Genomic DNA, 72089 nt, shown 5'->3' with positions numbered 1-72089 from the left:
CTCACTGTAACGAAGAAAGATCAAATGCGTAGTCAAGGGAAGCCGAAGGCGGCAACAAAGTTCAGAACTTTAATCAATCTTGAGGGAACCGAGGAATCCTTCTCATGAAAATAAAAAAAAAAAGAAAGAAAGAAAATCCCGATAGGTTGAAAATCCGCAAAGGACGGCCTATGCAACAATAAAGGACACCCCAATAAGTGAAAACCCCACGGGGCGCTTATTTGAAAATTTCGGGGTAAAAGGAGAGAGTTAAAATAACTGAAGTGTGAAAACCCGAAAGGGCATGCTTTGGTGACAGTGGTTAATAAACTGAGCAGTAAACAATTCAATGTATCTTTGCCAGGTGCTTTATTTAAGCTAGACGGTTGCATTTGTAATGAAAACACCCGCATCAATAGACACCCCATCTCAACTGAAATCACCCCAACACCCATAAACCAATCCAAAATCTATAAAAAAGAAAAACTAAAAAAAGAAGACTATTCCTCTCTCTCATGCTCCATGAAGTCTGGTTCCTCTGCTCCTATGTGGTCCTCTCAAGGGTCAAACTTCGACCGAAGCGTCTCTCCTCCATAGCTACTCTCAACGGCAGTATCCCTAGTTTAGCGCACATGAAATCTCACCTCGAGTTGGTAGGGGCATACGCTAGCATCAACTTCTAACCTACACCAAGACGGTAAATTTAATCGGGGGCACGGCCCTACAATCAGATCAACGTCCATCTCACTCCGGAAGCTTCTCCATTAACGAAGGCATCGGGCATGAACTCATCATCAAATGATTAGCATAGAAATGGCCCGTGAATATAAACCCCATGTGCTATCCTGTATCATTCACAATCAAGAAAGAAAGAAAAAGAGAAGAAAAATTGAACGAAAAGGTTGGATTGAAAACCTCCAAAGAGGCGATCCAAGCAAAAGGAGAGATAGAGAAAATCAGTGAGATATAGAAAAGATGAATTGAAAACCCCTAGGGGCAGTTCATGCAAAAGGAGAGATAGAGAACATCGGAGAGATCCCGTTGAGTTGAAAACCCGAAAAGGGCAGCTCAGGCAAAAATTAGGGAAAAAATGAATACGTCAAACTCTGGTTAAAAGCGAGAGCCCCTTTGACACGAGCTCATCAAGACCAAATCCTTATCCTTACAACCCTTGGTTTCAAACTTAACCTCGCCCTCATCCTCGCACTCCTTGGGGACGGCCCGAAACATCATTTCTCGATCTGAAGCTACAAAAATCCTCCAAGCCTATGAAAAGGGAATCCATCCGAGCATTTCATCCACATGTACATAGTTCGCATACACACATGTCCATACATCCGCATAAAGCAAAACACATAAGCCACACTTATGCACATTCAAACACACGCACAGTCACCTACACACACACATAGGTGTTTACATGCATCCATAGACTAGGCTACATTCATCCATCTATATGCATCACTACACACCTGCGGTCGATTTAGAGACCAGGGTTGCTTTTGAGCCATTTTGACTCACGGTCGCAGACCGGAGTTGCTTTTGAGCCACCTGACTCGCGGTCGCAGATCGGAGTTGCTTTTGAGCCATCTGACTCGCGGTCGCAGACCGGAGTTGCTTTTGAGCCATTTGACTCACGGTCGCAGACCGGAGTTGCTTTTGAGCCATCTGACTCACGGTCGCAGACCGGAGTTGCTTTTGAGCCATCTGACTCACGGTCGCAGACCGGAGTTGCTTTTGAGCCATCTGACTCACGGTCGCAGACCGGAGTTGCTTTTGAGCCATTTGACTCACGGTCGCAGACCGGAGTTGCTTTTGAGCCATCTGACTCACGGTCGTAGACCGGAGTTGCTTTTGAGCCATCTGACTCACGGTCGCAGACCGGAGTTGCTTTTGAGCCATCTGACTCACGGTCGCAGACCGGAGTTGCTTTTGAGCCATCTGACTCACGGTCGCAGACCGGAGTTGCTTTTGAGCCATCTGACTCACGGTCGCAGACCGGAGTTGCTTTTGAGCCATCTGACTCACGGTCGCAGATCGGAGTTGCTTTTGAGCCATCTAACTCATGGTCGCAGACCGGAGTTGCTTTTGAGCCATATTTACCTAAGATCGTAGACTAGGGTAGCTGTTTAGCCATTATCCCCGCGATCTTGAAATAGGGTAGTTGTTTAGCCATTATCCCCGCAATCTTGAAATAGGGTAGCTGTTTAGCCATTATCTCCGCAATCTTGAAATGGGGTAGCTGTTTAGCCATTATCCCCGCAATCTTGAAATAGGGTAGCTGTTTAGCCATTATCCCCGCAATCTTGAAATAGGGTAGCTGTGTAGCCATTATCCCCACAGTCGTAAATCAGGGTAGCTGTTTAGCCATTATCCTCGCGATCTTGAAATAGGGTAGCTGTTTAGCCATTATCCCCGCAATCTTGAAATAGGGTAGCTGTTTAGCCATTATCCCCGCAATCTTGAAATAGGGTAGCTGTTTAGCCATTATCCCCGCAATCTTGAAATAGGGTAGCTGTTTAGCCATTATCCCCGCAATCTTGAAATAGGGTAGCTGTTTAGCCATTATCCCCGCAATCTTGAAATAGGGTAGCTGTTTAGCCATTATCCCCGCAATCTTGAAATAGGGTAGCTATTTAGCCATTATCCCCGCAGTCGTAAATCAGGGTAGCTATTTAGCCATTATCCCCGCAATATTGAAATAGGGTAGTTGTTTAGCCATTATCCCCGCGGTCGTAAACTAGGGTAGCTATTTAGCCATTATCCCCGCGGTCGTGAACTAGGGTGCAGCCCGAAGCAGAGTCTGATGCAGTCAGAGAGCAACGCCGGAGCGTGCAGCGCAAAGGTTAGGTATGTTTCCTCCTACTCGTTACGTGTCTTTTACTTTTATATGTTTTACATTGCATGTGTTACGTTAGCAAAAAAACGTTTTCGAACCACACACATCACTGTCAAAATAGAAAAGTAGGGGCAACTGTAGACACCGAGTCGGAGGACCTGTGACGAAAACCTGAAACAAGACGGTCGAAGCGATTGATTCCGGAAGTTTTGAAAAATATATAAAGAATAATAAGCGGAGGAAAATTAACGGCACGGCGCGGGCACGCAACGGCATCCTGCACGCGGACGACGATGGTCGAACGCCCGCTTGACGGCTTGAGACGTGCACGCGGCGTCCGTCGGACGCACCGCGAGTGGCACGCTCTCGACGTCCGAGCAATGCCTGGGACCGCTGGCGGTGCGCGCCCTCGTGGGCCGTTGAGCACACGTGCCTGGCAGCGCGAGGCGCGCGTTCGGCGGCCGCGACGTGTGAGCGTCTGGCTGCGCGGAACGCGCGCTCGGCGGCCACGGTGTGCACGCGTCCGACGGCGCGGGGCACGCCCCGAGGGTCGCTGGGCGGGCACCCAACCACGTCGGGCGAACGCCCAACGCGTCGGGCGGACGCCCGACGAGGGTTGGGCGCGGGCGCCCAACCTCGCGTTGGGCGGTAGCCCAACACTAGGTTGGGCGGCCGCCCAACCACAATGGGCGACGCCCAAATTTTTTTGGGCGTCGCCCATTGTTCCGGGATCCGTTTCCCTATATAAGGGCACAGATCCCAAGGTAAAGAGGAGGCCTTTTTGGGGGGGAAAAACTTTCTCACTCTAAACATTTTTTAGAGAGAGAGAGAGTGGATTTTTTTTGAGAAAAATATTTTTTTCTCAAAAATTCCAAATTTCCTAAGTTCAATTTTTACTAAATTTTTATTAAAATCGGGAGCTCGCGGTTCGTGGAATCAATCGGCTTCAACTGTCAGATACCGAATCAAAGGTATTATCCGAGGACTAGACTCTTTATTTTATTTAATTTATTTCTCTCCTTCTATTTATTTTTTATGCTATAGTTTTTATTCCTTTAGTTATTTATTTATTTTGTCACGTTTTATTTAGTTAGCGTATTTATTTAATTTTCGTTTTGTGTTAAATAAAATTCGGTTTTGTTTTAAAATAAAAAACCTCGTTTTGGATATCCCAATACGAACTGTGATCCGATAAAAAGGTAGTTCGGGTATCGAAAACGTTGTAATTATAAGTTTTTTAATTTAAAAGAGGTTCCCAAATAACGTTTTAAAATAAAAACATCGTTGTAGGAACTTCCGTTTTCGACTATGATCCATCTTTGGTAGTTCGAAAGTCCAAAACGATTGAATTAGATTTAATTTAAAGCTTTTGCACAAATCTGGAAAATATGGGAGTGCTGCTGTAATTTGCCAATTCTGTCACTAAAGGCTGTTTACCGACAGATTTTCCGTCGGTAAATCTGCCAAAATGTAAAAAATGCCATTTCAGTCCCTTTTTCTTAACTTTTAGACTTTTAATCCTTAGTATATATATATATGATTATGTAATACATGTTTTTCAACTTATTTTAGAACTTTAGTATATATATCTATTTTAGAATATTTGTATATCTCTTTTTATTCTATTTTGTAATATAAGTATAAATATATATATATATGTATTTCCCTTTTTTATTAACTTAGGTTATATTTAAATATTAGTTACTTGATATTTTGAGAAATAATGAATAGACATTAGCATATGGTATTTTTGATATTTAAACTATATTAATTATGTATATATATGTATAGTTTTTTTTAGAATATTTGGGTTATTTTAGTGATTATTGAGTTAAATTATTTTTAGATAAGTATTACTTTCTTAGTTATAGGATTTACTTATTATTTTCACATTTCAAAGTATAAGATATATTGTGTTTATTATCTTCATATACATATAGTGATTTTTGGTTAAATCTTATTTTCTTATCTTCCTTTTTGATTTAAATGTATACATATATATATATGGTCTAAAACCATTTTCTTTATTCTTTTGGCCCATTCATGGGTCCATGTTTCAAAAGGGCTTCATTTGAGTGTAAATGTTAGTTTATTGTAATTATAATAGTTAAAGAGTCCATTAAAGTAAGTGGGGAAAATAAATCACCAAAAAGAGAGTTTTCAATTGAATTATTTAAACTAATGTTTTTTTTTTTAGATTTGTAATGTAAATAAATGGAGTCATTCTTGTTAATATTTTAAATCGTCTTCAAAATACCAAGTTTTAAAACCCTAATCCATTCCAAAGGCGGATTAAAGGATCATTGTAATTAAAATCGTTTTCTTTGCGAATAATAGAGTTTTGAACCATTTTCTTAAAGAAAATGTACAAAATAAAATTGACTTGTATGTTTAACCATGTTTTCTCATTAAAAGGTTTTTTTATCTCAAACGTTTTCAAATACTCGAGTCGTTCCAACGGCGATTCGGGTAAACTTCATCAAACGGGGTTTTAAAACGCACCTGAATCGTTCCAACGGCGATTAAGGTGCGAACCATGTAAATAAATCCGTTTTTGGGAAATAAGTTAGTGTAGAATAAACACACGATATAATATTTAATACGGTTGTAAATAAATCACTTCTTTCTTCCCCCTCTCTGTGTATGTATAAACATAAATGGGTGATTCTTTACTGATGTGGCTTTTCAATATCATATGCTCAAAACGGTTTCTAAAAAGAGAAAGAAAAGGGTTTCAAATGAATTTTAAACTTAAAGAAGTATACGATTAGTCCGTTATCGCCTAACATGCTGAGTAGGAGGCCGGTGGTTCATAACCGGGCGATGTCGGGGTGCCTAGTAGCCTTTCTCCGGAAAGGAGCTAGCCTTCTCGGCTCGTACCTAAGTTTCCCGAACCCACACCGGTCTCCCGCAAGGGATCGGTGTTCATTTTCCCATTCGTGGGTGGCGACTCTTCCATATCTCCGAGCTCCGGTCCTGCCGAGCAGCTTGATTCCACGATTGGTTGCTTTCGGCGCCAATCACCGCTTACGTCGCCATAAGGTTGTCCACCCCCCGGTCCGCCCGGGAGATTAGGCCGCGGCACCTCATCTAACAAGTGGCGACTCTGCTGGGGAAGCGAGAAATTTGATTCCGGAAGGCATGCACTAAGCCCTTAACGGGGACGGATCGTTTTACTTCTTTTCGTATGCATACATGTGCATTATTGCAAACCCTTTGGGTAATTTCCGCGAAACCTCTAGCGAGAGTCCATTCGTCGCTCGAAAGAGGATAGCGTAAGTTCCCCCTTACAGTAAGGCGCTAGAGGGTCCCCATCCATTCGTTAGGGGCGAATCTGTGCGGTCCTGTGAGGTCCCGCGGTCAGCCGTGTCAGCATATAGTAGCCTTAGAAGTTTCCATAGGATTACCCGTTACTATTTTTGATGTGATAAATGAATCAGTTCGTGTTTTCAAACCGCCATGATACGTGTCTAAATCCTAAAATATGTAAAGAAAATGAGACGATGCGTTAATATATGCTCATGAATCGACATACTAATTACCCTAAAACATTGAAACGATTTGAACTAAAGACGACTTAGTCATCTCGTATGAATGAACATGTGCGACCCGCCTTGTCCCTTTCAGTGTCCCGACGAAGGCACATGTTCAGGAAATGCGTTATGATGTAAAGCACGTATTAGTATGAATCGGTTTGTTGTTGAGGATAATTACATGTCGATACAAAAGACTATATTAACGGTAGCCGTTATTCACATTCTTTAAATAAATTGGGATAAAACGAAATCATGACGAAACGAAAACAAAGAACATTTCTGTCTCGAATGACCCTGTCGTAACGTGAAAAGTTTCGCACAAGTAGCCCGTCCCTTCTGAATAAAAGACGAGCTTTCACGTTACGCCTCGAGTTGTTCTTAAGAGAAATGGATGTATCCGCAAAGGTGACTAAGAAAATAAAAGAAAAGGAAAAAATGAACTAAACGACCAAAAATCATTCCGAGTCTACGATATATGTCAATCCCAAGGGTAGTTAAAGAAAATAAACCAATGCCGTTGAATACGTGTCTCGAACGATTATATACCCCGTTTGAAATCTCGAAGCCGAATTAAGCCAAACCATATAGTTGCGCCATATGGACGAGACTGCGGGTTTTGGCTAACGACTCGATCATTTCGACCGTTGCCAAAACTGCAAGAAATATGGCCCGATATACAGGTTTGCTTAAACTCGCGCTTAAAGGAAAGAAAACGGTGATATCCTCGCTTCGAATAAACGCGCGATTCAACGAAACGTTGATTTTCTGTAACCACACTAAGGTGACGTATCCTGTAGATTGGAAAGGATAAAGGATTGTTGTTAGCCGAAAGATTACCGTGCGCTCAAATAAGACTCGCCGTCTTTTCATGTAGTATAATGAGCAAACGAATTCTCGACGCTAAGAACAAACACGTTACGCGATGAATTCGTTCCCTAAGATAAAATCCAAAAGTGATTCCATCACTAAACAAACGCATGGTTACGTCTCTCGACAGATCCAAAAAGATCTCGTTGTAATCCAAAAATCGAGACACGAATCCACGTGAATGAAAGGGAACGAATCGTAGACGATAACGAACGATTGAACTAGAAGAATAACTCGAATCATGTCTAAAAACTGAGATGCGCTCAAAGGGAGTCAAAACCCGAATTAATGCGAAAGACGAGTTATTCCGAAAGGACAATCCAACTTGGTCGATTTCTTAGTCACTGAACGCTGATACGTCAAAACGAACTGTATTGTCTGATGGATGATTTACTTTCCCGCAGTAATCGATGGCATCACGCGTCCCCTGGACCTCGATGTGAGCCCATACCAAAATCCTAGGAAAGAGACTGGGACCAACGAGTGTGTGGAGGAATAAGGATGGAAGAGAGATGATGTGATAATTGTGATTGATATCTAACATTTTCTTTCTCTTGTTACGATCTGATTACGCGTTATGTACGATTTTCGCTAACTAGTTTGTTTGTATAGATTTATATCTCGTTGTACATCAGTCGAGTCAGATTTAAGTTATAATGCATTCTATGCTTAACGAATCACTGCAGTCATACCATATAGAGCGTTGCATGTTGACCAAATTGTGTGCAGCCATTTTAGGTTTCGTAGACTTAGGACGTGTTTATTAGGAATGTGAGAAAGAGTCGACCCCAGGGTCGCGTGTCCGTCAGGAGGCATACCAGTTATGTCGTGACGTATCCCATACGTCTTTGCCTTGTCGTACCTATGTGTTGGGATGCATCTTATACGTCCTTGACACGTCTCGTGCGTCTTCACCATGTTGTTTTTATGCTAGCTAGGAGGCATGTCCATAATGTCGTGATGCATCCTATGTGTCTTCGCCTTAGCATGCTTTACGTACGGTATCGTACCTCGTACATTTCTCTAGTATCCTAGGCACTAGTCAGAAGGTACAACCCTTATGTCGTGGCATATCCCCTACGCCTTCGTTTTGGCATAACCCATATGTTGCGACACCTCCAATATGTCCTTACCCTGTCAAGAGGTGTACCGTTCTCTGGTGACATATCCGCTATATCCTTGCTGCGCCGTGTCATCACATGTCCACCTGTCAGGAGGCCCACATGTCATGTGGTGAGGTATTCCTTGCATCTTTACTTTGTCATATTCCATGAGACGTAACGCACCCCATGCATCTTCCATTAATCATTCAGACACCAATCAAGAGGCATACCTGTTATGTCGCGACATATTCCATATGTCTTTTCCCTGTTGCGCCTCGCTTATTGGGACCCATTCCTGGTGTCTCTATCATGTCATTACACACCGTTCAAAAGGTATACTATGTGTGACATAACGCTTCCTGTACATCTTCGCCTCTTCCCTTACACCAAGCGAGGGGCATGAGCTTCATGCCCCGTATGTCATGGCGTATCAGGCGCTTTTTCACCATGTTATATACGTTTGACGAGAGACATACCAGTTGGGTCATGACGTATCCCATATGTCCTTGCCTCGTCCCGCCTTCCATATCATGAAGTGTCCCATGCGTCTCTATCACATCAGCTATACACTAGTCAGGACGTGTACCCGATGCGCCGCCGCGCATTGTGTACATCCAGGAATTGTCGAGGTCGTACATCACGATAGGTCATATATCCGCCTTCCATATCAGGTACACTAGTCTAGAGCCATACCCCGTATGTCATAACCTGAGTTCTCGCCTTGCTAGGTGCCTAACAGAAGACATACCCCGTATGTCGCGATGTATCTCGTGCGTCTTTACCATGTCTCACATACCCATCAAGTGGTCTACCCTTAGACCCTGATGTGTTCTCTACTTCTTCGCCAAGTTATACTTTGTGTGGGATATGTCGCACATATCTTTATCGTTCTGTTCATACCGTTAGGGGGTACCGCCTGCATTGTGACCTGTCACATGCGTCTTCGCCATCGTGTTTAAGTCATCCGGAGACATATCCCATATGTCGTGACGTACTCCGCCTCCCTCTATCATGGTTAGGAATACCAAACTGCTTGGTGGTCGTACCTCGTTGTCATAACATTCACCTCGTGGGGCAGATTCCATTCACTTTCTGCATGGTCGACTCGAGACACATTATGTATGTTGACACGTTGCTGACAACATATCGATAGATCAAAGATTAAAAAAAAATTTGTCACGACGTCGGTTCCCTCAAGACTCGAATTAACCATTCATCATATGTCTCATACACGTCCTACTTACGCCTCAAGACATACCATGTATGTCGCTACGCCTTAGCCAACACATCTCAAGATTATGATTGGTACCTTGAACTCAAATAAAACCATGATCTCACGGGTCGTTGTCACGTCCCTTTCGTATCTCAAGACATACCCACGGATGTCGCCACGCTATACACAATGCCCAGGTGATTCCAAATTACGTTGTTGTATTATCCATGCCCCTCACCTCGTAGGTTGCCATCATGACTTTCGTACGCTAAGACATGCCACGTATGTCGGTGCTCCGCGCACCTATACTCTAAAGTTACGTGGTTGTAAGATTGGAACCTTAGGGTCGAGTGAACTGTTTCAAACGAATCTCACTTACTTGTCGTCATTCGCATCTGGGGAGGTAATCCATACATAGCACCTCCGTATTTCAGAATTATGGGCAATACCCTGAGCTTCGAAACGAACCCTTGACTGGTGTGTTGTCCACACTTCCCATTTGTATCTTTAGGTGCGCCATGTGGGTCGTCATAGTGTCCCCTCGTATTTACCTCATCCCACTGTCCGGACCCCAGGTTCACGTTGACCCTCTGATGCACGCTTCACACGAAGTCATGGCGTCACATCCGCGCTTTAACTGGCGCCTTATATGTCGCCTCCTCACGTCTAATGAATCTATGCGTCATTGTACTAACCTCTTGGCTAGTAGGTCATCCTCATGCCCCATTGGTACTCTCGGCCGTACCTTGTATGTCGACATGTCTTTGTACTAGGGTAACCCGCGCATCCTTGGCCTTCTTGAGACACCCCGTCGCATCTTCAAAATAGCCAAATCGATATGAGACGTACCAGGTGCGTCACCATATATCGTAAAATGTCAGTACTCCAAAACATGTGACACTAGTGCTTCGAACACGTATCAGCTTTCGGTGCATATCCCGTATGTCACCGCTTGCGCTTTGGTCGCACGTTGGGCCTTGTCAAAATGTGCCCCACATGTCGCCTTGTCATCAGCAATATTTGTAGTCCACGAATATGTCATTAGGCTATCCAATTCTAGACCGACCTTTGACGCATGTTCCGTGTGTCATCCCTCACACCTTACTCATATATCAAAGACTGAGTCGTTTATACCATCCCGTCAGGGTTAAGCTTGTGGCACACACCCCCATATGCGGTTTTGGTACGTCCTGTTCGCAGGTCAAATGTCGAGTCATTCATGTCATTGAGTTCAAGTCGAATCTGGGGCAAGTTCATATATGTCGTCACGTGCGTCTCGCTTACATCTCCAATATCGAGTCATTTGTATCGTCAAGTTCGAGTCAAACTTTTGACACATACCTATTGTATAGGGTGATTCAGGTCGTCGAGTCCAAGTCATACCATTAGGCACACCCCCTATGGCCCGTCTCGAGCGTCCCGCTTACACCTTGACACACTGAGTCGTTCATGTCATGAGGCTCCTGTCAAACTTTCGACGTATGCCCCGTAAGTCGTCATTCATGTCTTGAGTACGCCACAAACGGCGGTTTGTTTATATTGTCAAAACCTGGCCACGCTCCCCCTACATTATTACTACCATTGTCCATGCGCCCCAAACTCCGAATTGCCTCATTTACGAGTCTGAGACATATACCCTAGGTGTCACTATTTGGGTCTCGCTCGTATCAGTAGTATCGAGTTGTTCGTACCGCATCTAAGTCCAACATTTGGCACTTACCTCAAAGGTCTTGGTTTGCGCCTTCATTGCTCCTCGAATTGTTCATAGTGATAGGTTCCAGTCAAACTATCGACGTCTACCCTGTGTGTCATTGCTGGTATCTCAAATATCAATGATGGACCAAATATGTCATACATATCCACGTAAGATCTTTAGGGATTCTCATAAAACATATCATCGTCGGGTTTGCGCTATGAAACAAATTGACCATTGACACATACCAGGTAAGTCGTCGTTTCCGGCTCGTTGATACCTCGATCGGATTAGGACACCTCTCATTCTACCAGACGCACCGATGTCCGCAAATTCATCGAGGTATTTGGGTCTCTAGCTGAAGTTAATCCTTGAACCGCACCCTGCGTGTCGGTATCATGTCTAGCTGACGCTTCCAATGTTGTTAGAAGGTACCTCTTGAGTCATCTCTGTGCTTCATCTATACCCAAAGTTGGTCAGATAATACGTGTGTCGTATGCGTACCCTATTCGTGTCTCGTACCTAGCATGTTGGATTTCCCCCACGATGGTCGAAATCCCAAAATCAAGCCATCATATCATTCGTGAGTTGCGTATAAGTCAATCATGGGGGCACATCAAGTGGGACTCTCATCCTGCCGTTTGGCTACCTCTAAGGCATACAACGTACGTCACCGTATTTCCTAAATGCACCATGTTTCAAACCACTCTGCCCAGGCACTAGTGAGTCGAGTAGGAGTTAATAATTGGCACGTACCTCGTATGTTGACATATGCATCCTATTCGAACCTCGAGTATCAGGTATTCCGTATGCATTATCCCGTCAAATAATACCCATCATCGTAATAGTTGCTTTCCAGGAGAAGCTGACAATTGGCGCGCATCACGTATGTCACTCGAGTCTCCCCTATACCTTAACCTGTTTAGGGCATGTCCCGTGCATCACCACTTTCTGCATAACACGCCAAGGTTCCGTTGGTACACCTACGTATTCGTGTCTTGGGTTTAAACTAACCCTTGACCCACACCCCATATGCGGTGGTCTCATCCCGCTTGCTTCTAGTTTAGGACACGCCCTCTACGTCAGTCTGTTTCAGGAAACTTGTGTTTCCCAAAAAGACGGTTCCCTGTTATCAGTATCGATACCAAGTAAACTATGGACAAATGCCCCGCATGCCTCCATCACGGTCTGTTTGAGTCTCGGACATACCATGAGCGTCACATCAGTCCGTGTAACACCGCCTATCTTCGAAGTACGTCATTGCCACCAAGGATGGCAATCCCTCACATACACCTCAGGCATGATCGCTTAGGTTGTTCTTTTTAGATCGTGAGTCATATCGATGTACCAAATATGCCATTCCCACCACTCATGTCGCTACCCCTCCAATGTATCTACACGTCACGGATATCATCGGGGTACACTCTCATTTACCTAGTGTCATAGGGGATTTTACGTATCATGAGGGTCGTCTCAATCTCACAAGTGTCAGTCGTGTCAAGCGTCATTCAACATTGTACATCTTGTAAAGCATTGCAAGGTGAACTTGTAGGGTTCGTACTAATGTGTGTATAACAGTTGAAATGGTTTTAGGCATCGGCACTTCCAAACAGGTAAGTTAGCACAAACGACCAAAGTACTGCCGACGGCTCTGGTAAAAAAAAAAAAGAAAAGAAAAAAGAAGAAGGGGTTTAGCTCCAGTCAAATCGTGTTTATGTTGTAAGAAATAAAGCGCAGACCACGAATCATGCATAAATCATACATCCATCTATAGGAGGCACAAGTAGATAGCTTTAGCATTCGCATCGCACGTGCATCATCAAAATTCATAATGCCTAAAAAGCTCCACTCACCGATCCTTTCTCTTTCCTTGTTAGAAACCCAACTCATGGCCCAGTCCAGCAATTCAAACCATAATCTTGAGAGCCGTGTGCAAGGGGCTTTAGCCAAATACATCTTTTCTGATGAGTTCAAACGTGCTCTTAATGATCCGGAGAATACTAAGCATGAGGGGGTTGAAAATTCCCAAGAGATGATAGGAGATTTCAATCTCAGAGCAGAAATCGAGCGAGTTCTTCCCGATATCCTTGCTTCTGATGAATTCAAGATAGAGCTGAAAAGGTTGGTCAGGGAGGTCCTGAGCGAGTCACTGGTTGCGGAGATCCCGAAAGCTGCTATGGAGAAACCTATGTTCCAGCTTGCGTCACAAGTTAATCCACAAATATTCACTCCACCAAGGGTAGTCTCACACCATATTTCACGAACACAACCAGATCCACGCCATCGGGGACATGAGATTACCAAGGTTGTTCGCCCTCCGTCGCCCACTCAGTATAGAAGGGAGGGAAGGGAATTCTCCACTTTCACTCAACCCTTATTAGAAGTATTGGAGGGCCTACAAATGCATGATATACTTCATCCCCTACCAGCCACGGGAGGTCCAACCACTGAATTAGTCAAACGCATGGGCTACTGCCACTTCCACCAGAAATATGGTCACGAAACAAGCACTTGCATGAAGTTGAAGCATGAAATCCAAGATCTCATCGAAGCTGGGAAGATAAGTGACCCAGATCCTTCTCAGCGGATGAAGTCTTCGACTTGTTCCTTGAACGGTGAGGTCTACCACGGATCAGGATAAACGAAAGAAGAGGTTCTCTAGATTGAGGACGCTTATGAAGCAGGAGAACTTGAAGCTTCCTGAAGTAGTATGAGATAGAGGATTGCACTTGTAGTCTTTATCCTTGTCTTTTATTTTATCTTCTATTCCACAAGATGTTATTAACCTCCTTTTGAATTCAATGAAATTTCGTTTCCGCAAGTTTATCCTAAACATACGTACATACATTTGATATCCACTTAATTGAGATATTCCCGCTTCTATCATGGCACGGACATAAGCTCTAGAATATACTTATTGCTCAGTACTTAACCACTGAAGAGAGAAAATTAAGAGAATAAAAAAAAACAAAATAAATCATGAGAAGCGATTCCCTGACTCTACAATGATAAGTCGGACGTAGATCCATAAAACGAAGGGTTCTCACCGGCTTTTGCCAAGAAGAAGATTGAGCGACAATCAACAAAGTCCAAAAGAGAGAAAAAGAAAAGAAAATATGGAGCAAGCAACAAGCCCTCAGAGCCATACTTACACTGAGGCACCGACAAAGATTTCTCCCCCCAAAGGGGGACACAAGTACAAGAGTGCGCCATTTAGAACGAGGCGGGGGCAACTAACCTATCAGCGATAAAGTATTTTGTTCCAGGATGAACGAAAGGGTTAGACCTATGATGACTCAAAGTTAAACAAAGGAAGAAGAAAAAAGAAAAAAAATGATGCTAAAAAGGCCCTGGGGCAAAGTCAAGTCAATCGGAAGTAAAAGAAAATAAATCAAAATTTGACGTGATCAGCCAAGAGGCGTCAAGGTGGCAAGAGCGGTTGACATTGTCCAAAAAATGTGTAATCAAATGTACGAGAAAAGCTCACTGTAACGAAGAAAGATCAAATGCGTAGTCAAGGGAAGCCGAAGGCGGCAACAAAGTTCAGAACTTTAATCAATCTCGAGGGAACCGAGGAATCCTTCTCATGAAAAAAAAAAAAAAAAAGAAAGAAAGAAAATCCCGATAGGTTGAAAATCCGCAAAGGACGGCCTATGCAACAATAAAGGACACCCCAATAAGTGAAAACCCCACGGGGCGCTTATTTGAAAATTCCGGGGTAAAAGGAGAGAGTTAAAATAACTGAAGTGTGAAAACCCGAAAGGGCATGCTTTGGTGACAGTGGTTAATAAACTGAGCAGTAAACAATTCAATGTATCTTTGCCAGGTGCTTTATTTAAGCTAGACGGTTGCATTTGTAATGAAAACACCCGCATCAATAGACACCCCATCTCAACTGAAATCACCCCAACACCCATAAACCAATCCAAAATCTATAAAAAAGAAAAACTAAAAAAAGAAGACTATTCCTCTCTCTCATGCTCCATGAAGTCTGGTTCCTCTGCTCCTATGTGATCCTCTCAAGGGTCAAACTTCGACCGAAGCGTCTCTCCTCCATAGCTACTCTCAACGGCAGTATCCCTAGTTTGGCGCACATGAAATCTCACCTCGAGTTGGTAGGGGCATACGCTAGCATCAACTTCTAACCTACACCAAGACGGTAAATTTAATCGGGGGCACGGCCCTACAATCAGATCAACGTCCATCTCACTCCGGAAGCTTCTCCATTAATGAAGGCATCGGGCATGAACTCATCATCAAATGATTAGCATAGAAATGGCCCGTGAATATAAACCCCCTGTGCTATCCGGTATCATTCACAATCAAGAAAGAAAGAAAAAGAGAAGAAAAATTGAACGAAAAGGTTGGATTGAAAACCTCCAAAGAGGCGATCCAAGCAAAAGGAGAGATAGAGAAAATCAGTGAGATATAGAAAAGATGAATTGAAAACCCCTAGGGGCAGTTCATGCAAAAGGAGAGATAGAGAACATCGGAGAGATCCCGTTGAGTTGAAAACCCGAAAAGGGCAGCTCAGGCAAAAATTAGGGAAAAAATGAATACGTCAAACTCTGGTTAAAAGCGAGAGCCCCTTTGACACGAGCTCATCAAGACCAAATCCTTATCCTTAAAACCCTTGGTTTCAAACTTAACCTCGCCCTCATCCTCGCACTCCTTGGGGACGGCCCGAAACATCATTTCTCGATCTGAAGCTACAAAAATCCTCCAAGCCTATGAAAAGGGAATCCATCCGAGCATTTCATCCACATGTACATAGTTCGCATACACACATGTCCATACATCCGCATAAAGCAAAACACATAAGCCACACTTATGCACATTCAAACACACGCACAGTCACCTACACACACACATAGGTGTTTACATGCATCCATAGACTAGGCTACATTCATCCATCTATATGCATCACTACACACCTGCGGTCGATTTAGAGACCAGGGTTGCTTTTGAGCCATTTTGACTCACGGTCGCAGACCGGAGTTGCTTTTGAGCCACCTGACTCGCGGTCGCAGATCGGAGTTGCTTTTGAGCCATCTGACTCGCGGTCGCAGACCGGAGTTGCTTTTGAGCCATTTGACTCACGGTCGCAGACCGGAGTTGCTTTTGAGCCATCTGACTCACGGTCGCAGACCGGAGTTGCTTTTGAGCCATCTGACTCACGGTCGCAGACCGGAGTTGCTTTTGAGCCATCTGACTCACGGTCGCAGACCGGAGTTGCTTTTGAGCCATTTGACTCACGGTCGCAGACCGGAGTTGCTTTTGAGCCATCTGACTCACGGTCGTAGACCGGAGTTGCTTTTGAGCCATCTGACTCACGGTCGCAGACCGGAGTTGCTTTTGAGCCATCTGACTCACGGTCGCAGACCGGAGTTGCTTTTGAGCCATCTGACTCACGGTCGCAGACCGGAGTTGCTTTTGAGCCATCTGACTCACGGTCGCAGACCGGAGTTGCTTTTGAGCCATCTGACTCACGGTCGCAGATCGGAGTTGCTTTTGAGCCATCTAACTCATGGTCGCAGACCGGAGTTGCTTTTGAGCCATATTTACCTAAGATCGTAGACTAGGGTAGCTGTTTAGCCATTATCCCCGCGATCTTGAAATAGGGTAGCTGTTTAGCCATTATCCCCGCAATCTTGAAATAGGGTAGCTGTTTAGCCATTATCTCCGCAATCTTGAAATGGGGTAGCTGTTTAGCCATTATCCCCGCAATCTTGAAATAGGGTAGCTGTTTAGCCATTATCCCCGCAATCTTGAAATAGGGTAGCTGTTTAGCCATTATCCCCACAGTCGTAAATCAGGGTAGCTGTTTAGCCATTATCCTCGCGATCTTGAAATAGGGTAGCTGTTTAGCCATTATCCCCGCAATCTTGAAATAGGGTAGCTGTTTAGCCATTATCCCCGCAATCTTGAAATAGGGTAGCTGTTTAGCCATTATCCCCGCAATCTTGAAATAGGGTAGCTGTTTAGCCATTATCCCCGCAATCTTGAAATAGGGTAGCTGTTTAGCCATTATCCCCGTAATCTTGAAATAGGGTAGCTATTTAGCCATTATCCCCGCAGTCGTAAATCAGGGTAGCTATTTAGCCATTATCCCCGCAATATTGAAATAGGGTAGTTGTTTAGCCATTATCCCCGCGGTCGTAAACTAGGGTAGCTATTTAGCCATTATCCCCGCGGTCGTGAACTAGGGTGCAGCCCGAAGCAGAGTCTGATGCAGTCAGAGAGCAACGCCGGAGCGTGCAGCGCAAAGGTTAGGTATGTTTCCTCCTACTCGTTATGTGTCTTTTACTTTTATATGTTTTACATTGCATGTGTTACGTTAGCAAAAAAACGTTTTCGAACCACACACATCACTGTCAAAATAGAAAAGTAGGGGCAACTGTAGACACCGAGTCGGAGGACCTGTGACGAAAACCTGAAACAAGACGGTCGAAGCGATTGATTCCGGAAGTTTTGAAAAATATATAAAGAATAATAAGCGGAGGAAAATTAACGGCACGGCGCGGGCACGCAACGGCATCCTGCACGCGGACGACGATGGTCGAACGCCCGCTTGACGGCTCGAGACGTGCACGCGGCGTCCGTCGGACGCACCGCGAGTGGCACGCTCTCGACGTCCGAGCAATGCCTGGGACCGCTGGCGGTGCGCGCCCTCGTGGGCCGTTGAGCACACGTGCCTGGCAGCGCGAGGCGCGCGTTCGGCGGCCGCGACGTGTGAGCGTCTGGCTACGCGGAACGCGCGCTCGGCGGCCACGGTGTGCACGCGTCCGACGGCGCGGGGCACGCCCCGAGGGTCGCCGGGCGGGCACCCAACCACGTCGGGCGAACGCCCAACGCGTCGGGCGGACGCCCGACGAGGGTTGGGCGCGGGCGCCCAACCTCGCGTTGGGCGCTCGCCCAACATTGTTGGGCGGCCGCCCAACAAGGTTGGGCGGCCGCCCAACACTAGGTTGGGCGGCCGCCCAACCACAATGGGCGACGCCCAAATTTTTTTGGGCGTCGCCCATTGTTCCGGGATCCGTTTCCCTATATAAGGGCACGGATCCCAAGGTAAAGAGGAGGCCTTTTTGGGGGGGAAAAACTTTCTCACTCTAAACATTTTTTAGAGAGAGAGAGAGTGGATTTTTTTTGAGAAAAATATTTTTTTCTCAAAAATTCCAAATTTCCTAAGTTCAATTTTTACTAAATTTTTATTAAAATCGGGAGCTCGCGGTTCGTGGAATCAATCGGCTTCAACTGTCAGATACCGAATCAAAGGTATTATCCGAGGACTAGACTCTTTATTTTATTTAATTTATTTCTCTCCTTTTATTTATTTTTTATGCTATAGTTTTTATTCCTTTAGTTATTTATTTATTTTGTCACGTTTTATTTAGTTAGCGTATTTATTTAATTTTCGTTTTGTGTTAAATAAAATTTGGTTTTGTTTTAAAATAAAAAACCTCGTTTTGGATATCCCAATACGAACTGTGATCCGATAAAAAGGTAGTTCGGGTATCGAAAACGTTGTAATTATAAGTTTTTTAATTTAAAAGAGGTTCCCAAATAACGTTTTAAAATAAAAACATCGTTGTAGGAACTTCCGTTTTCGACTATGATCCATCTTTGGTAGTTCGAAAGTCCAAAACGATTGAATTAGATTTAATTTAAAGCTTTTGCACAAATCTGGAAAATATGGGAGTGCTGCTGTAATTTGCCAATTCTGTCACTAAAGGCTGTTTACCGACAGATTTTCCGTCGGTAAATCTGCCAAAATGTAAAAAATGCCATTTCAGTCCCTTTTTCTTAACTTTTAGACTTTTAATCCTTAGTATATATATATATATATGATTATGTAATACATGTTTTTCAACTTATTTTAGAACTTTAGTATATATATCTATTTTAGAATATTTGTATATCTCTTTTTATTCTATTTTGTAATATAAGTATAAATATATATATATGTATTTCCCTTTTTTATTAACTTAGGTTATATTTAAATATTAGTTACTTGATATTTTGAGAAATAATGAATAGACATTAGCATATGGTATTTTTGATATTTAAACTATATTAATTATGTATATATATGTATAGTTTTTTTTAGAATATTTGGGTTATTTTAGTGATTATTGAGTTAAATTATTTTTAGATAAGTATTACTTTCTTAGTTATAGGATTTACTTATTATTTTCACATTTCAAAGTATAAGATATATTGTGTTTATTATCTTCATATACATATAGTGATTTTTGGTTAAATCTTATTTTCTTATCTTCCTTTTTGATTTAAATGTATACATATATATATATATATGGTCTAAAACCATTTTCTTTATTCTTTTGGCCCATTCATGGGTCCATGTTTCAAAAGGGCTTCATTTGAGTGTAAATGTTAGTTTATTGTAATTATAATAGTTAAAGAGTCCATTAAAGTAAGTGGGGAAAATAAATCACCAAAAAGAGAGTTTTCAATTGAATTATTTAAACTAATGTTTTTTTTTTTAGATTTGTAATGTAAATAAATGGAGTCATTCTTGTTAATATTTCAAATCGTCTTCAAAATACCAAGTTTTAAAACCCTAATCCGTTCCAAAGGCGGATTAAAGGATCATTGTAATTAAAATCGTTTTCTTTGCGAATAATAGAGTTTTGAACCATTTTCTTAAAGAAAATGTACAAAATAAAATTGACTTGTATGTTTAACCATGTTTTCTCATTAAAAGGTTTTTTATCTCAAACGTTTTCAAATACTCGAGTCGTTCCAACGGCGATTCGGGTAAACTTCATCAAACGGGGTTTTAAAACGCACCTGAATCGTTCCAACGACGATTAAGGTGCGAACCATGTAAATAAATCCGTTTTTGGGAAATAAGTTAGTGTAGAATAAATACACGATATAATATTTAATACGGTTGTAAATAAATCACTTCTTTCTTCCCCCTCTCTGTGTATGTATAAACATAAATGGGTGATTCTTTACTGATGTGGCTTTTCAATATCATATGCTCAAAACGGTTTCTAAAAAGAGAAAGAAAAGGGTTTCAAATGAATTTTAAACTTAAATAAGTATACGATTAGTCCGTTATCGCCTAACATGCTGAGTAGGAGGCCGGTGGTTCATAACCGGGCGATGTCGGGGTGCCTAGTAGCCTTTCTCCGGAAAGGAGCTAGCCTTCTCGGCTCGTACCTAAGTTTCCCGAACCCACACCGGTCTCCCGCAAGGGATCGGTGTTCATTTTCCCATTCGTGGGTGGCGACTCTTCCATATCTCCGAGCTCCGGTCCTGCCGAGCAGCTTGATTCCACGATTGGTTGCTTTCGGCGCCAATCACCACTTACGTCGCCATGAGGTTGTCCACCCCCCGGTCCGCCCGGGAGATTAGGCCGCGACACCTCGTCTAACACCATCGTCTTCTGTTCTTCGGTCAGTGTGTCAGTATGTTCCACCATTTTGGGTAACGTCAACCAGACAGCTTGTTGTGTCTTCTGAACTTTACTAAATGGGGAAATACTTTGTCTGGAAGCTGTCTTATGGTCAGCAGCTGTCTTGCATGTTTTGTCGAGACAGCTCAGCAGCTTCATACCAAAGTTGTCTACGTGGATCTTCTCGATCCTTCTTTACTCAGCATGCGTTTCATCACTTCAACGGCGACGTTTTGGAGATACACGGGCTGAGTGGTCTTTGGCTTGTTTGACTTGGGCCTTGATTTCCATATAGGGCTTGAGCCTTATGATCTTTATGTCTTATGATAAATTATAAACTCAATATTGAACAAACACATTAGTAACACTAAATCAAAGCATTTAAACTTAGTGTGTTGTAGAATATTTACTTTCACTTAATTAATTTTGTCAAATCAAAATCTTGTGGAAAGGTGTTTCAACAAACTCCCCCATTTTGATGTTGGCAAAACTAATCAGCAAGGAACTCAGTATGTGCTCCCCCATGATAGTTGACCTTTTCAATTAAGTGAACTCCCCCGTGAGGACAGAACTTCTGACTTAGATTTATTCTAAACATTCTAAGGTTTAGCTGAATAAGCCTAAGATCAGTTTTCAGTTATAGGTCAGCTTATGGGTCATATTCTATTTTACTCGGTATTCAGCGGAAGTGATGTATAGTGACGGAGCGCTGAGTAAATCATTTGTTCAATGGTTTATATTTGACAAGTTCAAACATTTATATGCAGCATGCATTTATATAATACTTGGCATTTGATGGATGAATAATCAATAATTTAAATTCGAATGCAAGTATTTCAGAAGTTAGGCATATTGTTTAAAACAAAACAACAAACAAGAAAAACATTACAAAACAAGATAACGAAATAACAAAATAAACTTCTTCTTCCTAACTTCTAACACTCTAGTTTCTTTCACTTAGAGTTCCTTCTCCTTAGTTGCCACTTTTCTCCCCCGTTTTGCCAGCATCAGCAGTAGGCAAATCAACGGTAGGGGCAGGAGAATTGGCCTGATCCTGCAGCACACGTATTTGACCCTCCAAGGAATTCATGTGACTGACCATAGTCAGCATGAGTTCGGTTATTTTGGTCAGTTGAGCATGTGGTGGTGGCTGCGGCTGGACAGAGGAGAAGTGATTGATCAAATCATGGATTTCACGCAGAATATGGTGAGTGACAGGTGGATGAGAGGACTGAGCATGAGTTGGTGGAGGATGGGCTTGTTTTTGAAGCAGAGTGTTAGCTGAGGCGATGACACGCCATCCTGACTCAGTGGCACCTAGATGTGCATATTTGGCAGGAGTGGGCTCACACTGAGTTCCTTGTGTAGTGATAGGACTACAAGGCGTGTTGACCTTAGGTGCTGAGTTGCTTTGAGCTTGAGGTGGGAGTGGAGCTTCTTTTGGACTCGCAGGGGTTTTGGCTTGTTTCTCACTTGGAGGAACAGAGGCTTGTTTTTGTGGAGACCCCTCTTGGGTAATGTGGGGCTCAAGAACAGATTCTGCTTCTGTTCTCAGTTTCTTCTCAGCTGACTCAGCTGGGTCCTGATCAGCTTTCCTCTTGTTTCTTTCCATCAGCCTTACCTTTCTCGGGACAGTACGAATATCCTTCGAGCAGGCTCCCTTTTTCTTCTTCTTCTCAGCTTCAGCAATCTCAGATGGCACAGTAGAAGGATTCTCAGTTTGAGGTTCATTGGTTGGTTCTGTACCCTCAGCAGTGTGTGCAGCTTCAACCATAACATCATCTATAATGGCATCCAGGTTTGTCAGATTTTCCATTTCTCCAATGGGTTGCTCACCCTCAGCCATAGGATCCTCCTCCTCAGAGGTTTCATTCTCATCATACCCTTTCAGGGGTTGGCTGTGTGATAGTCCATTCAGCAGACGTGCTGTGATAGCAGTTCCTGTTGAACTTATTTCATCAACAGTTTCTATGTTCTGGTCTTGTATTATCCGGGTGATGAGAGAACCTAAATGGAGCTTCCTTCCACTTCGTTGAAAGGCTCCTACCAGAAATACAGGTAGATTGAATGGAGTGCTGGTCAGCATATGCCAGATGAAACACTGTTCAAAGTTAGAGGCAGATGAGGAAGAGCTGAGTTTAGGGAAGATAAAGTTGGTCAGCAAGAAGTGGGCCATCTTTTGATTTTTGCCCATGCAGGTGCTGGGTACTTCTCCCTTGTAGTTTCTGGGTTTACAGAACCCCTTCATCTTTTCTACGATGGCTTTTGGTATCGGCTCCTTTGTTGTCCTGAACTGAATCCCTGTATTTGGTATCTCTAGCAATGTGGCTAGATATTCAGGGGTTATCACTATCTTTTGACCCTTGACTGTGGTCTCTAGGTAGTCAGAGTCATCTGCATCAACATGCAGGTTGGAGTAGAACTCTCTCACCATTGTGGGATAGGTTTGACCGGAAAGAGAGAAGAGACATGTCCATTTGTTGTTTTTGATCCATTCACAGAATGGAGTCTCTGAAGAGATGAAATCAGGATGGAAGAATCGACTCCTTAGTACCTCTTGATTCTTGGCCCAAGAGTGTACTTTGATCATTTTTCTCATTAGGCTAGTTGAAGGACCAGCCTGGTCAGAGGATTTGAGAGTTGGAGAGAAATAACTTTCGTTATAAGACATTTTTGAAGTTTTGAAGCTCTTTGGAAAATTTAGAAGCTTTCTTAGGGTTCAATGTATATGTGACGAGGGTAGTGGGTTAGTATTTACTATTTATAGATTTTATGGTTTAGGGTTCCGTTTGAATTTTATCCAGTTTTGCTCTGGGTTGTCCAATCGGCAGAAACCCTGACACTTATGACACTATTAAGACGTTATTCGGTGCATGCGCAGTACAGGTGTCACTTTGCGTGTAGTGACATTAAATGCTAATAAGTGCTTTTACTTAGCGTTTGTTGATATAAACGTTTCATATTCTAAGTAGTCAGTGCATTCATTAAGGATGGTTTTTAGTTCAAGTTCGAAAACTAATTTACTCAGTGTGCAAGATTACTCAGTATTGTATATTCAGTCAGTTTCAATGACATTCTTAGCAAACAATAAATCATTCAGCATGTAATCCATTCAGCATTCAATCATCATTTATGCACATAAATTTACTGAAGAGGATTAAACATACCAATTGCTTCTCTCAGTATGCTAAATTGCTCTCGTGCTAGAGGCTTTGTAAAGATATCAGCAAGCTGCTCGTCTGTTGGCACATAAGTCAGCTTGATTTCTTTCTTGAGTACATGATCTCTGATGAAGTGATGTCTTATGCTGACATGTTTCATCCTGCTGTGTTGAACTGGGTTCTTTGAGAGGTCAATTGCACTTTTGTTGTCGCATTTGACTTCAATTGTCTTTGTTTGAACACCATAATCTTCAAGCTGTTGCTTAATCCAAAGGACCTGAGCAACACAGCTTCCAGCAGCAATGTACTCAGCTTCAGTTGTGGACAGGGCTACTGACGCCTGCTTCTTGCTGAACCAAGATACAAGACAGCTTCCTAGGAATTGGCATCCTCTAGAGGTGCTTTTTCTTTCCAGCTTGTCTCGTCCATAGTCAGCGTCAGTGTATCCGATGAGTGTAAAGTCATAAGTATTTGGATACCACAGACCTGCATTTACTGAGCTTTGCAAATATCTAAGGATCCTTTTTACAGCTATGTAATGGGATTCCTTAGGGTTAGCTTGATATCTAGCACAATAACATAATGAGAACTGAATGTCCGGTCTACTTGCTGTTAAGTAAAGTAAAGAGCCAATCATACCTCGGTATAACTTGCTGTCTACTGGCTTACCATTCTCATCAGCGCAGAGGACAGTGTCAGTGCCCATAGGAGTGGATATTGGCTTACAATGTTCTAGTTCATATTTCTTCAATATCTCCTTGGCATATTTAGCTTGACTTATGAATATGCCATTCTTTCCTTGCTTAATTTGAAGTCCGAGGAAGAAGTTGAGTTCTCCCATCATTGACATTTCGAATTCAGTCTGCATTTGTTTGCTAAATTCCTTGCACATAGATTCATTAGTAGCACCGAATATAATATCATCTACATATATTTGTGCCAGCAGGGTATCTTTACCCTTTCTCTTAATGAATAAGGTTGTATCAGCTTGACCCCTGACGTAACCTCTATTCAGTAAAAAGTTGGTCAGCCTCTCATACCAAGCACGTGGTGCTTGCTTGAGTCCATACAGAGCCTTTTTGAGTTTGTAAACGTGGTTTGGGAACTTAGAATCCTCAAACCCTGGAGGCTGATTTACATAGACCTCCTCGTCTATTACTCCATTAAGAAAGGCACTTTTGACATCCATTTGAAACAGTTTAAAGTTCATGTAAGATGCATATGCACATAAAATCCTAATAGCTTCTAGCCTTGCCACTGGGGCAAAGGTCTCACCGTAGTCTATACCTTCTTGCTGACTGTAGCCTTGAGCTACAAGTCTTGCCTTGTTTCTGACTACGTTTCCTTGCTCATCTAGCTTGTTCCTGAAGACCCATCTTGTTCCAATGATCTTTTGGCTCCTAGGATGTGGCACTAACTCCCATACATTATTCCTCCTGAACTGATTGAGTTCCTCTTGCATAGCATTCATCCAGAATTCGTCATCTTCAGCTTCGGCAAAGTTCTTCGGCTCAAGTACTGAGACAAAAGCTACATTGCCGAGATATTTCCTTAGTTGATTTCTTATCATCAGCGTATTTCCAGCTGAGTCAAGAATTGCATTTTCTGAATGCCCTCTTGGGACTCTTATCTCCTTTGGTAGACTTGTGTCTTGATCTATCTGTGTTTCAACATTCTCTGCAGAAGTAGATGGGTCAGTGAAAGTAATTTTAGGTTCACTCTTACTTTTGGTCAGCCGTTTTATGAAGGACTCAGTGGCTGGTTCTTGATCAGCAGGTGCTGAGTTTGGTTCATCTTCTGTCAGCGGCTGGTATCTTCCTGCAGGGTTAGTTTCATCGAATTGCACATGTATAGATTCTTCTAATGCTTGAGTTCTCTTATTAAAAACTCTGTATGCTTTGCTGTTTGTTGAGTAGCCTAGAAAGATAGCCTCATCAGCTTTTGAATCAAATTTGGCTAAGCTATCTTTGGTATTTAAAATAAAACACCTACAGCCAAAGGCACGAAAGTATCCAATGTTGGGCTTTCGTCCTTTCCAAAGTTCATATGGGGTTTTCTTAAGTATAGGTCTAACTAAAGCCCTATTCAGAATATATAGCATGCTGTGTTGACAGCTTCTCCCCAAAAATACTTTGGAAGCCTATGCTCATCCAGCATTGTCCTGGCAATCTCAACCAGAGTTCTGTTCTTCCTTTCAACAACCCCATTTTGCTGAGGCGTTCTAGGAGCAGAGAAATTATGGTCAATGCCGCTGGCTTCACAGAATTCAACAAACTTCTGGTTCTTGAATTCTCCACCATTATCACTACGGATATGAGCTAATTTTAGGTCTTTCTCATTTTCAATTTTTCTAACCAAGTTTGAAAATGTCTCAAAGGTCTCATCCTTACTGGTCAGCAGGATAACCCATGTGTACCGAGAGAAATCATCTACAATAACCAAGGAAAACCTTCTTCCACCCAGACTCAGCGGCTGGACTGGACCAAAGAGATCCAAGTGTAGCATTTCTAACGGACGCTTAGTTGAGACAATGTTTTTACTTTGAAAAGATTGCTTGGTTTGTTTTCCAGCTTGGCAGGCATGGCATAATTGATCTTTTTGAAATTTAAGTTCAGGCAGTCCCTCAACCAATTGCTTTCTTGCTAATTTGGCCAGGAGGTCCATGCTTACATGACCAAGTCTCCTGTGCCATAGCCAGGAATTTTCTTCCTTTGTGACTAAGCATACAGTTTTTGAAAACTTCTTTTCGAGGTTTAGCATAAAGACATTGTCTATCCGAGGGGCAGTTAAAATTAACTCATTTGATTTTCCCTCATATATTTTACATCCAGTTTCGTCAAATATAACTTTTCTTCCATTATCACATAGCTGAGCTACACTGAGTAAGTTATATTTGAGTCCGCTGACTAGGGAGACAGATTCAATAGTGGGATTACCTCCAACGGTGCCTGATCCTACTATTTTACCCTTTTTGTTGTCTCCAAAACTTACGCTTCCTCCTCGTTTACGTTCGAACGTGATGAATTGAGTTTCATCACCCGTCATATGCCTTGAGCATGCGCTGTCAATATACCACATTTTTTACTTCTCGGCACATCTCAGGCTTACCTGCATTGTAATCAGTTTCCTTTAGGTACCCAATTCTTTTTGGGTCCTGACTTGTTAGGTTCAACAGGTAAAGCATCATATTTTATTTTGTGGCGACATACATTAATAGTGTGGCAGCACACCTTAGTGGTGTGTCCTAACTTCCCACAAAAGTCACACTGGACTCTTCGCTGGGGATTTCGTCTCTACTGAGTACCTTGGTACTGAGTACCTTGATACTTAGTTCTCAGAGGAAAATTATTTTTGTTTGGAACCTTTAGTTGGTTCTGAATGGTTGTGACATCCTTCCTCAGTTTCTTGGAAACTGACTGGACTTCAACTACAGACTCATGAATGGTTTTCATATTTTCATGCAAAACTGAGTTGTCTTGAAGAAGGTATCTGAGGTCACTCAGTTTGACCTCTTCCACCTCATCACAACGCCGGCTGAGTGTTTTAATCTTTTTGTTACACTTTTTGACAAGTGTGTAAAGATCACTCAGGGCATTACCCATTTCATTTCTGAGTTGAGAGAGTGAGATTACCTCATTGGATTGCTCTTCATTGTCTGACTTATCAGATTGGTCAGCATGCTCAGAAATGCATGGCTCAGCAAGTTCGTCAGCCATGAAGCATATCTTCGCTGACTCGGTGGCCTCAGTTTCTGTTGATGAAGATTCATCACTGTTACTCCAAGTAGCCACCATTGCCTTCTTCCCACTTTTCTTGTCTTTCCTCAGCGTGGGGCAGTTTGACTTAATATGGCCATCTTGGTGGCACTCAAAGCATGTAATGGGCTTTGAGCTGTCCTTTCTGTATTTGCTGTCGCTTGAGTCAGCCTTATACTTATCAAACTTTTTGTAAGGCTTTTTGGAATATTTGTCGTTCTTCCTGAACAGCCTCTTCATCTTTCTTGTGAACATAGCCATCTCCTCATCATCAGTTGAACTCCCGTTAGTGGAGTCAGCCTTCATGACAAGTGACTTCTGCTTCTTGTCATCTGATTTTTCCTTCACCTCAAAGTTCTTCATTGATATCTCATGGGTCAGCAATGAACCGATGAGTTCGTCATATTTGTAGGTGGTTAAATCCTGAGCTTCCTCAACTGCTGTCTTCTTTGCTTGCCAGTCTTTTGGAAGACTCCTGAGTATCTTTTTGACTTGTTCTTCCTCAGTGAAGATTTTCCCAAGTCTCTTGAGCTCATTAATGATGTTGGTGAACCTTGCGTTCATGTCTGAAATGCCCTCATCATTGTTCATCTCGAACAGCTCGTACAGTCTCATCTGCTGATTCACCTTGGATTCTTTTACTTTGTTTGTTCCCTCGTAGGTGACTTCCAGCTTTTTCCAGATCTCTTGTGCCGACTCACAACCTGAGATTTTGTTATATTCTGCAGCATCGAGCGCACAGTGAAGCATATTGATAGCCGAAGCATGGTTTTGAAGCTTCTTAAGATCATCCTCTGTCCATTCAACCTCAGCTTTAACAACTGACTGGCCATCAACAACTTTCACAGGTACAAATGGGCCTTGGACTATAGATAGCCAGGCACTCATGTTTGTAGCTTGAATGAAGTTTTTCATCCTATTCTTCCAAAAGGTATAGTTTGACCCGAAGAATAGGGGAGGCCTGATAATGGACAGCCCCTCAGGTAATATCTGAGTTGTCTGGTTTCCAGGGAGAAACCGAGTGCTGTTTTCGCCCATGGTATGGATCAACTCAAGGTTGTTAGACCTTTAGTAATGAGCTTTTAGGCTCTGATACCACTTGTTGGTCCCTTGTAAGGTTGCAAATATAGTTCCAAGGGGGGGTTAGGAACTATTTTACCTTTTTAAAATAATTTGGGCAGATATCTTTTCTTTAAGAAAAGTTTATAAAACAGCGGCACTTAACACTCAGCAAGACACTGGCTTAGTCAACTAGTGACTAGGACAGCTTCGTTGCTTAGGTCAGGAAATAGCACTTAGAGTCTATTCCTGAACCTGCTCGTTTGTAGCGCACAACTCAGCTTGACCTCTTTTACTTGGTCAGTTTTAGTTTGTTTTAAGCAAGCAATATAAATAAGGAGTTAAGGTTTAAGAAAACTTCACTCAGCAGATTTATCCAGGTTCGGCTTCTTCTAAGCCTACGTCCTGTCCCCGGAACACTTCCGAGATTTCAAATCCTCTACTGAGCTCTTTAAAGGTAGAGCCTCAAACCTTTTACAATATCAGCAATTGAGTATGACAAGAGTACCTTCCTCTATACTTCTACTCAATCCTAATCTCTCCGCTGAGTACTTAAAACCGAGTACTCAGCCTCTCCTTTCTACTTCTAGAAATGATAAAGATTTTGTCCTAAACAACAATTGCTAGAACACCTTAGATGATTGAAAAACAATCACTCTAGACTTTTACACAAATGAATAGACTTTGTAGTGTAAGAATTTTTCTTTGCTTTTGATGGAGAACTTTTATATACGTTTGGTCAGCGTAATGGCTTTTGCTCAAAGTTCTCTGAAGAATGTGGATTCTGAATGCTCTATTTATAGAGAGCTATGAGAGCTTCTGGTTATTTCGAATTTCGAAATAACCGTTGGAGGGAAACGGCTACAAGTCGCTTTCACTGAGTCTGCCAGCAGTTCTCTTTAGCCAATCAGATTCCAGTGTCTTCTGTTCTTCGGTCAGTGTGTCAGTATGTTCCACCGTTTTGGGTAACGTCAACCAGACAGCTTGTTGTGTCTTTTGAACTTTACTAAATGGGGAAATACTTTGTTTGGAAGTTGTCTTATGGTCAGCAGCTGTCTTGCACGTTTTGTCGAGACAGCTCAGCAGCTTCATACCGAAGTTGTCTACGTGGATCTTCTCGATCCTTCTTTACTCAACATGCGTTTCATCACTTCAACGGCGACGTTTTGGAGATACGCGGGCTGAGTGGTCTTTGGCTTGTTTGACTTGGGCCTTGATTTCCATATAGGGCTTGAGCCTTATGATCTTTATGTCTTATGATAAATTATAAACTCAACATTGAACAAACACATTAATAACACTAAATCAAAGCATTTAAACTTAGTGTGTTGTAGAATATTTACTTTCACTTAATTAATTTTGTCAAATCAAAATCTTGTGGAAAGGTGTTTCAACAAAGGGGACACCGGTGTGGAGCACGCGGTGTATTATCTGAGTAAGAAGTTCATGGAATGCGAGCTTAAGTATAACATGATCGAAAAGACGTGCGTGGCAGTAGTATGGTTAACAAAGAAACTGCGGCACTATTTTCAATCTTACAAAGTGATCGTTATTTCCCGGATGGATCCCGTGAAGTATCTGTACCGAACTCCGTCTCTAACAGGGAAGCTAGCCCGATGGTTGTTGCTCTTGTCCGAATTTGACATCGAATATATAACGAAAAAGGTTATTAAGGGGAGAGCCGTAGCGGAATTTCTGGCCAATCAGCCTCTAAGTACGGAAGAGGAAGAAATAAACTATGATTTCCCTGATGAGCACTTGAACACAATAGAAGTTATACCGTGGAAAATGTTCTTCGATGGAGCGGTTAACTCAAATGGAGCCGGGGTAAGAGTGCTACTTATCTCACCAGAGGGAGAAAGGGTCCCAATGGCAAAGAAGTTATCCTTCCCTCTCACCAATAATATGGCTGAGTATGAAGCGTGCATCTACGGGTTGGAGTCATTAGCAGCGCTAGGAGCATCATATGTTGAAATTTGGGGCGACTCAAAACTGATTATCGAACAAGCACAGGGAAACTGGGAAGTAAGGGAAGAAAGGTTGCGTCCATACCTAGACCAGTTGGAGGGATTGGCGCAGAGATTCATCGAGTGTCGTTTTAATCACATTCCTCGAGCACGGAACCAGGCAGCGGATGCTTTGGCCACTTTGGTGTCAGTATGGGATAACCCTCGGAATCTTGCCTCGAAGCCTTTGGTGCTGAGGAGGTCCCACAAACCATGCTATGAAGATGTAATGCTATTGGGAGCAGATGAAAAGCCTTGGTATTTCGATATCGTAAACTTTATGAAAAGTGGAACATACCCGGCAGAATCAGAACTTAGGGATCAGGCTGTGATCAGAAGGTTAGCTCAGCAATTTGTCATCCACAACGACTTGCTTTACAAAAGACACGCCGATGGTTTACAATTGAGGTGCTTGGATGAGGGAGAAGCCCGTGAGGCAATGGAGTCAGTACACTCGGGAATTTGTGGAGCCCATATGGGAGGAGCAGTATTAGCAAAGAAAATCATGAGGCAGGGCTTCTATTGGCTCACCATGGAAAGAGATTGTAATGAATATGTGAAGAAATGCCATGATTGTCAAATCCACGGAGATTATAATCACTTACCAGCTATGGAACTGCATGTGTTAGCACCCATTTGGCCGTTTGCGGCTTGGGGCATTGATATCATCGGGGAGGTGAGGCCTAATGCGTCGAACGGACACAAATTCATTGCAGTCGCCATTGATTACTTCACCAAGTGGGTAGAGGCAGAATCATTTAGCAAGTTGGGGTCTAAGCAGATGAGGAAGTTAATTGAAAAGCACTTGATCACCAGGTTCGGAGTGCCTCATCACATGATCACGGATAATGGGGTCCAGTTTCAGGGAGAGGTGAGAAGTCTCTTCCAAGAGTACGATATTGAGCATCATAGGTCTTCTCCGTATCGCCCACAAGCTAATGGTGCGGTAGAGGCGGCTAATAAGAACCTTAAAAGGATTCTTGTAAAGACAGTAGAATCGCACCGGAATTGGCACGAGCAGCTTCCGCTCGCTTTATGGGCTTATCGCATGACGATTAGAACGCCGACTGGGGCAACGCCGTTCTCCTTGGTATACGGGGCCGAAGCCGTTCTCCCGATTGAGATTGAAAAGCGATCGTTGAGAATCGCAGTGGAAGCAAAGATTCCCGAGACGGAATGGGTGAAGAGGCGATATGAGCAATTAACATTGGTGGACGAGAAAAGGATGGAGGCTCTTTATCATGTGCAGTTATATCAGAGAAGGATGGCCCGGGCCTTCAACAAAAAGGTCAAGGCCAGCCCTATCAAAGAAGGGGACCTGGTGCTGAAACAGATCCGAATGACGCACACCGACCCTAGGGGCAATTTCAGGCCAAACTGGGAAGGACCATTCCTCGTGAAGAAAATCCTAAGCAAAGGGGCGGTGAAGCTAACTACTATGGACGGTATGGAGTTCTCCGAACCTACCAATCTGGATAGGCTTAAGAAATACTTTTTGTAAAAAAAAAAAAAGTGAAAAAAAGAAATGAAAATTCCCAATAGGTTGAAAACCCGCAAAGGGCGACCTATGCAACAATAAGGGACATCCCAATGGGTGAAAACCCGAAAGGGCGCTCGTTTGAAAATTCCGGGATAATAAAAAGAGAGATGAAAAATCGCTGGGATCTGAAAACCGAAAAAAGGCGGGTCCTGGTAACAGTGGTTATATCTTGAGCAATTATAAAAATAATGTATAAGCGGCTAAGTATATTTCTATTGTTTGTAAATAAATAAAGGCATGAATATATTCGAAGAGGATGATTGGAGTCATTATAATCTACTGAATGCATAGTGTTATAAATCATGAGTTTCATCTCCTCTCATAAAGCAAGTTCTACTAAGACCCCACCCAAACCAAAAAGCCATCAACTTCACTAAAGAGTACAAATCCCACAAGTGGATTATTGGAAAGCATAAAATGGTACAACAAGCCCAAAACCTCGACGCTCCTAAGCCCTACGACTGGCCTCGGCCTTCAAAGCCAACACCCTCGCCTTGTAAGAATCATCTGTGACAAAGGTGGTCCCAAACCTCGGGGTGAAGTATGAAGAAGTCCACGAAGCAAGGACCTCCGGGGTATAATTAGGCCAAGAAGAACAACTATAGATATCCGAGCGGTTGTCCCAGTTAGCCTCTAGCGTCGCCAGGCCCCGGGCTGTCAAAGGATAGACCTCTATCGTCCCCAAGTTAGGGGTAAATGCTTAAAACACATTGTATTGGCACGAAACCCAAGGGGGATAATAGCAAGAGGATGAGTGAAGACCAGCGCAAAACATTCTCTTCCCGCCAAAGCCGGTCGAGACCCTAGTCAAACGCCACCAAGGGCACATCCACATGATATCCTGATCAGAAGCACCATCTAAGAAAATTCTCCATTGGTCAAAGGACAAGCCTCGCACCCTCAAAGTCCGATGGAGGTGCCACTTAGGGGAATATGACGAATAGGGTCCACCGAGGTCATACCGAGTCAAAGGGGGAGTCATCATTTGGAACTTCTCTTGAAGCCAAATCTAAAAAGGAAAAGGAAGAAGGAATGAACTGATGGAACTCAAGGAGATATATACTGAAGCATAGAGTATACCTGAAGTAACAAGGGGCTCCCAGACAGACGGGAGGATCGTCCAGCCATCCAACTTCTCGGCAGTCATCCAAGCCTAACAGCGTCTCCATGAGGATGGTGGGATAAACCGAGTAACCATTTCCCATCCGAGAAAGCAAAGTCAGAATGTGATAATCCCCCTTTCATGTAGAAGATACCAGGAGGTAATGGCTGAGAAGAAGAAATCTCACCGAATTATTGAAACCGGCAGTTGAGGGGGAGATGCTCAGTATATGGGAGAGGAGATCCGGCAACCTGACGAAGTGGTGTTGGTCTGTCAAAGAATGAACTCTTGCCTTGGAAAGCTCGAGAAGGGAGCACATCAATCTCGGGTACGAGGGGTTAGGATCAGGAAGGGCTGGTCGAAGAGGGGTAACAAAGTGAGAATCCATAATGGCCTCAAACTCCTCTAGGAGGGGACACAACTCCTGGGGACCGAAGCGGAACACATGGTAGTCAGGGTCCTAGAAGGTGATGGCAGCTCGGATTAAGAAGACGTCTATTTTGACTTCACGTAAATATTTTAAAGCAGCTAGCTGTGGACAATCGAGAGCGTCCCAATCTAGGCGGCGCATGAAAGAGCGAAGAACATCCGAATTGGAATCAGCCATGATGAGAGGTGTGAGAGAAATGAAAAAAGGGAAGCCTTTTTATAGGAAAATGGAATGATGTCATGGGCGTGAATGATGTCATGGGCACAAATGATGTCATGGGTGCGAATGATGTCATGGGCGTAAGGACAAATGACGTCATGGGCGTAAGCGCAAGTAATGTCATAAGTACGATGGATACGGGGAAATTAGCGCAAATGATGAGGCGAAAGAGAGGTAGAAATATTGGGATGGGAGCCTGGTTCAGCAGAAGAATACAGTGGCAAGGCTAGTCGACGAGAGACGACCGGATGATTGAAATGGATGTAAAACGTCATTCATGCATATTCATTTCATACGCACATGCATATACCACTACACCCATACGAAAATAAAAAAGAGGGTAAAGAAAAAAGAAAAGGTACGACGTGACATAAAGGTAACAAGTAAATAATTAATTACCAGGTGCACAGACCTCCGATTTGCAGTCCGTTTCAGTCTGCGTTTATGCCAGGTAGTGACCAATACCATAAGGATATGACTCCAGACGACAGCCGAAATTTTACAGAATAGTGGCGCCAGTCAAAATACAGACGACAGTCGATGGAAAATAATTTTTAGTCTAAAATGTTCCCGGTGAAGAGATAAGGGCGTTCCTATCAACAACTCAAATACCCGAGATGATAGCTCCAGTAAAAATACAGACAACGATGTTAAAATCCAAAATTGCTAGGGAGAGCCATTTTATCTACGGTCGATTTAGAGACCAGGGTTGCTATTGAGCCATTTTACCCACGGTCGTTGACCAGAGTTGCTATTGAGCCATTTTACCCACGGTCGTGGACCAGGGTTGCTTTTGAGCCATTTTGCCTGCGGTCGATTTAGAGACCAGGGTTGCTATTGAGCCATTTTACCCGCGGTCGTGGACCAGGGTTGCTGTTGAGCCAGTTCGCCTGCGGTCGATTTAGAGACCAGGGTTGCTTTTGAGCCATTTTACCCGCGGTCGTGGACTAGGGTTGCTATTGAGCCATTTTGCCTGCGGTCGATTTAGAGACCAGGCTTGCTTTTGAGCCATTTTACCCACGGGCGTTCGCCCAACCGATGTTGGGCGTAGCCCGATGCCCTTCGGGCTACGTCCAAATTTTTTTTGGGATCCGTGCTTATAAAAGGCACGGATCCCCATGCATTTGAGGGAGGACTTTTTTGAGAGCTTTCTCACTCTAAGGAAATTTTTAGAGAGAGAAAGTGATTTTTTTGGGAAAAACATTTTTTTCCTAAAAAATTCAAATTTTCCAAAGTTAAATATTTTACCAAAAACACAAAAAACACGGAAAAATCGCAATTCGTGGAATCAACCGACTTCAACTGTCAATACCGATCTTAAGGTATTATCCGAGGACTAGACTCGCTTTATTTATTTTACTTATTTATTTATTCATTTTATTTATTTATTCTAAAGTTTTATTTATTTAGTTAATTATTTATTTATCACGTTTTATTTATTATTCCGTATTTATTTAATTTTCGTCTCGTGTTAAACAAAAGTTTGGTTTTGTTTTTGAAATAAAAAAAACCTCGTCTTAATATCCCAATACGAACCGTGATCCAACTCAAATGTAGTTGGGGATTAAAAAAATATTGTAATTATAAGTTTTTGGAAATATTTCTAAAATAACGTTTAAAAATAAAACGTCGTTTTAGGAGTCTTCGTTATAGACTATGATCCTATTTTGGTAGTTCGGAGGTCCAAAATGATGGAATAGATCTAATCTAAAGCATTTGAATAAATCTGGAAAGTATATGGACTGTTTTGATATTCTGTCATTTCTGTCACTAACAGCAGATTAGCGACGGATGTTCCGTCGGTAATCTGCTGGAATCCGAAAATCACCCTTTTAACCCTCTATTATCAACTTTTTGATATTTATACTTGTGTACATATGTATTTAATTATGTAATATGTTTATAAAAATTATTTCTAAGTCCTATAACTATTAATTATGTATTATATAGCTATTTATTTCATGTTGAAATTTAATTGGTTTGGATTTAATGTTATAAAGTAATATATATATATATATATATATATATATATATATATATATATATATATATAGTTTTTGGGGTTGTTTGGGTTATATTAGCTATTATTAGGTAAAATCATTTTGGGATAAATGATAGTCTCTTATTTTGGGATTTTTGTCTATTATTTTTGCATAGCTTTAACTAGAATAAAAATGTATTATATTTAATATTCTTTCTCATTTTCTTTATTATATCATATAATATTTCTTACTCATTTTTATCTATAGATATATCCTTATTTTTAAAAACTATGTATATATATGTATTTCTATTTTATTTTTGTATATATGTATATATTTTAAATATATTTGATTGGGTAAATTTGGCCTTGACTTGTTAATTATTGTAATGATGTTCAAGTAAGGGCTAATTGAGTGAAAAAGGGAAAATAAAAGACAAAAAGAGCTTTTAAGTTGCTTGTTTAAATTAAAAGCTTTTCTAGATATTCCTAAAGTGTAAATAACGTTTTTTTTATCATTTTTAAACAGTTTCCAAAATATCACGTGTTGAAACCTTAATCCGTTCCAACGGCGGATTGAGCAAATCTTGTAATTAAAATCGTTTTTTATTTGTAAATAATAGAGTTTTGAATCGTTTTCCTAACTAAATGGTTTTGTACAAAAATAAATGGACTTGTATGCTTAACCACGTTTTTTGTTAAAACTTCTTATCTCACGTTTTAAAACGCTCGAGTCGTTCCAACAGTGATTCGAGTTGATGTCATGTAAATTAACGGGGTTTTTGAAACGTACCTAAATCGTTTCAACGATGATTAAGGTACGAACCATGTAAATAAACTCGTTTTTGGGGAATGAGATTAGCTTAGAATTAGTGTATAGACTAAGGCATAAAATCACACCGTGAATAAATCAATTCTTTCTTCTCCCCCTCTCTCTCCTATGTATTTTAAATTTATGCAAAATGGGTGATTCTTTACTAAAATGGCTTTTAATGACATTGCTCAAAACGGTTTTCAAAGCGAGAAAGAAAAAGTTTCAAATGAATTTTAAACTTAAAGAAATATGCGATTAGTCCGTTATCGCCTAACACGCTGAGTAGGAGGCCGGTGGTTCATAACCGGGCGATGTCGGGGTGCCTAGTAGCCTTTCTCCAGAAAGGAGCTAGCCTTCTCGGCTCGTACCTAAGTTTTCCAAACCCTCACCGGTCTCCCGCAAAGGATCGGTGTTCATTTTCCCATTCGTGGGTGGCGACTCTTCCATACTCCGAGCTCCGGTCCTGCTGAGCAGCTTGATTCCACGATTGGTTGCTTTCAGCGCCAATCACCGCTTACGTCGCCATGAGGTGTCCACCCCCCGGTCCGCCCGGGCGAGGCCGTCGGCACCTTGTCTAACACACGCAATGAAAAAAGAATAGCTAATAACTCTGCACGTAAAATATACAAAGACTATTTTTGTAACGACCCGATCCGGAATGGGTGGCGCTAGTGTAGAGGGGCTAAGCAAGGAGCGGTCGACAGGAATGAATTGAATCCCACATTGAAAATGGAGAGGGAGTGATTGAGACTTATTAGTAAGATGTGAATCAAATACATATAGACGAGTTTTAAAGCCGTGAGGCCCAAAGTGTTGGAATTGGGACAAAACGGACAATATATACATAATATTGGACCAGTGTGTTATAATTGGTATCAGAGCCGATTCTCCACGTATGATGTGTGGTTTGGGGAAGAACCAGACGGAAGCTGGTGGGCCTGTAATGACCCGGTCCGGAGTAGGTGGCACCGGGGTAGAAGGTTTGAGCAAGAGTGGCCGTAAGGGATGACGATGGGGGCAGTAATAAACTGAATCCCAAATCAGAAATGGAGAGAGAGTGATTGAGTCTTATTAGTAAGAAGCGAATCAAATACATGTAGAAACGCGTTTTAAAGCCGTGAGGCCCAATTTGCTTGATTTGGACCAGAGCGGACAATGTCACATCCGACCCAAAACGGCATCGGTTATGAATGGAAGTTAGAATAACCAACTTCTAACAGTCCAAAAACCAAACTTATTTTCTAATAGATAAACATTTATTTGGACTACCTAAAGTTTTATTTAATTATTTGGCTTGGACTCGATAATTCTATCAAGCTTCCTACGTATTCCGAACGTCTTTAATTATTTAAATCGGGAATCAAAGCCACATAGTTTTACCTATTTTAGGTAGTTCTAATAGATAGTTCTCTTAACTTATTAACTCGTTTTAACTCATTGACACGTTGAATGACACGCTAATACTTTAATTGGATATTTCACTTTATTAGTATAAAAATTTATATAGTAAAATCATTTTATCAAAACGAATCAAATTAAATAACCGTTTTATCAAACCAGCTCATAAACAAATAAACGTTTTATCAAACCAATTCGTAATCAAATAAACGTTTTAACAAACCAACTCGTAATCAATCAAACATAAAACATTATAATTCAAATCATCAAGCATTTTCAAAACGTAATACAAAATTTGTGTGTGTGTCCATCCTCGAATTTCACCCGTGTAGCTTATCATAACATCAATCATATCAATAATCGAGCTATATCTCATTCATATATCGCATTGCCTAACGTTAGGACTACCAGTCGTGCACTCTGGCCATACCGCCCTTAGGTATGGTCTTACAACTTACAACTCCTATCCCGGACAATCCTAAATGGACAAAACTATTTTATATTTCTTTCAAAATATCACGACATAAAAGTCATATTTGGACTTCAATTCAAATCACAGAAATAATAACAATAACAACCGCAACGGCTTTCTCAATCCAAAAACAATTCATATAAAATAGTCAAATTCATTTTCCAATCCAATTTTTAAAATACCACGATAATAAATAATTATTCTTCAAATAATCGAAATCAAAAGTATATAATTATTTTAAACAATTTAATAAGTATTCAAAGCCACTTAAATAATTTAAAACCGAAACTTATTTTTATCTGTTACCGGAATAACTATTTTAAACCGAACATATCGTTAGACTCGTTATATTATCATAAGTCTATTTGAACTAATTTTATATCTTAATTTTATATTCAGTTTTCGGTACTATAATTTTATGTAATAATATTCAAACTCTTGTACTAATCTTATGAATTCTAATTGGCAATTATTGACATTAGTCCTTCTATTTCAACTCGACAAATTAAAGTTTCTCCGAATATTATATCGATAAAATTTAATATCGTTTAAAGTTAAATATGTTTATCGAACTATTTTCCGTCACTGAAATAAAGATTCTAAACCGACATAGTTAATTCGAACTATTGTTACTATTGGACTCAGTTTCACTTTTATGAATCTTATTAGTACTAATTTTATATTCGACTCAATACCGACTCTACTTTGCAAATATCAATACCGACTCTAATTGGTAAATATCAACGTTATCTTCAAACTCGTGACGCTACTAAGAGTCTATTAATACCGAATTTAACGTTATTAAATCTAAAGGACAACTAGTCTAAAATTTATATTTTTATTAGTAATTGATAGACGCTAATTCATTAATCGTAAATCCCAAATTTATTAGTTTTAATCGTAAACTAACAAAGATGTTCTTCTCTAGCTAAACTAGAAGGAGTGAATCCCAAATTCATGGACTAAATCCATAGGAATAATAAAATCCTCATTGTTGAAGGTGAAAACCTTAACAAAGCTTCTTGAAGAAGAATTATATTTGATTGATAAAAAGTTAAGCAATTACAATGAAAGAGATGAATTTGTATCATCTAAAACCTAAATGCTAAATTACATAAAAGGGTAAAGAGCATAGCTAATCAAAATAATAATATAGGGGTAAATTGGGTTAAATAATAAGGGTGGCATGGGTGTAAATATATGAGTGGTAGAGTTGTAATTAGAGAGTGGCAAAGATGTGAATAAGGAGTGGCAGGATTGTAAATAAGGAGGAACTGGAGTAAGGAACAAGTTCCTGAAAAGTGAAAGTACACTAGTGGAAAAATGGCCATTTGCATCGGCCGTTTAGGGCCTTTTGCATCGGCCGCAGCGCGATGCAAAAGCCCTCGATGCAAATGCAATTGCATCGGTCGCTGGCCGATGCAAATGAGGTGATCATTTGCGTCGGCCCCTTATAAAGGCCGACGCAAATGATCACCTCTTTTGCATCGGCCCTTTATAAGGGGCCGATGCAAATGATGTATATTTACACAAAAATGTTACAATCATTTGCATCGGCCCCTTACAATGGCCGATGCAAATGATTCTTTATTTGCATCGGCCATATTTAAGGGCCGATGCAAATGATTATATTATTTGCATCGGCCATATTTAAGGGCCGATGCAAATAATGAATTTATTTGTACAAATAAATTTATTTATTTTTTCATAATTTAATTTCAATATCTTGCATTTCAGTATCCTGTAACAAATTAAAAGAAAATTTGGATTGAATGGAGCTCGGAAATACATTATATTACTAAGAAACAAATCCCAAATTTTAATAACCATATAAGATAATGATTAAACACATTTACCAAACACAACTTATCCGAAATGGGATCCTATCTACCTCTACTAATTTCATTTGGATATACATGCTTCCTACTTTTGAAAAGATAATTCTCCAGGCTTCCTTTAGGCATAAACTCGTAGACCAAAAGTCGACTATATCCATCCAAGTAATATCCTATGAGTTCCACAAGGTTGTGATGATCAAGTTGACCAAGATGATTTACTTCTGACTATATACAATTGAATTAACAACAATTAGCTAGGTTTCCAATCCAAATGAATATTTGAACAATAAAAAGAAAAGGTAACTAAGTAACGTACCAACCACTCCTTATGACCTTGTAAAGAATCAACTTTATGTTTTTTAACAGCAACATGTAAGCAATGTCCAGGCCTAGTTGGAGCAGGGGGTTGTTCATCAATCCAAGCCTTAACTTTAAATCTGCACATTACCTTAACTTTTAAAAAATACTCATTCTATCCATTGTGTATTGATGATGAAACAATTTGGTAGATAGCACATTCATGCAACACATAATTAATCTACATAAAAGAATGCATGAAATCAGCTTCCGTCATGTAAGAATTCTCAAATGATATACTTGGACAATAATACAACAAATAATCCCCTGGACAGAGCATGCTCAGAAGACTCAAGAATAAGCAGTTATTCTATTAGATGAATTTTAAGGCCAAACAGTATATTCTAACTTTTCAACCCCTAATTTCAAGGACTCCCTAGGCATATTTAACCTAGACCATAAGATAGTCCATAATTTGGGCCTTCTTGAAAGGGGATTAACAATATTGAAACCAAAACCATTAAAAAATGTGATACTTAGAGTAGCATTATATTTAATAACAGAGGATCATGGTTTTGGTTTCAATATGGTTAATCCTCTTTCAAGAAGGCCCAAATTATGGACTATCTTGTGGTCTAGGTTAATAGAGGATCCGTGATGATTTCACGTCTTGTACCTTTCTTTGTTTTTGTTCTTTTCTGTTTCTTGAATATAGACTTAAATGTGACTAGAAAAATCATTAGAAGACCACATATGCTGAAATGGGGCAAAGTAAGCAACTTACAGCCAATGGGACACCAAGAACGAGAAATATCACTACTGCTGTAATTAGAATGCCAGTTGGTGGCGGATCATGACCTATATAGCCAATATGGTATGCCACATATGAGGTTATAAGCAACATTCCTAAAACGAACTAAGGAAAAAAATTATGGCACCACAGTACAAGAATTGCAAAATAGCCAGAGTGAGGGAAAACATTAGAAATTGGAAATGGTACAATTTTTTAAGGCAGTGAGCCATGTGAAAAGAAAAAAAAGTGAATATTCTAGGAGTTGCACTAAGAAATTGGAAATGGTACAAATTTTCAAGTCAAAGGCTCCTGCATGAGTTGAAATAGTAGTTGCAAAGTCTGTTAAGATAATGACCACTTCCCTACAGCAGTAATGCAATTATGTAATTCAACTTTTAAAATATTTTTAGTAACAGAGCTCACGAGTCCTAAGGCTTAAGTCACTAGCTAAACTATTCAGTGGTCCATACACATATTTGCAGTTCTCTGTAACTCAATATTGAGTAAGAAACAGAAAAAAGAAGTACCAAATCTATGATATTATTGATTTTAACAAGAAACAACAGATTTCTTCCTACCTCAATAATACGTCATAGTGCACAAATCAACCAAGAAACAATTGTTAACCTAAGGGAAAACTTATGATTTTAAATGTTATAGAATCAATAACACAAAAATATGAAGTTTTCACATTCAGTTTTATACATCCATAGTTCAAAGTTAAGATTGTGTTCATCAATGTGTGGCTTTCATAGTTATAGTTAGCAGTCCAAAAAATAAGAGAAGAAATGTAAAATTGTGACTAGTTTTACCATAAGTTTGTCAGCTTTTTCATGCCTCCCTTTCATACGAAGCTGCAAGGCCTTAGTAGCTGCCAACTGGTTTGCACTTGATGACTTGTCTGTCCTAATGCTTCATCAGCAATGACTTGAAAACCTCGCTTAAAATAAAAAATGAAAACTAGCTCAAAACAATATTATGATAGAAGCTTCTCTAACTAAAAAATTAAGGAGAAACCTTTACAATCTCTTACTTGTTGTAGAGTTTAGGATAGAGAGCTTCCATCTGCAATAGAATGTAGTAGTCCACTACTCAGTGACAATAACATAATCTGGTGTCAAAATTTTCATAGATATGCAAACTCAAACTCAAATAGTTATTTCTCACCGGAGTCACCATTGCCAAAGGACAACACTGTGGACATATATACTTCTTGAATCTCAACATCTACTTTCTGTTTAGACCTAAGCCCTTGAATAATTGCCTTTTGTTATGCGCCTACATAAAAGCAGCAACGAAAAATATTAGCTTATAATTAAATCACTTAGTGGAACCAAAAATAAATACTCGACTCTCTAACATTATCTATTCATGGGCCGCCGTCTTCTGGTTCATCTTTGTTATACCACAACTATTTCTTTATCCTTTGTAATTTTGTTCCACGTACTGCCCAACCAATAATAAAATAACCGTAAAAGCTTAACAGCACAAACGAATGCCACAAAACTCAATACAAATGTAAAATGCCAAATTATCCAAGATAAATCAAAATCTCTAAAATTTAGTATCTAAACAAACAAACACAAATTGCAGTCCAAACAAATCGTGTAATGGAGATAATGCCCACCTCATTAGCCACTGGAGAACTCTGGTCGTCTTTGTCATAAATAAAGGCAAGAAGAACATGCTTGAATTCCTCATATGCTTCCTTAAACATCATAAAGATCAGTGAGACCCCAGATTGAATGGAAAATAACCATGGTATTTAAGAAAGAGATTTTTGGATATCTATTCCACCTAGAAATTTGTTCCAAAATCCAAAGATAAAAAAAGAAGTAACTTTGTGATATAAAAGGTAAAACACCAAATTGGTTTATTAAATGTAAATGCCAAATTAGCATTCTGGGATATGCACATATTAAATAGATAAGCAATCATATTGGATTTAAATAGAAAAGCAATTTGGTCTTTGTGAGATATTGTTTCCTGAATAGATTTATTTATTATGATTTGGATATTATCATGTAGATCAGTGGATATCATGAATTCAGTCATAACCGTACAAACAATCCAATTAGTTTCAAGGACAATGAGCTAACCAAAAAATTATTCATAAAATGGTGAAACACTAGCTTCAATAAAAAAACCAAGGTGTACAATCTTGATGACCCACTAAGCCAAACCGGGCCGAATTCATTACACGGGCCCAGCCCATACTTAGACCCATGGTCTAGGATCGGATGGGACCCGAATAGAGCCCGAATAGGGGAAGCGGGTGAAGTAAGTAACTGCCCCGAATTCCTAAATGGAGCATCAAAACTCCCACTCAGAACAAACGATACCACGTTTGTTGCCACGAAAGCCACGAAAGGGACATGGCCTAAAAAGGAGTAACCGCCCTCGGAACGTGGCCTGGAAGGAGTAACCGCCCTCGGCGGTTACTTAAGAACACTTATAAAAAGCCATAAGGCCAAAGGGGAGAGGTACGTTCACATTTTTCCCCGTAATGCTATTATTACCAACCTTCATACAAAGAACTGACTAGATCGTCGGAGAGTTTTCCCGGAGATCCCGTCTCCGGTTCTGTTTTGCAGGTAACTCCGGCGGAGATCATCAAATCGGATTCAGCAAGTTATCATTGGTGCGGTGATCGTGGACCTTTTTTACCAACATTTAGTTAAAGGTACACAAAGAACATGTCAGAACCATCACGAACGACCGGCGTTACAACCAGATCAACTAGTATGAACTCAAGGGGTCCACGGACTGCGAATTCGCAGCCTGCGAGTGCACAACCTGTGGTGCCTAGCTCGACGAACCCTTCGGGACAATTGAGTCCATTATTGGAAGTCCAAGTGCAAACTGAGATGGAGATGTCCAATAGCGATTTCGTCCAAATGGCAGGACAAGTCTTGGCTTCAAATATGAGCCAAGCGGCGGGGGATCGGATGATTGGTTTACTAACCGCAATCGCTGATCACAATAACGCCGTGGCGGCTGCTCCTCAACAACCTGTTGTCATCTCCACACAACCATCGACTACTGCCACCATATCTGCGCTTCCGCAGCCATCTCGAGAGCCAAATCAGATAGGTCAGAGTAGTCGCATGAACCCACACAGCCACCCAGGCAACTACTCGTATCACGATCCTAGTATGACGATCCATCCGACCTGGCAAACATCCCAACCGACGTCGGAATACCAGGAATCCTTCCACTACAACACACGGAGCCTTTGGTTTGCGGGCATTCAGAGTTAATGACGTCTGGGGCGAATACGTCTGGGCAGGGGCACACTTGGAACTTTGATCCTATAACCGGACGGCGGCTAGAACCACGACGAGAACAAATCTCAACATCAATTGGCGGGTGGATGTCACCCAGAGTTCACCAGCAGCGGATGGAGGAGATTCGGCGAATACCCCATCCTGAGTTGGAAGATCAACTACGGAACATGATGGAGTGAATGGGGTACACGCCTAGGGCGAGAGCAGAGGTGCAGAGTGATTCGCCTTTTGCTCCGTCATTGCGGGAATTTATACCAGATCACAGGATAAAGGCGCCGGCGATACCTAAATACTATGGGGATCCAAATTCTAATCCTGAGGCTCATGTCAGGAACTACAGAGAATTAATGGATGTTGCCGGAGCGAGTGAAAGCATAATTTGCAGATTATTCTCGACCACTTTGGGTAATTTTGTTCGCAGAAGCGATCGCTCCTTTCAAGGGGGAGGATATCAAACACCATTGAATACGACTCGCCAGGAGGTGTTACTTTGTATCGAAAAGAACCCCCTGAAGAAGGATGTGCGGTTCCCCGAGGCGAAAGGCCGAACTAGTTTGGGGCGATATCCTAACAAATATTGCAGGTTCCACAGATTGAACGGCCATGACACGAATGATTGCTATGAACTGAAGAAGGAAATAGAAAAGCTGATTGAGAGGGGCAAGCTAAGCCAATTCGTAAGAAAAGAAACGATTGATGAGAAAACAACGCTCCTGCATGAGGGAGAAGCAAGGCCCGAAAAGAAACAGAAGAAAGGGGTGATAAACGTGATAGTTGGCGGGATCTATGAGCCGCCAACAAAAAGGGCTCGCCGTGAACAGCGAAAAAGCAACACGCATAGGGGGGATGCCCTCAATTACTCATTTGCGCGAATCACGGAGCCGCATGCGGATGCCTTGGTGATTACGATGGCCGTAAAAGGATGCGACGTTAAGCGGGTCCTTATTGATACCGGCAGTTCTTGTAATGTTATTACTCGGACTGCATTCAACAAGTTGGGAATTAATGACGAGCGAGTGGAACATACATTCATGGATGTAACTGGTTTTGGGGGTCAATCATCTCAAACAAGTGGACAGGTGGTGTTGGAAGCAGAAATGGGCGATAAGAATCTAAAATGGCGAGGTGATCTAGAATTCGCAATTGTTGATCTCCCGTTGGCCTACAACATAATTCTAGGGCGTCCGTTCCTATCGGAAACGGAGTCGCTCATCTCAATGAAGCATTTGACATTGCATTTGCCAACACACCAAGGGCGAGTCATAGTTGAAGGAGATCAACTTGTGTCTCAACAAGCCTATACATTGTCACTTGAACCAAAGTCAGATGAAGATGATAAAGTTGATGAGAAGTTGCCGGCAGAAGCATTAGGAGAAATAGAACTATTCGCCATCTCAAATGACAAGAATGTACGAATAGCGGCAGGACTCCCCGAGGAAACGAAGAAAGCCATTACTGAGGTGTTGATCCAATGCGAGTCGGCATTCGCCGCTCCGAATGAAGTGCTGAAAGGAATAAGTCCAGATATAGCAACCCATCGGTTGAATATGGACAAAGGTGCAACCCCAGTGCGACAGAAAAAGAGAGGACACGCTCCAGAGCGGCAGAAGGCGATTGAAAAAGCAGTGGCAGATTTGCTAAAATCGGATGCGATTCGAGAAGTCACGTATCCGGAGTGGCTAGCCAATGTGGTGCTAGTCAAAAAGCCAAATGGAACGTACAGAATGTGCGTCGACTTCAAAGATCTGAATAAGGCATGTCCGAAGGATATGTATCCGCTGCCTAACATTGATATATTAGTAGATGGAACTGCAGGATTTAAGGCTTTATCGTTCACCGATGTGAAATCCAGCTACCACCAGATACCCATGGAGAAGGCGGATGAAATCAAGACATCATTCATAACTCATCAGGCAACTTATTGCTTCAAGGTGATGCCCTTTGGACTGAAAAATGCGGGAGCAACATATCAACGAATGATGAACAAAATATTTTCAGACAAATCGGGCGAGAACTTCTCGATCTATGTGGATGACATGATCATTAAAAGCAAGAAGATGCAGAACCACCCGAAGGACATTAAGGAAATCCTGGAAGTGCTAATCAAATATGGCCTCAAATTGAATCCAGAGAAATGCACATTTGGGGCAAGAGCGGGAAAATTCCTGGGTTTCATTGTTAGTGGCAAAGGAGTCGAGGCGAATCCCGAGAAAGTTAAAGCGGTAATGGAGATGAAGACACCGAGGAACATAAGGGAAGTACAGAGACTGAACGGACGGCTGGTGGCATTAGGGCGATTCATATCATGCTCAGCTAGGAGATGTCTACCTTTTTACAACGCCATCAAAAAGTCTAAGTCCTTTGAATGGACGGCGGATTGCCAAGAAGCATTCGAAGGGATAAAGCGACTGCTATGCTATCCGCCCTTAATGAGCAGGTCGGAGGATGGAGAAGATTTATTTCTTTACGTATCCATCACCAGTATGGCGATATGCACTGTGATGGTGCGAGAAGAAGAGGGCCAACAATATCCAGTGTACTATGTGAGCAAAGTCTTGAAGGATGCAGAACTTCGGTATTCGAAGTTGGACAAAATGGCTCTCGCGGTGATAACCACGGCGGCTAGGCTAAAACCATACTTTCAGGCGCATACTATCATTGTGAGAACCGGAATTCCAATGCGGAAGGTACTGCAGAAACCTGACGCATCCGGACGATTAATGGAATGGTCAATTCGCCTGGGGGAATTCGATATTCGCTACGAAGGAAGACCAGCACTAAAGGGTCAAGTACTTGCCGATTTCGTGAATGAATTCACGTGGGATGAAGATGAACGTCCAAAGGCACAAAAAGAAGAGTAGAGCATGTTCACAGATGGGGCATTGTCCACGGATGGAGCTGGACTAGGAGTCGTCATCAAAGGTCCGGAGGTTATTCGCCTGTACTATGCGGCAAAGTTAACATTCGAAACTACCAATAATGCCGCAGAGTATGAAGCAATGATATGCGGATTGAAGCTGCTTAATGTACTTACGCCAGAAAGAGTGGTGATCTACAGCGATTCTAAACTCATGATAAATCAGATCACAAAAAACTATCTGGTGAAACAAGAAGATCTGGTCAAATACCATCAGGTAGTAGGAAGATTGACGCAGGAGTTAACACACAAGGGAGTCATCTGGGAAATGGTGCATGTTCCAAGAGGCCAAAATACAAAGGCTGATGAACTGGCAAAAGCAGCGGCGAGTAGAGAACCATGGAATCAAAAAGCATGCAATTTGGAGATAAGATCCGCACCGACATTTAAAGTCGATCAGATTATGGTCATTGAAGAGCTGGAAGATGATGAAGATTGGCGGATACCCATCCGCCAATATCTGGAGCAGGGAGATTTGCCGGATGACAAAAGCCTAGCCAGAAAGCTAATTGGACAATCAGCGAGATACTCAATTCGAGATGGAACTTTGTATCGAAAATCATATACATGTCCATGGTTGAAATGTGTTAGCCGCAATGAAGGAGACTACGTACTGCGAGAACTCCATGAAGGAATGTGCGGCGCACATGAAGCATCCGCGGCGTTGGTAAGAAAAGTCAAGCTAATGGGATACTATTGGCCAAAGGTGATGGAGGATTCCCAGAAGATGGTAGCGGAATGTCACAGCTGTCAAATCCACGCGAATGAAAAGCATGTTCCCGGAGCCGAACAAATCTCTATAATGACGGCATGGCCATTCGCAACATGGGGAATCGATATAGTGGGTCCATTCCCAGAAACGACAAAGAAAAGGAAGTACTTGGTAGTCGCAGTTGACCACTTCAGCAAATGGGTAGAAGCGGAGGCAGTAACCGCTCAAACACCTGAACGAATGATCGAGTTCTTACGAGAGAACATTATCATGCGATTTGGAATCCCGCAAAAGCTTATAACTGACAACGGCACCCAGTTCAACTGTGTCAAGTTCAAAGCATACTGCGAAAGCATGGGGATCAAGAATCATTTTTCTTCCGTAAACCATCCCCAATCGAATGGTATGACAGAGGTTACCAACAGGGCCATGATTCAAGGGATCAAGAAGCGGCTAGGCGATAAAAAAACAGGTTGGGCGGATGAGATACCCCATATGTTATGGGCATACAGAACTTCTGTAAAAGCAGCAACTGGCGAAACACCTTTCTCGCTGGTTTATGGAGCCGAAGCAGTCCTACCTGTTGAAATCAAGTCGCCCACAGATCGGATAATTTATTATTGCGACACACAAAATCCTATCAACATTAGAGATGCATTGGATTCTGTTGAAGAACGAAGAGAAAAAGCTTACATGCAAATGGCAGTATACCGCAATAGGGTCAAGAAATATCATGACAGAAGGGTGCGAAAAGTGATAATCAACGAGAATGACTTGGTCTTGAAAAAAGCGGATAAAATACAATCCAGAGATGGCAAAGGCAAATTAGGCGTCAACTGGATCGGACCATACAGAGTATCCAAGAAGCTGGGACCATCAACTTTTGAAATAGAAGAAATGAGCGGAAAAAAGCTCCCGCGCACCTGGAATCTAGAAAATCTGCGCCTATATAAACGGGCCGGGTAGTTCAGGGAAATGACGAGTACTCTTTTTCCTTTTATGAGTTTTTTCCCACTGGGTTTTCTGATAAAAGGTTTTAATGAGGCTTTGATCCCACACATTTCATATACCAATGTAACAAAAAGTCTTTTCTTTTATCAATAAAGATATTCAATTGTTGCATACAGCGTCTGAGTACGGATCCTTTTTAGGACAACCACTTCAGTGTGTTATCTACAAACAAAAGGCGGGTAAATCGCGCAAAAACCTTATGGTTAAACTTAAAAACACATAAATGTGTTGCCTATTAAGAAAGGCGGATGCATGATTACGCATCACTCGCAAAAACCTTATGGTTAAACTTAAAAACACATAAATGTGTTGCCTCTTAAAGAAAGGCGGATGCATGATTACGCATCACTCGCAAAACCTTATGATTAACCTTATGATTATATTATTTTCGAAAGAAAAATTATAAGATAAGGCATAAAATTAAGCGAATTAACGAGTACTCAAAAAATTGCAAAAAGGGTCTGGCCACCCTAGCGGAAACGAAACTAAACTACGAGGAAATACAAATATGGAGTCGGCAAAAGGCAAGGGTCACGTATGAAAACAAAGGGCAATAAGGAATAAAACAACAATCACACGTATAGGTAAAGCGGCAAGCAAAAGAAAATATATATATACGGGCAGTTTGTTACATACAACAGTCCAGATATAAATCAAACTATGCTACAGCTTCATTTCCTTCACCCCTATGGCCCTCCTCGCCTTCAGCGGCTCCCTCATCTCCTCCAGTGGGCGGATCTGCTTCAAGCGAATCCTCAACCCTCGAATCAGTAACCGCTTCAGAAGGCGGTACCTCTTGCTCAGGCTGAGAAAGGTCTTGTGGTGCCTCTTTTTCCGCGTTCTGAGTAGGGATCTCGCAGCTAATTGGAAAGTTTTGAAAACTCTGCCAATCTAAGAAGAGTACCTCATCCATATCAGCATCCTCGGCTTCCAGCTTGTCCCACTTCTCAGTTAGATCCTTTTCAGGGATGGGAACCTTGGGGCGGCTAAGTACTCGATCTGGATGCCCATGCTCATAAGCGGCATGAATTCGCTCCCCATACCAATAGATGCGAGCACCATCTTCGGCTAGAATCTCCTCAGCTTTCTTCTTTTGCATCTCCAGAGCCTCCTTGGATGAATTTAGATCATCAAGGACCTTTTGCAGCTCGTCGGACTTAGCCTGGAGGGATCTGAGAGCTTCCTCCTTCTCGCTCATAACCTTCTGACAAGCGCCTTCAAGAGCCTTTACCTTCCCTTGGACATCATCATAAAGCGACTTCTGAGTCGCCAATTCAGTACCAAGGTTCTCCAACTCTTTGGCTCGTTCAGCATCCCTTTGGAGAGCGCCCTCCGCGAAATTGATAATCTGCATATAAGACGGCTCGTGAATAAAAAGGGCGAATAGAAGCATGCGATTACTATGGACACAAGATCCTTGAAAGGGAATGACAAGCCTCTACCCCCAAAACAACAATATACCTCTATGGCACGCTTCTCAATCCCCTCCATTACAGTAGGAAGCGGTACTTGTTCTCGCACACGGGAAGCAGAGGGGAGCCGCCCAAGGACATTGCATATGGAAGAGACAATGTCCTTACAAGAAAAGCTCACGGCCATACCAAAGGTCCTAGTCCACCACCCGCTGATGTCGGGAATCGGCTGCGAATGCATAAGGAGAAAGATCAGGAGAACAGCAGATAACTCATGAGGAAAAGTTAACAACATAAAAAAAGGGAGGGAATGGATTGAGATACCTCGTGAATTGGAGTACTGCTCTTTCCTTTGGACGGGGCGGATACGGGTGTGCCGCCAACAGTGAGGGACACAGAGGTGTTTTTCTTTCTGGGACGAGAAGACTCTGTATCCGCATTATGCTTCCGCTTCCTAGTTAAGGGAAGGTCCTCGGAAGCAGAAGCTGGACCTTGTGAAACGAAGGCCCTTACGGGAGAAGCCGCCTCAATAGAAGTAATCGCCCCTCCAGGAGAATTCGCCCCTGCAACGGAAGTGGTCCCCGCCATCCGCCTCTTCCTTCTCGCTAGGGCTTTCGCCTCCCGATCTGCAGCGAGTTGAGATAAAGGATCACCCCTGCAAAGGGTTAAAAGAAATCATCAACTTGGAAATAAAAAAATACCTTGAACAAAAACGCGATAAGGGATATAGACAACGCGATCTCCCTCGCGGTAGGCAATCGCTACTCGGCTCCTTAGCATATGGAAGGCCTGATCATATGTCCATACGAAAGGAGGCGTACTCTTCAAGAACTTTATAACATCGGATTCTTCCTCACTAGGGTAACCGAAGTTCAAACTCTTTACATTGGGCCGGCCCCAGCAGCGAAGGAAGTTTGGATTCCCTTCATTAAACTTGATAAAGAAGTAAGATCGGTCCCACTCGCGGATCTTGTTCAGCTTCTCGTCGAAACCATAGTAACCGCTCTGACGGATGAAAGTGAAATACCCCGCCGAACTTTTAAAATGATGAAGCTTGGAGAAAATTTTGAGCGAGAAGGGAACCTCCAGACAATCCGTCAGAAATTTGTCCAGAGTTAAGTCGGCCCATCCGTTGGGATGCAATTGACTAGGTGCGATTCCGTAACCGCCAAGGACGGAGGCAATCTCATCCGCCAGCGGATACGTGAAACCGCAGATAATCTGGACGACGAAAATGGTGAAATACCCCTTTGGGTAGTCGCCAGGTCCTCTATCCTCCCCGGGAATGAGGGCTTCGAGACCTTGAAGCCAAGAATACTGCTCCCGCAAGTCATCAATTGTCTCCTGACAAACTAGGCTTCCCGATCTGTCCTTCTTCGGTAGCAAACGAGGGGTTGGGACAGGTGGCGGAATCAACTTTTTAGGGTCAAAACCTAAACCCTCATCGGATGTATTCGCTAGGTGGAGGAAGTCGGCGGGATGAGAATCAGACCCAGGAGAGCTGGTTGAAGCTTCATCAACCATCTCATCGACCTCATGAGATACCTCACGGACGTAATTTTCGTCGAACGGTGCGAAGTCGAGGTCAGGGTTCGACATATTGATGAAGAAAAATGAACAGAAGTAAAGAGTCGAGCGAGGTACAAGTTGTGGAAAGGAAAACTTACATATGAAAGACTACACAGAGAAGAATGAACGCGAAGAGGTTGATGCCGGAAAAGAAACGACGATGCCGGAAAAGAAACGATGGACAAGGAAATTCACAATTTTTGAATTTTGAATATCCAGACAAAAACGAAGAGTCCCCTATAAAAAGACCCTAAAGGGCTCTTGCCAAACTAAGGGGGAGGCATGTGATGACCCGCTAAGCCAAACCGGGCCGAATTCATTACACGGGCCCAGCCCATACTTAGACCCATGGTCTAGGATCGGATGGGACCCGAATAGAGCCCGAATAGAGGAAGCGGGTGAAGTAAGTAACTGCCCCGAATTCCTAAATGGAGCATCAAAACTCCCACTCAGAACAAACGATACCACGTTTGTTGCCACGAAAGCCACGAAAGGGACATGGCCTAAAAAGGAGTAACCGCCCTCGGAACGTGGCCTGGAAGGAGTAACCGCCCTCGGCGGTTACTTAAGAACACTTATAAAAAGCCATAAGGCCAAAAGGGAGAGGTACGTTCACATTTTTCCCCGTAATGCTATTATTACCAACCTTCATACAAAGAACTGACTAGATCGTCGGAGAGTTTTCCCGGAGATCCCGTCTCCGGTTCTGTTTTGCAGGTAACTCCGGCGGAGATCATCAAATCGGATTCAGGACTCTTTGCATACGCCATTATTTCAAAAGAACTACACAGCCAAGCATAAGTATATTTCATTGAAGAATCAAGTGTTACTAATCCTTTCACCCAAATAGCTTATGAGTACCAAGGATGCTACATGAGTAATTGAGATTATTGTTTTAAAAGCATCATGTTGTACAAGTTCAAAACCATTTCATAAACCATATATAGCAAAGCACTGTTTCAGAAAAGCACAAACAGCCAAGCGAGCAAGTATATTTAATAAAAGAAAGTGTCAAAAATTTCTGAAGTTTGATACAGAAGTTTCTGGTATCACCACATTAGTAAGACACTAAGGCACATCAAATGAATCAAAATCAACAATGCAACTATAGATTTGTTCACATTCATATAAATCAAGAAATTAATGCATCAATCTTTCAAGTGCACTATAATTTCACATAATTTAAACAGAAAACCAAGCAAATCATAACCAAAAACGAAGTGCAAGCATAGAAAGAGATAAATTCAAAATATATTCAAATCTCGAAATAAAATCAAACCTCAAAGGCGCTAACCTTAATGAAGCCCTCGGGAATAAGGCGAGGATGTAGAAGTAGCGATATCCATTGATATCAATAGCGCAAAAACTAAACAGATTGTGGATAAGGGAGGAGGTATAGATTTACTTCGTCGAGGCTTGAGTGGTGTTTCCCTGGGATTTTGAGAAAGCGGAAGAGCACATAGGGAGAGAGAGAGAAGGATAATTTTCCGTCTGTCTTTCCTTTTCAACAGAATCACAAATATCCTAAATTTTCAATTGACATAGCAGAGGACCGAAATTCCAAACCATAAACAGAGCAAACATTGTTTCAAATGGTACCGCTCCAGATCTGACCCTTGATTAGAGTATTCAAACGAGGAAAACAGATGAAACATCGGCAACATCAAATGCCATTAAAGCGAGATGATGAAATGGAGAATGAAGATGCGGAGGAGAATAGAGATGGCGACGAAGAGAGATTTAGGGTTGGGGATTTCTTCAGTAAACTTCTTTCTTCAGTATTAGGTGTACTCTATTTTTCGCCAAAAGGAAATTGGGGAAAAAGAGATTGTTCATTTGCATCAGCCCTATCAAAGGCCGATGCAAATGATAACCATACAGGACCGCTGCAAATATATGAATAGGCTTTTGCATCGGTTCTTAATAAGTGACCGATGCAAATAATAGAAGTATTTGCATCGGTCTTATTTAAAGGGCCGGTGCAAATACATGAACAGACTTTTGCATCGGCCCTTTATTAAGGGCCGACGCAAATAACGAAAGTATTTGCGTCGGTCCTTAATAAGGGGCCGATGCAAATACTTATTTCATGACAATTGCATCGGCCCCTAATAAAGGGCCGATGCAAATGTATTATTTGCATCGCGTGTTTAAAAGGGCCGATGCAAATGAACATTTTTCTACTAGTGGTGGTACGCGGGACGTGGATTGGCTGATGAGCCCTTCTCTGGATCAGTAGCCATTTTACGCGGGACGTGCCCAGATCTACGCGGGACGTGGATTGGCTGATGAGCCCTTCTCTGGATCAGTAGCCATTTTACGCGAGACGTGCCCAGATCTACGCAGGGTATGGATTGGCTGATGAACTCTCCTCCAGGTCACCTTCCTTCACGCGGAGCGTACTTTTGTCCACGCGGAGCGTGTCTGATCTGTTGGTGTGTTGTGTGGCACTGTTTTAGCCTCCTTACTCGCTTGTTGTTCGTGCTTGGGTCTTCCTTCAACTTCTCTCGTCCGGACCCGATCCTAGAAAAAGATGCCCCGCATCATGATAGATGAAAGAAAGAGCATTTAGACCAAAAAGTTTCCAAGCAGGAGATGATTCATGTAGCTTTTTCTCCCTTGATACATCACAGATATTGTAGAATTGATTTGAGATACATAATTAATCATTTTTACATGGAACTTATAATTGATTTCCTTTTTATCATATGCGACTCCTTAATGAGGATTTTTCTTCAATCAATTTGGTCAGCCTTGATTATAATCATAGGATGGAAACATATATAATTTATTTAATTACATTAAGCAGATAAAGATAGAATTTTATTGATAAATAGAAAATATATATAGAAAAAAGAAAACAGAATTAGGGATGATTATATGGATAACAAACATCGAACTTCTTGGTTTTCTCATTTTGAAGACAAACTCTATCTTCCTGAACATTCCAATGGCAGACAGTGCAACCATCTTTATCCCTTACGTCGTCGTAAACATCGAACCAATGAGACTGGGTGTCCCATTTGAATAAACAATAAAAATCAGTAATACCAAACACAGTTGGTGTAAACCTGAAGGAGTAGGAATCTTGATCATACTTGAGATAATGAATTCCAAGATCATCATTCTTTGACTTGCAATGAACTAAAAGATCATTCTTATTAGCTAAATTGTCTGTTATAATAACAGTCTTCTTCTTTCCAAAAAATGGGAAACCTTCACTTCCATTCATCAACATCATCATCACCATTATTATCACTGTTACCACCCATATTTTCATTCTTTTTTTCTTATTGAATATCCATGTGTTTCTCCTACATATTTATATATACTGTTGGATTGGACCCATCCTCTGGATATGTACGTAATTAATTTACATTAATCCTTTACTGCCATGTTTACATTACTACCATTTATGTAATATTGATTTCTATTTTTATCCTGCATTGAATTGTATACCTTTACTACCATTTATGTAATATTAACTGCTTAATTTATCATGCGTTGAATATTTTTTCAATAATGATGCAATGTATATTTTGATTGAATTGGTAATATCTAAATTACAATGCATGAATCTTACAACTCTTTTCCATATTTTTGTTATATTCCCTCTATTTACATATAATAGACGTTATAAGAGAAAATAATGTCCTCTTCCAAAAAAAAAAAAAAATAATGTCCCTAAATAAATGTTGTTTTATCCTACCAAAAAAAAAAATGTTGTTTTAGATTTTTAAGAGTTCTTTAGTTTATTTAGTTTTTTCATCCTTTACCCTTTTAGTTGGCATATTATCATTGTTGTCAATGAAATATGCATTTGTTACTGGTATGATAGTTATTTTATCTCTCAATTAATTTGTTTTGGTTTTCAGATTTTTCATTAAAGGAGTTGAGAGTGTGTGTGTTCTTTGGATGTATAAATTTCATTTAAGGAATGTATTATTGAGAGAGAGAGAGAGAGTTTTTTTCAGAAATAATTGTGTATTGATCTATTCATTTCATTTAAGGAATTAATATTTGATAAGGGAGTGTTTATTAGATATTAAGGGTTAAATTAGTAATTTTATTTGATTCAGTCTATGCATATTAATTAAATTTTACGAAATATATCTTATTTCTTAAAGAAAAAATATATCGTTATTTAAGTTACATTTTTAATTTAGAAGATAAAAATAATAATTAGTGAATGCAATTAAGAGAAGTAGGTTGCTAAGTACCACCTCCAAATTACTTATCACTTCTCACATTTAGATTTTTTTACCCTTCTAATAATTTTGATAAAAAAACTGAAAATTCTCTCTCCAAAATCATAAACCCGAACAACAATAATTGAAATTATGAAAATAATTTCTGTGTGACAACCCAAACACTGGAAATGGATTATTACAAGTCGAAAACATTAAAATTTATGTTTTTTTTTTTATCAAAGAACTCATGAAAATAATATATATTTTTTTATGACGATTTTGTATTTTTCGTCACAAAAAATTGAAGAATTTTGCATTTTTCGTTATAAAAAATTGAACGATTTAGTATTGTTCGTCACTAAAATATATACGATTTTGCACCAGTCAAAATTTGCCCAAAAGAGATGCCGCATCCGTTCGGCCCGCCATCCGTTCAACCATGGCGGGAACGGATGCGGCATCCGTTTAGGCCAAATTTTGGCCGATTCTCTCAAATTTTTTTTTTCAGTTTTGAAAAAAATTATGCAAAGGGCAAAATTGTTCAAATTGGAACGGTAATAAGTAATTTGGAACGGTAAATAGCAAAACCCTAAGAAACTCTTAACCAAGAAAAATTGATGTCACAAATTTTTCGTTTTTAGATTATTTTCCTTTTAACCAAGAAAATATTAGAGTTATTACAAACCCTATGTTGCTCTTAGTTTTTTTTTTCTCAGTTCGAGACTTATTAGACACCTTTTAGATGAATCCTCTCCCAATTAAAACTTTTTGCATACGTTATATTTATGACATATTCCTCTAAAATTAACAAAACCATAAATAGATCATTGATGAGCAAAAGCAAGAAATTTCCAATAAAAAGAGTACAACAGAATAAGAACCATAATAATATTAATTAGGTAAAAAGGATCTAATAATTAGCCAACAGAACATTTACGCACCCATCCATTCATTAGATTATGTACATATATTGTCATTTTGAATGATTGTAAGCAGGGCAAGTCCTCATATTTTAGAGGTCCTGATGAGGGCATCTTGTCCGCATACATGAACCCGGATGCTAAAAACGAGGCACGAGAGGAACCCTTGGAGGAAAGCAAGGGCAACAACGTTCAACCAAGCACGCGGGGCGTCCCAACTAGCACGCGGAGCGCAAGTAGCAGTTTCGAGCGAGAATCATCCCAGGAGGTCAAGTACGCGGGGCGTACGCCTATGACGCCACGCGTAGATCCCAACCAACAGGGCCACCAAGTCCAGGAGTTCAACTACGCGGGGCGTAATTCCAAAGACACAACGCGTAAATCCCAACCCACGGAGCCACCAAATCCAAGAGCTCAACTACGCGGGGCGTAGTCCCGAAGACGCCATGCGTAAAGGCCCTCAACGAGCGTTCCCAAGTTTAGAGACTCAAACACGCGGGGCGTAACTCAAGGCACGCGGTGCGTACTTCGCTGGAGACTGCTTCTCCTCCAAGTTCTCACCATGTAGGGGGGACCATTTCTACTCTTGATAATTACTATTTTGCCCTCAGTCCTTATTTACTAGACTACCATTACTCCCTAATTTTCCCATCTTACCCTTGTTCCCATGCTTTGCTAAGAAACCCTATTCAATGGTTTTTGGTCTTTATTCACATGTTGAGAGGAACTATTTAAGCCTCTCTTTTTGTAATGTTCAACAACTTTGATAATATTGAAATTGAAAGCCTCCATTGGAGCACCAAGGTTCATCATTGTGGGTTTATTCAACCTTTTAGTTAAGCTAGAGAAGTTTATAATCTTTGTTGGTTTACGATTAAAATCTTCACCGACTTCAATCTACATCAGGTCCCAGGCGAAGTAAGAGATAATAGGCCTTTAACAAAAACAATTATACTTAAAAGTTTAAAATAGAAATTTGAACCCATTTTTGACCTAAAATATCATATTATTTAGTCAATTTTTCTGTATTGATTATTTGGTCAAGTTTTAAATCTAATGGATATTATAACTAAATATATATATATATATATATATATATATATATATATATATATATAATAAAATTAAACATTTTAGACCTCTTTTAGCTTTGGATCCTGGGCGGTCCGGTCTATGCCCATGATTGTAAGTTTACATAAAATAACATATTTCTTTAATGAATAGTTGTGTCTTTATAGAAGAGGCATGTTTCTTTTTAAATGAATGATTACTTCTTTATATGATAATACATAATACATGTTTCATTTGAAATGAATAGTTGTGTGTTTTCATGAAAATACATTGTCATTCTTACACTTAAAATCACAAGATAAACCATAGCGGGCACTGGACAATCCAATACTTATCTTATAATTTTCAGTTTAAACTTTTATCTTTACAAAGTTGTTACAAAATTAAAGATAGCTAAAGACACATCTTTTCTCATCAGTGCGGAAACCAAAAAAAAAACTCATAATTTTTCTTCTTTCTCTCTCTTCTCTTTTTCTATTTTGTTGATCTACTTTGAGAATGATTCTTCCTTTTTCCTCCTCACACCGGATTAGATTTATATATTTCTTTTTATTGCTTTTTTAGTATGTGTTCATATATTATAATCGGAACTCTTTATCCGTCTGATTGTATCTGCTCTCTATTATTCTATCGTTTATGCTTTTTTCGGATTTAACAAGAGCGGAAATGGTTTATCTTGTCCGTAGATCAATAAATCTAGTGGTTGCAACAACAAAAAAAAGAGTCTGATCCGAATGTTCGGAATAGTCTAAAGGATGAAGTTTGGATTGCAGATGTCTGTCTACAGATTTGGATTTACTAGAAATATATTGTTGTTTTATATTTTTTATGCCTTTTATGGTTTCTTTTTGCTCTTTGTAGTCATTTCCATCTCTTTGTGGATGTTGTATTTGTTTTAGTGTGTAATCTTGTAAGGTTTTTACATTTTGCTTGTTGTACTTGTTCTTTTATTTTCATCTAATAAAATTTGAAGCATTTTCTCAAAAAAAAAAAAAAAAAAAAAAACAAACCACAAATACTTAGACACATTAATAATTCATAATTCTTCCAACACTCACTTAATATATGGTCCTGTGCTACAATCTTTATTCATAAACACTTGTGAAATTTGTAATATACTTTAGGGTTACGGTTGAATATATTAGGAACCCAACCAGAAAATATGTTTTGGAATACAATCAGACATACAACTTGGGAAATCTTCAATAAAAATTTGAGAAAATTATATAGAAATTCATCTTTTAAAAACTATTTACGATTATGTCAAATCATAATTTTGAACTATATCAAACTAGTAAAATCAGTACTTTTAATATATTTTAAAGATTAGAATTTATAAATTAGAAGTCTAGAATACATTTTTTAGGGTTTATTATTTGTGAATTGGAGTCTACAATTTTTAAATTATGGTATAAAATCATAATATATAGAGAACAATAACATATTAAGAATTAAGTTTGATGATATATATGACTTATCTGCAGAAGAATTCGCTTGTCGTCTCCCATGAATGAACTCAATGCATCAAGCCACTTCAAAAATTTCGCCTAAAATGAACACTTGCCAATTTGACAAAATTATATCTCCTTTAAGAAGTTGTATAGCAGATATCGAATTAGAAGCTACCAAAATATCTTGGAAACCACAATCCCTAACTACAGACAATGAAAAAAAAATAACTAATAACTCTGCATGTAAAATATACAAAGACTATTTTAAAATTTTATAGCATCAGAGCTATTTCCTCCCCAACCCTAAATCACTGTCAAATGTTGCTTCATCAACATTGTCCATGGTTTCTTCATCCATTGGACTACATCTCATAATTCACCATTCGTTGTTGAGTCAAGTTTTAGTTAAAAATGAGATTTGAAGGTCTTGAACCTAATTATCGTCCCTTTGCTAGGGCACTTAAACCAAGGCTACAGTCTATGGGATTTGATGACCTTGTCAGCCTTCGTCTTAGTGAGGAACGTTGACTTGAATGAGTATTACATGTCATAATTGTCATGAACATTGACATATATCAAGAGTCTCACCATCACCCAAACTAAACTGTGACCATTATATACAAACCAACTTCAGTTAACTAGGGAGTGTGTAACACTACCTCTGGAGTTTGACCCATTTTTATAGGACTAGAATTCTTAATCTAAATAGGAAGAACCAATCTTTTTACCCAACTAGGAAAGGATTTCGAAAACCTCGAGATTCTTATTTAGTTTGCATGATTTATGCTCCCTGATTTGTTTTCTTAAACATGCAACAAGTGCTAAACTAAACATATGGGAGTAGAAGCTTCCGTATTATTTAATTGATTACATGGAAATAATTTGTCTCAAAGCTGAGGCTGAATCTCCGAGATCCAGTTCAGCAGAGAAGTTGAGTATTTTTTTACTTATGTTATGAGAAGCCCTCTAGAGCAAGCATACGTGCGGATCTCCAAGGATATGAGATGTGTCATGTCCCTACAATTGTCCTATTCCGTCAAAGAAAGAACTACATGTTTTTTGTTTCCCAAGAGAGACCTCATTTCTAGAAGAATCTTCCCTCAATAGCTATTCAACATGTGATCCACTAGGTAACCAAGAAAATGAAGCGTTGCATTTTACCTATATAATAGAAGGCAGGTTATATGCGATTACACTTCCTTTTCAATTTGCTTTCTAAAATTAAAGTTTTACAGAGATTTAACGCAAGGTTCGCAACTTTCAGTAAGGCCATCTCCAACGCTGTTCTCTATTTAGCCTACTCTATCTTCATTTTTCTCTACTCTATCTTCAAATATAGAGTTGCTACTGTAAAAGTTCTCCAACCATATACTCTATTTTAACCACTCTTTAAAACTTTTATTATTATTATATTCATTTTTCACATAACAATATTTTTTAATAAACATAACATTTATATTCTTTATATTATCAATCAAAATATATCCATTTATTAATTATTATCATGTAATGTTTAATTTACTATTTTAAATTAAATAATTAAATGATAATTATTAAAATCAATAATTAATAATTCAATTAATAATTATTATTATTAATTTGAAATATAATTTTATAAAATTTGAAAAAATATAAGATTTAACACGAACAAAGAAACACATTAAAAAAAATCAAAATATTACAATAACATTAAAGAGAAATTACATTAAAAAACTAAAACAATCAAAAATACTAAAGGAAAGTACATTAATCTAATACAATACACATAAATTAAAAAACACATTAATCCCTCATATCAATCCCAACAGACTGCTCGGTCTCAAAAATCTCCACAGCTTCATGGATTTCATCGATATAATCAGATGGAAGACTTGCCCATGGTGTTTCAGCACGTCCCCATACTTCACTGCAATTGTTTTTTGGCGCACTTGCTCGTTGGAGAGAAATAAATGCACCACGAAGAGATTGCCAATTTGCACATAAAGAAGTTGGATAAGCACCATGAAGCTCATGAAATGCAGTAGACGGTGTCACTTTTAGAAAAAATATTGCAGAAATATTTTTTCTTTGTGTATAGTTTGCTTTAAAAACACTCGCGTTTTCAAACAACAATCGAGAAAAACGCGCATTCCATGCATCAAGTGGCATAAACCATTTCATAAATGTTTGTACGTTAGCAGGAATAGTACCCCCACATAGACCGTCACACCATTCAGATAAAGAAAATTCCATTAGTATGTAATGCATGTAGCATAAGAACCAACACATGTGCATTGAGCTCTTGGGGAACTCTCCCCTGATTGGAAGTTTGAAACAAGACATAAACGGGAAGTCGGGATGAAACATTTCCGGTTAAATAAATGTTTGTCCGTAAGTCGGGATGAAACATTTCCGGTTTAAAACCAAAATAATCAATTAATAAAAGAATTAAATAAAAGAATTTTAAAAAAAAAAAATATTGTAACTGGCTTGCGGCAAAGATGCCGCAAGCAAGTTGGCTCTTTAAATATAAAGAGCCAACCTGCTTGCGGCATCTTTGCCGCAAGCATATCCAGCTCCGTTGGAGCTGGATATTTAAAGAATCCAAGGGCTCTCTTTAAATTTAGAGAGCCCTTGGAGTTGCTCTAAGTGCTTTAAAATTTAATCTTCTTGTTTTCTCTATAATTTCAACTTTCTTACCATAATGAAATGAAACTTTTTGGGGCCTTCCTCTAAGAACCCATTAAAAGAATCTTCTCAAAAAGTCGCCTCTGTCCAACCTAATAAAATGAACCCTATGGTGGATGAAATGCGTTATTCTCTCATCGCATCGATGAGAAGATAGGGCCTCTAAAAGAAGATCACCCATGGCTAAGTGCCTACGATTATTTGGTTATGACAGTCACTAATATGGTGCATCGCCCTTCGTAGTCCTATTTTCCATAGTTTTCATTCACAACCCAAATAGGGTTCTTATTACTTCTGATAGACTGTATATAATTAAGTTGGGCAGTAGGGGTTCGATTAATCAAATAAGTAGCAGTGCCGAAGGCATACATCCAAAACTGATTTGGAATATTAGCACGATGTAATAAGGCTAAACCGTATTCAACAATGCTTCTATGTTTTCTCTCAGCACTGCCATTTTGCTCTAGGGTGTAGGGACATGAAATACGATGGGAAATACCATTAGCACGAAAATAATTTGATAAGGCCATAAATTCACCACCACCATCAGATTGAAATATTTTAATTGGGCGATGAAAAAAATTCTCCTCAAGAGTACGAAATTGAATAAAAACATCGAATACATCAGATTTACATTTCAGAAAATAAATCCATTTGCTATAATGATCAAGAAACACAACATAATATACATAATTATCAATTGGCGGAGTGGGAGCTGGGCCCCATACGTCTGCACAAATTAGGTCCAATGGACCAGTAGAGACTGAGTCCGACAATGCAAACGGTAACTTGTGGCTTTTACTAACACAACAGGAAGAACACAGGAGGCATGTCCCAAACGATCATGCCAAACTGATAAAGAGGCTAAATTAGCCGAATTTAATTTAGAAGAGTCTAAGCAAAGCGAATATAGCCCATTGTTACTCTGGCCGCGAAATTGAACCTTCCCCGTTGCCAAATCCTTAATCACGAAAGAATCAGAAAAAAATTCCACAGAAACAGGATTAGCATTAGTAAGAGCATAAACAGAAAGTAAATTATTTGCCAATTGTGGAACTAAAAGAACATCACGAAAGTTGTAATTACAAGAACCAATTGAAAAGGATGAATTACCAACTTTAGAGATAGAAAGTTTAGAACCATTACCGATGGTGACTTCATCAGGACCCTGGTATTCAGAATGGATGTTCAGATTTCCCAAGTTCGAAGTTAAATGATGAGTGGCACCCGAATCAACAATCCTGGAATTGGGTTTGATCGGCTGACCATCGCGGTTTAACTTAGGTGAAGAACAAGTTCTAGCTATATGCCCAATACCACGGCAGTTATGACAAATGACATGCTGAGAATTTTCATTTCGAGTGGAGTTGTAATCAGCAACAACAAAGTTATTTCCACGGCTTTGAGTGGAATTTCGGCCTCCCCTATTAACTCGAGGTCCACGACCTCTACCCCGACCTCTACCCCTTGCATTAGAGTTCCTTGAATTAAACATGGAAGTAGGAGGGATCAATTCTGAATTGTCTCTTTCAAGTTGTCGTTCCTCACTGAGAAGGAGACCAAATAAATCATCAAATTTTACGGGTTCAAGACGTGCTTTGATAGCCCGAACAAAGGGGCGATAAGTGGGTCCTAACCCTAACAGTACGGCATCCACAAGATCATCCTCAGACACAAAATGACCAAGTGAGGAGAGTTGGTAGAAAATGCCTTTTGTTTTCAGTATGTATGTCGAGATACCATCATTCCCTTGACGCAAATCATTTAATTGAGTCTGCAGATTTCTGATCTGCGAGCGAGAACCCGAAGAATAGGCGCGGACCAATTTATTCCATGCGCCAAATGCTGTCTCTGCATCAACAATTTGCGGCAGCAGACTTTCGGAAATGGAGGAAAGGATCCAACTCAGAACTTGTTGATTTTGTTGTTCCCATGCATCAAACAAATGGTTGGTGGGAGCTCCATTTTCCAAAATTTTTGGAGGAATAACAGAATTGGCTTCAATATGGTGGGCTAATCTACAGCCACGAAGAAGAGATTGGATTTGAGTCTTCCAAATCAAAAAATTACTGGAGTTTAACTTGATGCTAAGATGGCTAGACAGATTCGAAAAAGACACGGAGGGATTAAACGAAGGTGTAATGCCGGGAGAGATCACTGGTTTGTGGGCAATAATTTGAAGGAATAAAAGGAATGCTGTTGATTATTGAATCTGTCATGGAAATTGAATTGAGGCCTGTAGTAGAGAGGAATAACAGTAGATGGAATTGCTATTGTTGACATAGTGCTTGATGTTGGTGGAAGAATACTGGTAGTGGCAATAGTGCAGCTGTTAGGAGAAGTTGACATGGTAGAGTTAGTGTTGTGTGTTTATTCTCTCTTATACCATGTAGAATCTAGGCTCAATCAATGTTTATTGATGTAATGGGGGGTATATATACAAACAACCAACATGTATAATTACATATATAGACATAACATAATATCTTAATTATATATAGTTTATCAACTTCTTTCTAGAGCATGTCCTAAGGTGTTGAAGTACATGAACTTGTGCGAACTAACTTAACAGAATATCCTTGATTAGTAATCTCCTCACATTTGACGAGTTGAAGACATAGGTAAGTAAAACCGTGAGGCATAAGATACTAATCTAGATATATATCCCTAGTAATGTCCCTTGGTTGTGATGGCATTTCATCGGTTACAAACATCGGATGTCAGGCCAATGGCATGGAAGCTTATGAAACAGTATGATCTGCTACGAGAACACCACAGGATATTGATGTCATAGGTGGTTCTCATGTCATTATAATAGATGAGACTTAGACCAGTGTCACTATATGAGACCTATATGGGACACAACATGCTTTTGGCGGATATCAACATCAAAATGAAAATTTTAAGGAATTAAAGTTGTTTAATATCATAATTACTATTGAACCATATTTTTTATTTTTCAAAATCATTATTTTTGGAGTTTTTTCTCTCTAAACATTAACTTTCCCTCTCATCAACAACAACACCTAAATGACCCCAAACCTAGAAAGTTGAAAACTTAAATTTTCTTAAAATATCATATAACTCTTGAAACTTTTCATTTTGAGGTCATTATGGGCCAAATTTGGCAAAATCAACAAAAAAAATGAAAATTTTGCAAACCACAAGATTAATTTGTAAAGAAAAATACAATAGGTACCCATCTATGTTACCCGGACACGGATACGGATACGGTATCCGACACGGACACAGACACGGGAAACGTCTTTTCTATAAAACATAGGACACGGAAACGTGGGGGAAACGTGTAAATATTAAAAATATTGGGGCACATTTATAAATATTAAAAATATATTTTTATACTTGAATTTTTGTAATATAACTAAATAAATGATGTCAAAAACACGTTCAGAGAAAAAAAGATAAAACAATGAAAGCTTTCCTCCTGATTACTAAAAATCTATTTCTTCAATGTTTATTTATATCTTCGCCAAAACAAATAGGGATTCTAGCTCTGGTTTATCTAAAGTTTTCCTCACTGTCTTTTGGTTTACCTAAGATTTATTGTTGCACATAAAGATCCACGTACTCCTTTGGATATTCCTGCTCCTTTTCCCTTCAAATAAGGATCGACCATAATTGCTCTGTTTACCTCTGTTTTTTCTGAAATGAAATGCAAACGTTTTTTGTGTAGGAAACGGGTGTCCCAGACAGATACGGGTATCCAACTTTTGAATATTACGGATACGGTCCCGAAACGTATCCTAGAAGTTTCCGAGAGTTTCCGTATCCGAAACGTATCGGATACGTGATACGCGGGCATGTTGAAGTGTCTGTGCTTCAGAGGTACCCATCTACAAATCTATGACACCACAATGCTAAGTAATTTATAATAATTACATAAGTTAAATTTTTTTAACTTAAATCTTAATATTTATTATATATTACGTTTATTTATTTGTTGAGTTTTTTTATGAATTACAAATCTATTTTAATTTAAAAAAATTGGAGCCTTAAAAAATATGAGGGCTAAAGTGCTTGGTTTAATGGATTTAGGGTTAAGTTGGCCTTGCTATTATGATTTTAGTCTCACTACTATCCAATTCTAATAAGTCTACAATCTAACATTTGAACAAATCTATACTATATATAATTACGGAAGCAGAGAGAAATGAGAATAAGTGTTTTAGAGGTCTTTTTGATGAGTTGTCAACGTAGTAAAAAATCAGATTAAAAATATTTAATTAATTAAAAATAACAAATTTATATTTATAATATATTAAATAATTACTAGCCTATTAATTAAAATAATAAAAGAAAGCAAGAGTTACGGGAACATAAAAAAACACAAAGCAAAGGAAATTCAAAAGTCACAAATAAACTTCTATATAAAGCATGATAGATAGTATTCCACCATTATATTCATTGGTCACGATAGATAGTATTATATTTCTGAAAGTAAATATTCGATTTTTTTCATATGTTGTAGTTATTTTGTTCTCAATTATGTTGTTGTTTTATTTTTTATTAAACAGTAGTTGTTATAGTTTCATCTTTCAGATTCATTTCTGTTGTTACCCAGGTTCTATACCTCTCGCTATCTTATCTATGTTTTCTTTTTTATTTGTCTTTTTTTTTCCAAACTGATAGCTTCAATTGAAGAAATCCGACAGAAATAGAAGATGCATGAACAACTAAAACCAGAAAACACAAAAGTATCAAAAATTACAAGAAATTCTTATGTTTCTCAAGATTATTCGATTTTTTTCATACGTTGTAGTTATTTTTGTTCTCAATTGTGTTGTTGTTTTCTTTTTATTAAACAATAGTTGTTATAGTTTCATTTTTCAGAGATGAAATTCCATTTATGTCGTTACCCAGGTTCCATATCTCTCGCTACCTTATCCACGTTTTCTTTTTTATTTGTTTTCTTTTTCAAAATGACTAAAATAAAGATTTTATAAATTTGTATTCTTTTTTAGTATATGTTGCTAGGTGTTATCGTTTCGATTGCTAACTCTTAACTAAAATTTAGATTTTCGGCTTTATATGAACTCAATTTTTGGCTTTCTCAATTGTGCTGTTGTTTTATTTTTATTAAACAATTGTTGTTATAGTTTCATCTTTTAGAGATGAAATTCCATTTCTGTCGTTATCCAGATTCCATACCTCTCGCTACCTTATCCATGTTTTCTTTTTTATTTATTTATTTTTCAAAATGACTAAAACAAAAATTTTGTATATTTGCATTCTTTTTTAGTATATGTTCCTAGGTATTATCGTTTTGATTGTTAACTCTAACTAAAATTTAGGTTTTCGGCTTTTTATGAACTCAACTTTTAGTTTTAATTGAAGTTAGATTAATTTTTCTAATTCGGAACATGTTGGAATCCACTCATTTTTTTAGTTTGAGTTTAGCTAATTGATATGGATTGTATTTTTTATTTTTATGCATTTTGGTACAAATAGATATAAAGTTTCACACGATAGTTGTTCATTGAAGTTTGAGACATATTAAATAAAATATTAAAGACATATTGGAATATTATACTTATAATGAAGTTTATTTCAATATAAATTATGTTATATTATTATTATTATTATTATTATTATCAAGAAGTTATTTTTTTCTAATTTTCTAGACAAGGAGATTGTAAACGTCTAATACGCTTGATAAGATGTTTATTCTTGAAGAATGTGGATTATGCTAGATACGAATTCAAAATCAAGGTAAATAAAAATAAATTTTGAAGCTCAAAATCCTAAAAATGTACATTAATTATGGATATTGAGATAATTGCTTTTGCAACATTGGCTTATATAATTTTTAACTATTATATTATGGTTCGTATAAAATTGTTAGTATTTCAAGAGTTTTTAACAGATGAAAATGAAATATGATCATAGGACAAATTATTGAAAAATATTAATTAAGAAAATATTATTATTTGAATCTCTTCAAATTCTCAAATGTTGAGCATAATGATTCTAATTAATATAATTAATTTCACATATTAATTATAAAACGTTTTTTTTTGTACTGAGTGGTTACAATTGCGATTTAATTCTATTTAACTAAAATTAATTTATGGACTTAATACTTCATTAAGAAAAAATAAAATGTTTAATTAATGGGCAAAAAATATTTTCACTCTCCTCTTTATAAGATTATGTCTCGACATTCTCTCTTATTTTCAAAAAAAAAAAAAAAACCCGAGAGGAAGATGGTTCTCTCCTAATTATCTTTTTCGTCTCTTCATTTTTTTTTTCAATTCTTTTGTTTGTTTTTCTTACTTACAAAATTCAAGAATATATGATTATTAGAAAATATTAATGAAGTCAAATAAGTGATATCTGCGAGTATGGCTGATATTCTATATAGTGAAAGAATGAAGAACAAATTGATTGAATGTCTTGATGAGATATTACGAGATGAAAATAGGAGAAATCATCATCTTAAACTGATTCAATTAGATATATTGGGTTATTGTAGCAGAATGAATAATTGAATTCGAATACTTGGTGATCATGAAATTCCATCAACCAAAATAATTATCATCAAAATGAATTTGTGACTAATTCTTACGAATTTTATTTTTTTATATGTAACATATTGAATTGATAAAGTTTCTTCATATACAACATTAGAAAAGTATTGATTGTAATAGTTTATAGAATAATATATTGATGTTGCTTCCATTTTAACATAGATTGTAATTCTTTTGTATCGTAGATATAATATTTAATTTTAATTGTAGTTTAATTCAATTTTTGTTTAACCTATATTGTAATTTTTTTGTATCGTAAATATAATATTTAATTTTAATTATAGTTTAATTCCATTTTTGGTTTTTTTATTATATTCTAATATATTTCTTAATTAATCTGCTATTTTATTATTATTGTTTCATATAATATTTGGAATATGAAAATGTATTAAAATTCCTAAAAAGTACAAATCATTGAATTCTGTAAAAATAAATAAATCATTCATCTTTAGTTAAAATTCTATAAAAAAAAGTAGTCAATTATTTTTAAAATTAATTTAATTTGAATTATCATTAAAAAATAGGGCAAATTCAAAAAAAAAAACTCATGTGGTTTGATGTTGTTCCAAAAAAACCCTTGTGGTTTGTTATTACAAAAAAAAGGACTGTGGTTTGCGCCGTTACCCGAAAAACGGAAATGGGCTTAACGGCGTTAAAATGCTGACGTGGCACAGGGGTAGAGTTGGAAATTCGAATTTTTTTTTATTTTTTTATTTTTTTCTCTCTTCTCTTCTTCTCCTTCCTCCTTCTCCTCCTCATTCTTCCTTCTTCTTCATCCTTCTCCTTCTCCTCCTCCTTCTTCTTCTTCCTTCTTCCTTCTTCTTCTTCCCCCTCCTTCTTCCTTCTTCTTCCTCCTCCTTCTTCTTTTTTTTCTTCCATTCTTTTTTTTTAATTTCCGATTTCCGAAGAAATCTGGAAATTTTCGAAATCTGGAATCCAGATTTCGGACAGAAATCTGGAAATTTCCGAAACTAAAAAAAAAAGAAAAAAAAGGTAGAAGAAGAAGGAGGAGGAAGAAGAAGGAGAGAAGAAGAAGAAGAAGAAGGAGGGGGAAGAAGAATAAGGAAGAAGGAAGAAGAAGGAGGAGAAGAAGGAGGAGGAGGAGGAGAAGAAGGAAGAAGAAGAAGGAGGAGAAGAAGAAGAAGAAGGAGAAGGAGAAGGAGAATGAGAAGGAAGAAGGAGAAGAAGAGGAGAGAGAAAAAATAAAAAATAAAAAAAATTTCGAATTTCCAACTGTACCCCTGTGCCACGTCAGCAAATTAACGGTGTTAAGTCCATTTCCGTTTTTCGGGTAACGGCGCAAACCACAGTCCTTTTTTTTGTAATAACAAACCACAAGGGTTTTTTTGGAACAACATCAAACCACATGAGTTTTTTTTAGAATTTACCCTAAAAAATATATATTAATTTCAAATATACATAATATAAATTTTTTCATAGCATGATATAAAATTATTTAAAAGTAAATATGTCAATTTATTTATTTATCTAAATTATATAAAAATTTCATACCCCGTGCATCGCACAGGTTTTCGACTAGTTTATTTAATAAGTTAGGATCCATGTAGTGGACAAAAAAAAAAAAATTATGTGAAAATGGTGAAATGGTTTATATCTATAAACATAACGCAATGAAAAACCTAGCCGGACAAAAGTGATTCTACAAAAGTTTCCTTTTCTGGAACCACAATTTTTTTTTCAAAATTACCCCTAAATAAAATTAATCAAACCATATAAATGTAATTTTATATAAATATAATTTTTTGAACTACCTTGTAATATATTAAAATTGTTTGATTAAATATCCTGTCTCATTGAGATTCTTCATTAAATATCCAATCTCATTGAGATTCTTCATTTAAGTAAATTGTTTGACCAAATGCAATTTCTAACCCCAATTACTAGAACTATTTATGAAATCTTCAACATAGATATCCAATCTGATTGAGATTCTTCATTAAAGTAAAAATAAACATATCTTTCAATTTCCCACTTTAATCTTTCTGCTCATCACGACCCACAGAATCACAATTCTTGAATCTTTCGTTATATAAATACAGACCACCTAGTAATTAAACAGCACGAAAAACAATTAACAAATCAAGTCTTAAATCCTAAGAATGAAAGTGAGTGGAGTGTTCATGTTCATGTTCCCATTGATCATCATCTTGTTCCTTTCGTCATTAGAAATCAGTTCAGCAAGCGAGGAAGTCCTAATAACAAAGTTCTTCCCAAAAACGAGAGTCTTTATTCATAACAAATTAGAGGATGGGAAAGGAAATGTTACAGTTCATTGTAAATCAAAGGATAATGATCTAGGCAGCCATGTCCTACTGCCTAATCAGAATTTTTCATGGAAATTCAAAGTCAATTGGAGAGAAACTACTCTTTTCTTTTGTGGAATTACATGCCCCTATGGATCAGGATCTTATTCGATTTATTATGCAAAAAGAGATTTAACTAGGTGCAAATTGTGCAACTGGGAGATTCACAAGGACGGTGTTCATGGCTTTAATGATGATAAACAGCAAGATCTATTTTGTAAATGGAATCAAACCTTATGCCCAATCAATGATGCTAAGTATCATTTTAATTGAATTCGTCATGTGTACTTTTGATTGAATTAGTCATATATAATTACAATAAAGGAATGATGTTCTTGTTATATGCAATAATGTTTTGCTTCATGTTTCAAATTTGTCTCTTTCAGATTATTTTCATTTTAACTAAGAAAATGTTACAATTTTGAACCTACCAAAAGTTATAAGAATATATAAACATGTTAGTAATTTCAACATTTAATAACTTATAACAG

The 72089-nt window shown here is 39.5% G+C and overlaps 1 protein-coding gene across 6 annotated transcripts; it reads right to left on the bottom strand.

Annotated features, from left to right (window-relative positions):
• Positions 1 to 40411: 40411 nt before the first annotated feature.
• LOC136220957 (uncharacterized) lies at positions 40412 to 54344 on the bottom strand. 6 transcript variants are annotated; one of them, XR_010684770.1, is made up of 8 exons: positions 53722 to 54344; positions 43147 to 43227; positions 42687 to 42797; positions 42553 to 42607; positions 42332 to 42459; positions 41511 to 41584; positions 40746 to 40866; positions 40412 to 40654 (listed from the first exon to the last, which is right to left on the bottom strand). XR_010684770.1 is itself a non-coding variant. In XM_066008814.1 (4 exons), the coding sequence occupies exons 2-4, from the start codon at positions 51444 to 51446 to the stop codon at positions 50105 to 50107; spliced, it is 1134 nt and encodes a 377-aa protein (XP_065864886.1). In that variant the 5' UTR covers positions 51447 to 51513; positions 53722 to 54344; the 3' UTR covers positions 50046 to 50104. The 6 variants fall into 6 exon arrangements, 1 of the variants encoding a protein (XP_065864886.1); XR_010684769.1 differs by having other exon boundaries at positions 42332 to 42479; positions 42553 to 42584; XR_010684768.1 differs by having other exon boundaries at positions 42553 to 42584.
• Between the last annotated feature and the right edge of the window lie 17745 nt (positions 54345 to 72089).

This window comes from Euphorbia lathyris, chromosome 2 (genome assembly GCF_963576675.1).
Source record: "Euphorbia lathyris chromosome 2, ddEupLath1.1, whole genome shotgun sequence".
NCBI classification, from domain to species: Eukaryota; Viridiplantae; Streptophyta; class Magnoliopsida; order Malpighiales; family Euphorbiaceae; genus Euphorbia; species Euphorbia lathyris.
Note: the sequence above shows the minus strand (reverse complement) of the source record. Positions and strands in the feature narration are given on the sequence as shown.

Bases quoted from the DNA above. Each gene is read 5' to 3' on its own strand.
- LOC136220957 (XM_066008814.1), bottom strand. From the start codon at position 51,446: ATGGCGGGGACCACTTCCGTTGCAGGGGCGAATTCTCCTGGAGGGGCG. The intron at 51,088-51,182 runs GTATCTCAATCC...ATGCATTCGCAG, and splicing joins GCAGTACTCCAATTCACGAG to CCGATTCCCGACATCAGCGG. The intron at 50,795-50,907 runs GTATATTGTTGT...TCTTATATGCAG, and splicing joins TTGAGAAGCGTGCCATAGAG to ATTATCAATTTCGCGGAGGG.